Genomic DNA, 72,089 nt, shown 5'->3' with positions numbered 1-72,089 from the left:
CTTCTAATCTCTTGCTAACTGCACAATAATCTGTTAAAGATATAACAGATTTATATGTCCAGTATTTTCGGGCCGGATGTCAGGACATCGTGTCCGACATCGTGGATCCTGCAGCTTCACTTCTGCACTTGACTTTTATCTTGCATTGTACAGCAACTCCAGTATTCTCGGGCAGGATGTCAGGACATTGTATCCGACATCGTGGATCCTGCAACTTCAATTCTTCATTTGCCATTTTGTCTTGCCTTGTACATTGTGCAGCCCGATCTTATTCCTTGACATAGCGTTGGACATCATGTGCAGCAACTCCAGCTTTCCTTCATTGTCTAAGTGCTTATGTTTTAACAAAATCTTAGCCAATCTTTTAAAGCTCAGTAGAGCTAAACACTAACAACTCTTTGTCTTAGAATAAGGCTTAGCAAGCCTGTCTCGCTAAGCCATTGATGTTGCAGTAGTCAATCCCACTAAGCATCCACTGGCGCTAAGCCTATGTAGTGTGTCGCGCTAAGCGAGCCATGCTCGCTAAGCGCAATTAGCTCTCTGTTAGAGAATAAGGCTTAGCGAGTCATGCTCGCTTAGCCATAGTGTTGTTTCAGCTAAGCGAGGGTGTCTCGCTTAGCCAGAGTCTATGTTTTTCCATTGTCGCGCTAAGCACACCTTGTGCGCTAAGCACATGCTGTTGGATCGAGTGGCCTCAGAATAATTAAGAAGGGGGGGTTGAATTAATTATTCCTAAACATTTACTAATTAAAAATTACTCTTCTAAGGATTTTACTAAATTGTTAAGAGAATGAGTAGTAGAAGAGAAACTTAACAGAAAGTAAAAGCAGAAATTAAATGCACAGCGGAAAGTAAAAGAGTAAGGAAGAAGGAAACAAACACACAAGAGTTTTTATATTGGTTCGGCAACAACCCGTGCCTACATCCAGTGCTCAAGCGACCTGCGGTCCTTGAGATTTCTTTCAACCTTGTAAAAATCCTTTTACAAGCAAAGATCCACAAGGGATGTACCCTCCCTTGTTCTCTTTGAACCTAGTGGATGTACCCTCCACTAGAACTAATCCACAAGAGATGTACCCTCTCTTGTTCTCAGTCAAACCCAAGTAGATGTACCCTCTACTTGTACCACAAAGGATGTACCCTCCAATGTGTTAAGACAAAGATCTCAAGCTGTTAAACCTTTGATACTTTGTGAATGGGGATACAAAAGAATTCTCAGGCGGTTAGTCCTTTGAACACTTTTGTATTAGGGAAAGGGAAGAATCAAAAGAATTCTCAGACTGTGTCGTTTTGAATTCTTTGACAAGGGAGAAGGGAGACACAAAAGAATTCAGGTAGTTAGTCCTTTGTCCTTTTGGAAAAGGGATAAGAGAGACACAAAAAGAATTCAGGCGGTTAGTCCTTGGCGAATTCTTTTCGGCAAAGCGAGAAGAGAATGAAGAGGATGAATAGCACAAGTTTTCAAGGTTTAGAAAACCAGAAAACTTCAGAAAGCTTTTGGTACAAAGAAGAAGAAGAAGTTCAAAGAGACTCAGAAATCAATGTGGAAAACTTGCTTGTGTAAAGATTGAATTGGAAAAGATTGATTGATAGAATGAAATAATTAAAATGCAAAACAAAGTCTTGCTTTTATAGACTCTTCATGTCTGATCAAGAAGACCATTTAGAAGAGTTATAACTTTTAGAAAAACTTAAAACCAATTTGAAAAAGTCAAAAACCTTTTGAAGAGTTACATCTTTTGATTTATTTAGAAACAAACACTGGTAATCGATTACCAAATCAGTGTAATCGATTACACAAAGCTTTTATGTGAAAAGATGTGACTCTTCACATTTGAATTTGAATTTCAACGTTCAAAGGCACTGGTAATCGATTACCAAAACATTGTAATCGATTACATCTTTTTTGAAATTAATTGGAACGTTGTAAATTCAATTTGAAAACTTTTTCAAAACAATTTTGCTACTGGTAATCGATTACAACAATCTGGTAATCGATTACCAGAGAGTAAAAACTCTTTGGTAAACATGTTTTGAGAAAAATCATGTGCTATTCAATTTTTGAGAAAAACTTTTCATACTTATCTTGATTGAGCCTTCTCTTGATTCTTGAATCTTGATCTTGATTCTTGAGATCTTGAACCTTGAATCTTGATTCTTGACTCTAAACTTTCTTCTTAAGTCTTGAATTCTTCTTGATTTACTTGAGTTGTTCTTTGATTGATCTTTGATTCACTTGAGTTGTTCTTTGATTGATCTTTGAGCTTTTTGTCATCACCTTTGTCATCATCTTTTGTTATCATCATTGTTATCATCAAAACACCTTTGAATCACCTTTGATTCACCATGAAGCTTTGCTTCTACAATCTCCCCCTTTTTGATGATGACAACTTCTTAAATCAAGAAACACACACACATTTTTTCCTAGTCGATCACTCACATAAATTTCCATTCTCCCCCTTTGTTTTTGAATTTATGCTTCACTTAAAATTAAGTTGATTACTCATGTGAGTTCTTGATTTTAATCCCATTTCTCTCCCCCTTTGGCATCAACAAAAAGCCAAAGTGCGTAACAAATTTGAAATAACTAAACATTCATACAACATTCATTGAGAAACTAACAACCAAACCATGAAGCAAGAATCATGAAGCAATAATCATAAATAAATTATCTATAAAACCCATATAGTCAAATAACATACTTAATATTTGTTCAATCATACCATGCAAATAGGGAAATAGTAAGTTGTTCAAATACCATAATAATATAGCCAAAATACAAGGCTGCAAATCAAAGTACTAATAATATTAAAATAGAAATCTAAGATGATTGTGGCGGCGGTGGTGGAAGATCGAAGCTTGAACGAATGTAAGATACATCTTCTTCAACCTTTGTGATTCTTGACTCCATTTCATTGAAGCGCATATCCACTTGCAATTCCAAAGTGTCAAACCTCTCACCAACAAAGGTTTGAAGACCATCAAACCTTTCCATAATCTTCGAAAGAAGAGATGAATCTTCTCCTTCATGTCCTTCTTCACCAACATTTCTAGCACCCTTCTTCACCCAAGAGCCATCATGCTCCTTTATATAACCAAAGGATGCTATGACTGAAGCGCCTATAAGGAATGATCTCTTGATTGGAACATAAGGTTCAGAATCAAGAGGGATGTTGAAGTGTTGAAGGAAAAGGGTAACAAGATGAGGATAAGGCAATGGGGCATTCAATCACAACGCCTTATGCATGCGATATCTAACAAGGTGTGCCCAATCAATTTGTAAACCTTTATGAAAGGCCCACATGACAATGAGATCTTCTTCAGAAACCTGGGCAAGGTTTAAAGATCTAGGAAGCAAAATGCGAACAATAAGGTAATGGAGGATGCGGCTTTCAAAAGCCAATGAACCGGCAAGAAGCCTTCCGGTCATATCCGCTTGGTTGGTGCAAACCAACCGGCGGGCATCATGCACAGAAAAATTGAATTTCCAATCATCAATCAGTGCACCCTCAAAAGGCACACCTTCACTAGGCAATTTTGTTAAATCATAAAATAGGGATTGGTCAATGACCATCTTAATCCCATAGATTTCAGACATTAGGATACCTTCATGGATTTCTAAATTAGAATAGAAAGCTTTGACTAATTTAGAATAGATAGGTAATTTCAGAGACATGAATGGAATAAGATTGGAGTTTTCAAATGCTTGGAAGCATTCAAAATTCTCATTTGAGAAGAACTCCATATCTATGAATTTTGGGTCTACAATGGAACGAGATGAAAAGGGGTTTGTGTACCATATACGTTGTTCCTCTAATGAGAACAATGATCCAAAGGGAATGGAGGGAGGAATTGGTGTTTCCTGTGACCCGGAATGTCGTTGACTCCGACTCGAGGATCCTTTCCGCTTCTTCGATGGTTCCGCCATTTGAGGAGTTTTTTCAAGATTTCAATCGGTTCAAATGAAAATGAGTGAAAAAAAGATGAAGTTTGGGCTTTGCGGGGAGTGATTTGGACAAGAATTGAGTGAGATATGGCTGGAAGAAAAATTGGGGGCGAGGGTTTTCGAGAGAGAAAGGAGTTGCAGGTTTCATAATTTGAAATTTGAATATATAGGTGCAGGGATGCGTTGTAATCGATTACACAAATATGATAATCGATTACCAGAGAGCAACTTTGCCAGAAATAACTACTTGTAATCGATTACACTATTATGGTAATCGATTACCAATGGTTCTTTTAGCCAGAAAACAAAAACATAAGGCTTTCTAGGAGAGAAGAAGTTTTGAGTTACTATTAAAGTACTTTTTTATGAAAACTATGTTTGAAAATACTTTATGAATAATTTTCAATCATGTAATTTACATATCATGTCATGCAAAAACATTAAAACATGAAGATAATCAATTTTATCAAAAACAATCAAAACACAAGTAAGAAGAATATTGATTTTACTTAAATATATGAATGAATATTTCATGCAAATAAGATGAAATCAATCAAGCAAATATACTCATGAAAACAATCAAAAAACACACAAATAAATAATTGTTAGTCATCATAATCAAATTGTTTGAATAAAAATTTCAACTTTAAGAGAAATTTGAATAAGATAATGGTTTTGATAATACCTTTTTCAGGATTGAAGGGTCTAGATCTTCTAAGATGAGGATCATGCTTTTTCTCCTTGTTTTTCATCCTTGAGAGATGTTCTCGTCACTTTCATAATCTTTGGTTAGAAGATTAATCTCCTTTTCTGAACCATCGGATGAATCATTGTCATCCCATGCAATGTATGCTTTCTTAGTTCTTCTTTCGTCAAATCTTTTCTTTTCACTTTTCTCCGACCATTCTTCATTTGAAGGACAGTTGGCCTTGATGTGACCAATTTGGTTGCATTTGTAACACCTAAGGACTTGAGAATCATCTTGTGATTTTCTTCCATTATTGAAATTCTGACGCCTGCCAATTCTTCTTTTCTTGATTAATTTCTGAAATTTCTTAACAAAGAAGGAAAAGTCTTCTTCATCATCTGAATCTTCTTCTTTGTTTTCTTCTTGTATTGAAGATGAGGCTTTAAGGGCTATGCTTCTCTTCTTTTTATCATTTTCTTCATTCTGATTGAGGCGTTGAAGTTCTTTCTCGTGTTCCTACAATTTACCAAATAAAGTGGCAAGAGACATGGAAGAAAGGTCTTTACTTTCAGAAATAGCAGTTACCTTGGGCTGTCATTCCCTACTTAAACATCTTAAGACTTTATTAAATAAATCTTCATTAGGAAAGATTTTTCCTAAAGATGCAAGATGGTTTACTATATGTGTAAATCTTTTTTGCAAACTATGAATATTTTCATTTGGATTCATCCTAAATAATTCATATTCATGGGTAAGAGTATTTATTCTAGACCTTTTTACATTTGTGGTTCCTTCATGGGTTAACTGGAGAGTATCCCACATATCCTTGGCATTAGTACAATTTGACACTCTAAAGTACTCATCTATTCCTAGGGCTGAAGTGATGATGTTTTTGGCTTTGAGATCGTACTAGATTTTTCTCCTATCTTCTTCTATCCACTGATCTCTAGGTTTTTGGGTTGTAGTGCTTGTGCTTACATCTACTATAGTGGGTATATGTGGTCCTAATTTTATTGCTTCCCAAATATTTAGATCTATGGCTTCAATGAATATCTGCATGCGGGTTTTCCAATAATGGTAACCCTCACCATTGAAAATGGGTGGTTTGTGAATGGAATTTCCTTCAGGAAACAAGGGATTTGAGGAGGTCATTTATCTTGAACTGGTTAGACTTTTTACAAGAAACCTGGCTCTGATACCACTTGTTGGATTGAGTGGCCTCAGAATAATTAAGAAGGGGGGGTTGAATTAATTATTCCTAAACCTTTACTAATTAAAAATTACTCTTCTAAGGCTTTTACTAAATTGTTAAGAGAATGAGGAGTAGAAGAGAAACTTAACAGAAAGTAAAAACGGAAATTAAATGCACAGCGGAAAGTAAAAGAGTAGGGAAGAAGGAAACAAACACACAAAAGTTTTTATACTGGTTCAGCAACAACCCGTGCCTACATCCAGTGCTCAAGCGACCTGCGGTCCTTGAGATTTCTTTCAACCTTGTAAAAATCCTTTTACAAGCAAAGATCCACAAGGGATGTACCCTCCCTTGTTCTCTTTGAACCTAGTGGATGTACCCTCCACTAGAACTAATCCACAAGAGATGTACCCTCTCTTGTTCTCAGTCAAACCCAAGTAGATGTATCCTCTACTTGTACCACAAAGCATGTACCCTCCAATGTGTTAAGACAAAGATCTCAGGCTGTTAAACCTTTGATACTTTGTGAATGAGGATACAAAAGAATTCTCAGGCGGTTAGCCCTTTGAACACTTTTGTATTAGGGAAAGGGAAGAATCAAAAGAATTCTCAGACTGTGTCGTTTTGAATTCTTTGACAAGGGAGAAGGGAGACACAAAAGAATTCAGGTAGTTAGTCCTTTGTCCTTTTGGAAAAGGGAGAAGAGAGACACAAAAAGAATTCAGGCGGTTAGTCCTTGGCGAATTCTTTTCGGCAAAGGGAGAAGAGAATGAATAGCACAAGTTTTCAAGGTTTAGAAAACCAAAAAACTTCATAAAGCTTTTGGTACAAAGAAGAAGAAGAAGTTCAAAGAGACTCAGAAATCAATGTGGAAAACTTGCTTGTGTAAAGAATGAATTGGAAAAGATTGATTGATAGAATGAAATAATTAAAATGCAAAACAAAGTCTTTCTTTTATAGACTCTTCATGTCTGATCAAGAAGACCATTTAGAAGAGTTATAACTTTTAGAAAAACTTAAAACCAATTTGAAAAAGTCAAAAACCTTTTGAAGAGTTACATCTTTTGATTTATTTAGAAACAAACACTGGTAATCGATTACCAAATCAGTGTAATCGATTAAACAAAGCTTTTATGTGAAAAGATGTGACTCTTCACATTTGAATTTGAATTTCAACGTTTAAAGGCACTGGTAATCGATTACCAAAACATTGTAATCGATTACATCTTTTTTGAAATTAATTGGAACGTTGTAAATTCAATTTGAAAACTTTTTCAAAACAATTTTGCTACTGGTAATCGATTACAACAATCTGGTAATCGATTACCAGAGAGTAAAAACTCTTTGGTAAACATGTTTTGAGAAAAATCATGTGCTATTCAATTTTTGAGAAAAACTTTTCATACTTATCTTGATTGAGCCTTCTCTTGATTCTTGAATCTTGATCTTGATTCTTGAGATCTTGAACCTTGAATCTTGATTCTTGACTCTAAACTTTCTTCTTAAGTCTTGAATTCTTCTTGATTTACTTGAGTTGTTCTTTGATTGATCTTTGATTCACTTGAGTTGTTCTTTGATTGATCTTTGAGCTTTTTGTCATCACCTTTATCATCATCTTTTGTTATCATCATTGTTATCATCAAAACACCTTTGAATCACCTTTGATTCACCATGAAGCTTTGCTTCTACACACGCTTGTTATTTTCTGAAGGCACGCTAAGCGAGCCTATATCGCTAAGCGCCCACCCTTTTTTCCTTTTTGTTATTCTGTTATCTGTTTTCAATAAACACTTGTCTAACTTCATTCCTTTGCTTGTTTTGGTGCAGATGGCCTCTAGAAAGAGAAGAGCGTCTACCTCCCGACCTCAGGAGCCTTATGACATATCTAGGTTTGTGTCTGAGGTCGCATGGGAGCATTACGAGAAGAACGTGCACACCAGGAACATCCTCCCAGAGAGGAATGTTGAGTTATCCATCACACAGTACGACGAGTTTAGACAGGAGCTCTAGCGGCGCAGGTGGAACCGAGCCTTGACCAGGCAGCCAGATAACCACATTGATGTGGCCCCAGTCAAGGAATTCTATGCTAATCTTTTTGATCCGGAAGATAAATCTCCAAGGAAGTCCAGAGTACGGGGGAAGCTGATTAAGTTTGATGCTGCGACATTGAACGAGTTTCTAGAGACACCAGTGGTTCTGGAGCCAGGGGAGAGATATTCAGCATATTCTAGATTCTATCATACACACCCCGACCCTTAGGAGCTTGCCGCTAGACTATGCATTCCAGGGCGGGGATTTGTGCTTAATGCTGAGGGAGCACCCTGGAAGCTCCAGAGGAAGGACCTTACTACATTGGCTCAGACCTAGAGTGTCCTATCCTATTCTAACCTCACCCCTACTTCTCACACGTCCGATCTTAACATGGACAAGGCGAGGTTAGTTTATTGACTAGTTATGAAGATGGACATGGACGTGGGCTCTATCATCTCAGGCCAGATCTCCCAGATGGCCTAGTCCAACTCCTCCAGGCTTGGATTTCCTACACTTATCACAACATTGTGCATAACCAGAGGAGTCTTCCCCGATTTCCTCACCTTCAAGTCCCTGAGCCCGGTCATTAATTTGGCCTATATCAGGAAGAACTGTTGGAACCCAAATGAATCGACCATCACATTTCTTGGGTCCTGCAAGGCCATGGCTCGGGGTCCCTCAGATGCTTCTACTTCTGCCCATGCTCCCACTCCAGCTCCCACACCAGCATCAGCTCCTGTTCCAGCACTTCTAGCACTCACAGCACCCTTCGACACCTCCATGCAGACCTCAGATGTCATCGTGCCAATGTTGTAGAGCCTTCACCCGGCTTATGCCTGGTGATGCTGAGTATACATGATTTGGCTCAGCATAGGCCTATCATGAGCATGGAGGCCTTTATGGCTCAGGTGGCCAGGCCAGGAGTCCAGCCTTCTTCTTCGGGGGGAGGTAAAGCTCCTACAGCCTAAAAGCCACAGCCAGAGGCTGAGGAGACACTGGAGAACACACCTGTAGCCACGCCCATGGAGGCCACTGATGAGGACGGCGCAGTAGAGACCAACGTTGATACTGATTATGTAGTGGGCGTCACTATGGTGCAAGGCACCTGGGATCCATGGCCCACTCTAGCTCAGGACCCTCCGATGCCAGCTCAGGATGCCCCCACATCACCTCATGACGACCCAACACCGACTCAAGAGGAGTGATGACAGGATTCCATTTTATTTTTTCTGATGCTCTTTAGACAATTTTTAATTTTTAGTTTATTTTCTTTATTTACTTAGCACACTTTTATAGTTTTTGAACAGTTTACTGGTTTTTGAATTATGCACAGTGGTTTTTGAAACATGTTTTGGTTTTAATTTCTCGTGTTTGTTGATTGGTTTGAATTGAATCGATTGCATGAATTGAGTAACTTGCGATACTAAATCATATGCCTTGAATAAGTATGCGGTAGCTAGAAGAGAAAGAACATGAAATTAGGGGTGTGAGTAAAAATGTTAGTTTGTTTGACAGGTAAATAGTGAAGGCAATCATTTGCTATAACCCGGTGAGATGTGTGAATCTAAATTGTGAGAGAACGACTAGCATCAAGCACCGATTTTTGCATGAATCTCTTAATACTGAATGAATGCATGATTTGGAAATGATGAAGGCCATGATTGGTTTGATTTAGCCACTTAGCTAAACAGCCCTACCTTGTTCATGAATGATTAAACCCTTGCACCCATTTTGAGCTTGAATATGATTGAATGAGTTCTTGAACCCTAAGCCTAAATGTAATTTTGATCTCCGTTTACCTTTCCTTAGGTTATAGGAGAGAATTATGGTTTAAGACAAATTTGTCCCAAATTTGGGGGAGTGTGTTTGGGTGATTATGATTGCAGGAAGGAAAGCAACAGCCACACGGAGAATCATATAATAGCTGGTACTAGTAATCATAAGCTGCTAAAATAAAAAAATAAAAAAAAAGAGAAGAAAAATTTAAGAATAAGTGAAACTCTGTGTTGTTGCTTTAGCTGACAATCTTTTGTGCTTGTGGCATATCAACAGAAGCTAGGAATTAGAGAAGAAGGTAATCTAAGGATGAATGCTCTCCTAGAACCTAAGTTTTGCATCCTAGAAAAACCATGACTTGTTTGTAGCCCAACCTCATTACAAGCCAAGAAAGTCCTTTAGATTCATTTTGTGTGTTTGTGATTGTATGGAATGAGATGAAATGCAAAAGTTGAGACTTGTGTTGGTTGTTGATTTGAAGAAGCACCTTAAACACTTGTGTAGATGAGAGAAACAGTGGCCGTGAGGATTAAGCTTGGTTAACCTTCCTTGATACGTGTCATGCTTGCTAGCTTATTTCATTTGTGCTGCTTAATAGACATGCTCATATCATTGAAATATTGCATATCACTGTGAAAGGCTGTTGGTTGAAGCATTGCTAGTTTTCTTTGTTCATGTGATTGATACATTTGAAACAAACACAATTTTGGTTAACCACTATTGATTATTTTCACTTGAGGACAAGTAAATTGTAATTTCTTTCCTTGAGGACAAGCAAAACTGTAAATTTGGGGGAGTTTGTTAGTTGTTATTCATGAGTTAGTTTGGTATTGAAAATTTGCAAGGAAATAGCAATGTACCTCCAATTTATGGTAAATTTTTGTAGAGATCGTATATGTTTTCCTTATTGTGTGATTTTATAGAGTAGAAACTCCATTTTTGTGACCTAATGTTGGATCCAACTTAGTTTGTAGGCCAAAGAAGAGAAGGTAAAAGCTACTGATGACTCGCTTAGCGAGGCAGATTGGCTAAGCGAGATGCATCCGCTTAGCGAGGCATCCAGCTTGCTTAGCGGATGGGAAACCCTAGAAGAGGATAAGTCAGAGATTTTCACGCCCAGCACGCAGCAAGCCCGCCCATCGAGGACGATGTCTCTTCTCGCGCTTAGCGCGCCCAAGCTCGCTTAGCGGATTTTTACTTACTCTCGCTCAGTGAGCCTTCAAAAGCTGAGAAGTCCAAGAGCCTTTAAAACACTGAAGTTGGCGGAAATGAAAAGACACAACTGGTTTAGAGTAACAAAGAGAGCTTGGCTTCCTGAAAAATAGAGAGATTTAAGGTTGAGAGGCTGAAGAAGACATTCTTCATCATTTTCTTCCATTTTTCTTTCACCAAAAATAGTGTTTTTCTTGTATTTTGAAGATTTGCTTGTAATGGAAGGCTAAAGCCTCTTTGCTGGGGAGTTACTACTAAAACTCTTGATGTAATACTCTTACTATCTATTTTATGTTATGTTTTTATGTTCTTTTCTTCTATCTACGCTTATTTTACATGCTTGTGGCTTGATCACCTATTTGTATGTGTAGTTAGACTTTTTAGTATTGGAAGATGCTTTAAAACCTTAGAACTTGATAGAGCAAGCTAGAAATATGTATGTCTAGGAATGGAGTGCAGTGATCTAGTCTATTTTACACTATGTGCTTAGTGCAACTCTGTTAGAGCGAGTTTGTTGAGGAATCAAGAACAAAAGCTAAGAGAGTTAAGATCATTCATGTGAGGAATCATGGTCTGAGTATTTTCTCAGTGTAAAAACACTAGGATAGCGTTAAATAGAGAAAAACCTTTTTATATAGCAAGAGAAATTCAGTGGGACACTCCCCAACGTGTTTATCTTGATAGTTGTCACATTTTATAGCTTTGAACATTTTGTTTTTGTTCAAATAGTTTAATAGTGTAGAACTCAATATTTGTTTTATTCCGAGCTTTAAAAGTGTTTACATACTGAATATAAATATTTTAGATGAAACAAATTCTCTGTGGATACGATACTCGGTCTTACCGTTTTATATACTACTTGTGAAAATCGGTACACTTGTCGACCACCCGAACATAAATCAACGAGCATTTTGGTTAGATTCACATCTTTGAGTTTAGGTACCTCATATGCAGTATGTAGAATAATAACATACAATTTGAGTGCAAAATCATAACAACATACAATTTGAGCTAAACTAACCAGGAAATGAACTTTAACTACCAAGATGCAAAAGCATAAATCTTACCAACAACTTTTTTCCCTTTATGATCCTCCTCTGACAGAGAAAGAGCAATTGCACGGTCAATGTCTTGTTTCTCAATATCTGTCAAATCATCTTGCATTCAGTTTGTAACTATTACAAATGCATATTATCTACTTAAAAGAAAGTCCCTTTTAAGCAATATAAAAAATGCATCCTCTATAGTAACTTAAGGATTAGCTTTTCAATCATTACTCAATCATCTAAAACAGGAACAACTTACATCTTTTTTATCCAATGGTGTTAGAAAAGGATCTCTCATGTTAAGCCCAACAACAACAGTTAATATGGGATCCAACCAATTCAAAATAGCACCTAATATTAGCATCTAGCAAAGTTTGGGTTCCATAGGAAGCATTGTCAAATAGTGCCCTGTCAATTGAAGGCCTAAATACAAGTGTTCATCATTTCAAGAGGAAAAAATAAGCCAAATTTTCCAGAATTAGAAGAGATCAACCAACCTAGAATAGTGACATTCTCATCCTCATTACTGCGAGTATCTCAAGAGACTACAAAGCCTTACACAAGAACTCAAATATACTTCCAAGTCTTAGACTTTTGATTTGTAAACAGAGAGATTGCAAAGGAGTTCTCAAAATTCAGATAACAATATCAATATTTAAGGTCCAATAGTTCTATTCATGATTAATAATTAAGTTCATAATTCACTGGTAATTTACTATATGAAGATTTTGAGGATATACTGCATTTTACCATTATGGTCCTAGCGTCTAATTGATTTCCATCCTTAATCTTTAGAAAATGGCGCATAACAAGCCTTTCAACAAAATGGCAATTAACAGACAAGGTTGTTATAATTGTTAGCAGCAAATGCATTCACTCTCTTGATTGACATGCTTGCACAAAGTTTGTGACATATCCTGCATAGTCTTATCAGACATTAACCTTGATAGCCAATTCAGATAGGCTGGGGTGAAAATTACGACAAGTTTGTCATTGAATAATGCCCCAAAGATTATGGTACCAAATCCAAGAAATGCATTACCTTGGAATTAAAAAGTTACTCTCAAAGAAAATCAATACCTTGGAATTAAAAAGTTACTGTCATTTTCTTCAACTAAATGACAGAATGCACTCTTCCACTTCATGTGACAACTGTCTCTTGCAAACATGATATGAACATTAAAAAAGCAAAAGAACTTATAGCTATGAGAAAATCCATGTTGCTTTAATACTCAAAAACAGTTTAAATTGATTACACAATGAAAATGTTACATATACAACTTTCAGTAGATACTGACTATTACTATTTTCAGAAGGCAAATATGCCACACTTTATGTGCAAGTTGTGCCTCGTGTGTATTTCAATATAATGATAAAGCATACAGAGGTTAACCTGAAATAGATATGGCTCCAAGGAAGTAAAGAATACATTTCTCGACACAAACCAACAAGAAATGCCTGATAAAAAAATCACACAAGTGATTGTCTAACAATCAAAATTTGCAATGTCCATTTGGCACTTAGTCTCACCTCAAGTGTGCAACCATTCAGTAAATCATGTTAGAATGATTATTGTGAACCAAAAATTAAATTGCAGCATTCTTAACAAAAATACCACCAGTCCCTGATTCGCCATGCTACATCTCCTTCCAGTGTTGCTCTTCTAATGGATCTGGACTCTTTAATATTCTTCTTATTTGCCTATTTACATAATTATAGAACATATATATGAGTCAAATGAACAAGTAAAATTAAAAAAACAATTTACCATAGGCAAAATCTTATGTGGTCACCTATCCTAAGCATGTTGAGCAGGGAATGTAGGCATAAATTCTTTAGACTTCGGATGGGGAACTTCACAAAACTACTCATGGTTTAGAGCTTCTTTAGTTGTGATATGATGTGTATATTAATGATAACAGCTCATTCTCAATAAACACTGAAACCAATTACTATTTACTAAATTAAGTCAAGCGGTATGAATTATTTACCTTTTCATGGTCATAAGTTAAAAGCTTGTTCAACAAATCGAAAAGAACTGGTGATCCGGTGAATGATGTTACGGGAAATTTTTTGTGCAGGAGATTATACCTGAAAGGAACATTCTGATAATTAATATAAACTATAAAAAGTTGAGTAGAAGTAACCAGGAGAGGTCAAATACCCAAACTAGAACCACCCAGAGTTGAAAAGCTTGAGAAAACAGTGACAAAATATAAGAACAGGGGAGCTAAACAGTAAAATTCTTAAATAAAGGAAATTTTAAAAACTTACTTATTCTTAACAAAATTGACCTTGACTTGGGGTAATTCTGAGAACCCAAGCCAAATTGTTTCATTTGGTGTGCCAAGAATTCTAAAAATCTTCAAGTAAATTAATAATTGTTAATAGCCCTACGCCACTTGAAGAGGCACGAAATATTGAAAGACCAAAGTGAGAGCAAGAACTTATCCACTACAAGTCTAAAATGGCGTCAATGCATACCTTGTCAAGTTGTTCAAATTCAGTCTTCCCATTAAACAGTGATTCCTTGGACAATAGCTCAACCATTATACAACCCAGAGACCATATGTCAATGGCTGTTGAACTATTGTTTTGTCTTAAGAAGAAGTTCAGGAGCCCTAAAATAGATAACCATTATTAACTAAATGATCTCTTCCATTGCCAGGGAATGATGTCCGAGACATTCTAAAATACAAAGTAAAATAAAGTCAAATGCCACTAATAAAAGCAGCATCACAATGAAATGACAGACTTCTGAGAGAATGTTTAGAAAAAGGATACAAGAATATATAAATATTAACTGTCAAAAGACAAGATAATTATGTTAGGATATGAGACGTGGTTATGCTTTTTTTCTATGGAAGGATATGGTAGAAATGTATGATAAAAATTATAGGAATAGGAAGAGGATAAGTTTTTAGAAAATTGACACCTTAACTTGAATTGTGCTTATTAGCTTCTTGACCTACATTACATGGCTTGCTACAAATTATGCCTTTATATAGGTTACATAGGTGATTTCTACACACTTTTATACTACTTAGTCCTAGAGTCTTCTAGACTCATCTATCATCTACCATCCATCTCTATAATGTTCTTGGTGTTTCTATGACTTTAGATAATAAGATATTTTTCTACATCCATCAAGAAGTTTCTACACACTACAACATCTCCACAGGTGTAGAACTCTCTAGATAATAGACCACCAATTATACATCTACAATTTTCTAGATTAATCTTCAACAAATTATACTGCAAAAAAATAATTCTTGAAGAATATTATCAAATTAAGATTAAGTTCTATGACAATGGAAGCACCATATCCACACAACACACGAATAACTACACCTTCAAATTAGACTCCACCATAGTTGCATAATAGGTCTTAAGAGTGCCATAATGCGGGCGAAGAAACTTCAATAGCTTAGGAACTGAAGTCATAGAGCTCGTGGAAGTTCGAATTTCTTGCCTACAACACACAACCACAAATTCCAATTTTAAACACACATTCAAAACTAGAATAAATAGCCAAAAAATTCCATCCAAATCAAAATTTGTTCAGTTTGAGCATAAAACTAGGTTTACCTCATGCTCTCAAGTGCAACCTTCTACAATCCCTGGTCAGGATCCTGAACCCTCTCCACGTACAACTCCAATTGTTGCTTCGAAGCCAAATCCTCATCGGACTACACAAATTTCCACAAACAATCAATTTTTCGAGCCTCAGAAAGCTTACTAGAAATTTGAGTTGTAGAACGAGTGAAAATTTGAAGCAAGGGTTTTGGACTCAGCAAATCTTTGTTTTAGAACATCTTCTTGGTAACGGCATCATCTTTGGTGGCATTGGCATTGGAACTGGTGTCGGCACGATTAGAATCAAGTGCCATTGGAGAAATTGGAAATCCTAAAAGTGAGGAACGAAAGGGGATTGAACTATACGACGAAAGTTAAAAGAAAATCTCACGAGTAGAAGAAAGAGTTGCTAGTGCCAGAAATAAGAAAACCAAGGGAAGAAGAATACACTTTGGGAGAACTTAGAGAGAACTCAGTTGTGTCATGGTCCACGACGAAGAAGAGGCAAAGAAGCACGAATAGGAGAAGGAACGACGAGATTGTTGACGGAGAGGTGGCCTTGGTCTCTTTCACGACGACTTGGGAACCCAACCCTAAAGGGAGTCGAAAAGTGAGAGGGGGAGACAGAATACATTGAGCGTGAGAGAGTAGAGGGAGATATTAAAAATAGTGGAAAACCTTTTAAGGAGGTTTTGTAAAAGCCGTCTTAGAATGACAACCTTCTAAAATGATTTTCAAAAAACCGTCGTAGAGTGGTTGAATTTATTTATAAAGTTGTCGTTACGTCACATTCTAAGATGGTTTCCCATAACCGTCTTAGAATGTGTGTCGTAAAATACAATTTTTCTATTAGTGACATTACTTTCACACACACAAAAAAATGTTTTCATGAATATTTCTAAGCAGTCAACATGGATGTCTCACATAGGCTTAGAAAAGATCATGTAAGATACCTTACCTATAAACTCGCTCGAGAGATATCATACTCTCAAACAAAACCTAACACAATTTAAAAATTAACTCTCATGAATTTGATGAATCCACAAATGAAAACTCATAAGGTTTTTATTTTTAACTTTGAGATAGTCAACCTAATTTGTCAACATACTTCAAATTTTTAAATGCTCATCTCTTTTTTTTTCTTGACTATTTTACCCGTCAAATCATAACACAAAGCTATGAGTGTTTACAGTACAGATCATTCACGAACTCAAATTAATCCAAACAGATTGAATTTAGTATTTTATGTATTTGGTAGAACCAAGTATGACACAGGGTCGAATCGGGTCAGAGACTTTCAGTTACTTGCCCCGTTGGTAAAATCTATGTTCACTATCCTCCCCATTATCAATAGGATTTTCTTTTGAAAATTACCTATGCATATCCATGGATTCCCATGGATACTTCAAATTATAAAAAAATTATCAAACAAACCCTTCATTTGTTATAAAATTTGAAAATAAAATTATACTATTTTCAAGTTTTGTTTGTGAAGATTACATGTCTTTAATGAAAAATATATAGTCCCTCATCAATAACTTTACTTTTTGTCACGTGAAAATTAAATTAGGGATTTATGATTTCTTTCCTAGCTAATATATATATATATATATATATATATATATATATATATATATATATATATATATATATATATATATATATATATATATATATATATATATATATATATATATATATATATAGTTTTGTAATTTAATAGGTAGAGAATATCGGCTTGTGTGGATATTATGATACTTATATTCTACCCATTAATGAGCGGGTAAAAACACTTATTCCCTCTACCCGCAGATATCCATTTAAACTATCAATCTTCTATCAATAATAAAATAAAAATAAAAAATTATTGATTTTCTGCTCAAAATTAATTCAATCTTTTTTTTTTTTTTTATAAATATCAACCCATCCTTAAGTTCCTGTCCCATGCAAAAGGCATCCATGTTGACCCAAAACACCCTTTTCATCTCACTAGTGTTTCTGCAAAACTACCGAGTCACTAGTAAATTTACAAAAACAATAATATTTTACACGCATACCAAAAAATATAATATTTTTGGAAAATATCAGGGACAGGTGTCAAAATAAGGATCTTATTATTCTTGTTTTTAACTTCAGTATATATAATCTACTCATCAAAGGCTGTAGGCACGTGTATTATAAATAAAGTACCATGTACCATTTGCATACACATTTTCTGTAATCAATAATCAAATATATCTGCAAAATTATGTGTTTTAAATTTTAATCCATTTACACAGAAATTTTTCCTTGCCTTGTGAGACAATATTAATAAGCTACATTAGTGGTTAAGCAACACAAATATTTGTTGGTTTAGGTAACGTCACTGTTAGCTGGTAAAATACGCACTTCCATAGGTGTTACATCTTTTTTTCTATTTATTCTAAGTTCCCTAACTCTTAAGTATCTTGCGCTTTATGTAATGCACTAACATAGCACATTATAGAGAGAGAGGGAATTCTTCTAGCTTCAAGAAGCTTCACTCACATCACATTCCATGGCTTCCATGTTTTTACTGATCACAGTCTTTGTTCTTGATTTAATTGCTTTTGCATTTGCTGTGGCTGCTGAGCAGAGAAGAAGTACTGTGAGTCTTCTATTAATGTTTATATATTAATGGAGTAAAGAATAGAAATTTAATGTTGGACTCAAATGATCAGGCATACATGAAAATAAGCTCAAACTTTAGAAACTGAAAAATATGGAATTTTCAAAAATCATTTCGGAGTTCTACTGGAATTTGGGAAACATGTCATTCTGTTTAGCTTCAGGGGTGCCATTTTCTCCTCATTAGCTTCATTCATATATGTCCTTCTCTATCATTTTGCTCCATTATAACCAATATAAAATTGTGTTACTGTTACTGTTAGATATAATATCATTCAAGTCCTTTCACCTAATAGATTAAGCTTTACAAATTTGGGTTCATAACATGGTATTGGAGCCTCTATAACCAAGTAGTCTAGAGTATGAATCTTGCAGCCCTAAAAACTAGAAACAAAATTATCTCCTTAAAACTAAATTATCCATTCCAAATGGCATATTTTCAACATATGGAACTAGACCGTCAAAGTTCCTTATATCCTAGTCAATATAATGTAGCAGAAACTTTTCTGATTTTCCAAAATTTTCCCTCAGTGCTCATAAATTTGAAACTTGTGATGGTGGCAACCCCTTAATTAGACATTAAGGTCGAAAAATTAAATTAGTTTTTTTAATGTTTAGCATATAATCAATTTTGAGTTATTACCTCTTCAATTAATTGAGTCTTCAATCACTAGCAGGCCTTGATTGTACCAGACAAGGATATCAACTACAATTATTGTCTATGACTCAGATATATCAACAGGCCTTGGTGTTGGTGCATTTTTGTTTCTTCTTGCTAGTCAAGACCTCATAATGGTGGCTAGCCGCTGCTTCTGTTGTGGGAAGCCTCTAAACCCTGGAGGTTCAAGGACCTTGGAACTTGTCCTTTTCATAATCTGCTGGTAAATGATAACTCTTCACCAATAATAATGTAAAAAGCCTCAATTTAAGCTACTAAAGATTTGGACAGCTTTTTTGTATGAGTAAATAGTTCATGTACCAACAAGGATGTAATGACTAATGAGTTTTTATATTGTCATCTAATTATAGTTGTTATGTATAATAAGTTTATTAACTTTTATCATAATTATGTTAAAACTTAAAAGTTATAATTATCATGAATTTTGATTGATTGCCAGTGTAATTTTTTTAATTTTTTTTTATAGTGACAATGCATAATAATTAAACTCCTTTGTATGATTGTATCTTTTAAAGTTCAAAACAGATTAAACATGATTATTTTTTACATACTTAATTGAAGTGTTGAACTAGATATCTATTACTTATTTTATTGTTTATTAATTTTTTTTAATTTAATTTGGGTGTTTTGAACTGAGGTAATATTTGTTTCCTGTTATTTGTATTTATTAGCTGATATTTGTTTCTTGTTATTTGTATTTATTAGGTAATATTTATTTCCTAATTTTCAGCCTAGGATCACGGTTATACAGTTAGTAATTCATGCGTATTAGGAACCTTTTGACTATCAATCAAATCAAAGGAGAATCATATTCTTATATGGTATCACGAGACTAAGGTTTCTTTCTTGCTTGCTTTCGCAACCTTAATTAGTTACCTTCCTCCTCATCCTTCCTCTTTCTTTTCTCTATGTTGCCATCCACCATGGCTGAAACTTCCAAATTTCATTCAACCTTAGCTATCACCAATGAGAAAACTCCCATCCCCATCACATTGGACTTGGAATCAGGACAATACCACCTACTGATGCAAAGGAGAAAGCTGTATATGACAAGGCCAAAGTCGATGATCTCCCTCTCTGGAAACGGCTCGATGTGGCAGTCTTGGAGTGGATTTATGCCACGGTCTCCTCCGACATCCTCACCTCTATTCTCATTGACGATGACTCGACTGAACATGCTTGGCACAGCGTTGCGGATCTCTTTCATGATAATAAAAACTCAAGGGCCCTATATCTTAACAAGGCTTTCACCAACATAAGTCTTGCTGATTTTTTTACAACAATGTGTATTGCAATTGTCTCAAAAGTCTTGTCGATCAACTAGCCAATGTTGGGGCTCCCGTCAATGATCAAAATATGGTTTTGAGAATGCTACAAGGATTGACAGAACAATATTCTCATTTTATCACTGTGATGCAAAACAAGAAAACCCTACCTAGTTTTGCTATAGCCCGTTCTAAACTCGCCTTGGAGGAGACCACCATTTTAGAGTGAGCAAAACAAGAATCTGCCCTTGTTGCGCATTCCCAGAATTCAGATAAGGATATGAATCACCAAAACTCTTCTCAAGGTAATTTTAATCATAATAATCTTCATAATAATAATAATACTTACCGTGACAAAAATGGTACTAACAGAAAAAACAACAAGAATTTTGGCAGTCGGAACTCCGAAAAAGGTGGCCAGAACACCGACGGTGGCTCAAACGATGGCTCCGGTACTAGTGGCGGACGTGGAAACCACCAACAACAGTGGCAGCCTGGGTCTTGGATGTAGTGGGCTCTATGGACTTGCCCTCCTTCTCCATATCCTTCCTACAACAATTGGGCCAAACCCACTTTCAGTCCTAGACCACCACAGCCTGGTCTTCTTGGACCAAAGCCTTAGCAAGCAGCTTACAATGCAAATGCACCCAGCCCAACTAATATTGAAGCAGCTCTTCATACTCTCAGCCTTGCTCAACCTGATCCGTCATGGTACATGGACATCGGGGCTACATCTTACATGACATCCACGGAAGGTAATCTCTCGTCTTATTCTAATTTGAGCAAAAGTCATGGTATAATTGTTGGAAATGGCCATTCTATTCCTATTCGTGGTTTTGGTAGTGCTAATTTACCTCATCCCCACCCTCCATTAGTGTTAAAAAAATGTCCTACATGCTCCAAACTTAATTAAAAACTTAGTTTCAGTTCACAAATTCACCACTAATAACCAAGTTTTTGTTGAATTTGATCTCTTTGGCTTTTCTATGAAGGACTTTCAGACAGGGATGACACTAATGCGATGTGATAGTCAGGGCGAGCTATATCCCATCACCACCACCACCACAAATACTCAAGTCGTTTCTCCATCCACTTTTGCAGCTTTGTCTTCTTCTCTTTGGCATTACCGTTTAGGTCACCAGGGGGCATCTATTTTAGACTCCCTTTGGCGAAATAAATTGATTGAATGGACTAAAACTAGAGCCTCGAGTTTTTGTCATTCATGTCCACTTGGTAAACATGTTAAATTTCCATTTGTTGATTCGCATAATTCTACTTACATGCCTTTTGATATTTTGCATAGTGATTTATGGACATCTCTCATTTTGAGTTCCTCAGGTCACAAATATTATGTGCTCTTTCTGGACGACTATTCGAAATTTTTGTGGACTTTCCCTATCTCAAAAAAATCTCAAGTCTATTCAACATTTCTCAAACTTAGAGCCTACATAAAAACTCAATTTGAACGAGAAATAAAAAATATACAATGTGATAATGGTAGAGAATATGATAATGGTCCTTTTTCTGAGTCTTTGTGAAGCTAATGGAATTTCTTTTCGTTTTTCTTGTCCTCACACTTCATCCCAAAATGGAAAAGCCAAACGAAAAATCCGTTCCATTAATAATATCATTCGAACTCTATTAGCTCATGCTTCACTCCCTCCATCTTTTTGGCACCATGCATTGGAAATGGCAACATATCTTCTCAACAATTAACCAAGTAAAAATCTTAATTATCAATCGCCACTACCAATTCTATACCAAAATGACCCATCATACTCTCATTTATGAGTCTTTGATTGCTTATGTTATCCTTTATTCCCTTCTACTACGATAAATAAGCTTCAACCCCGTTCCACACCTTGTGTTTTTCTGGGTTATCCTTCAAATCATCACGGTTACAAATGCTATGACTTATCATCAAATAAAGTTATTGTTTGTCACCATGTGTTATTTGGGGAAAATGAATTTCCCCTCTCAAAGTTTCATACTTCCTCTTCCTCCACCTATGATTTTCTTGACAATGGCTTATCGCCTTATGTGATAAACCATTTACAAAATCAGTCTACTCCTCACATTCAAGTGCAGAACCACCCTTCTTTGGCCCCAACCTAGTCACCTGGTCAGTCCTGCTCCCCTAATCATGCAACTCCCTCTTTTCCACAACCATGCCAACCAACTTCCTCACCCCCACAGTCGGCCCAATCGACCTCTACCAACCCAAAGTCATCATCCTTCACTTTGGGCCAGTCAGATATCAACCCATATTTAGACCATACACAACATCTCCCTCTTCCTCCCATTTTCCAGCCTACTTCGAGTTCCAAAAACAAACCCGTTACAAGGAGCCAACATGGTATTTTTAGACCAAATACAAAATATCAACATGGCTTCTTGATGTGATCCTGACTAGGAGTGTATCGCTTGATACAGGTTATAGAGTTTGGATGATGCCACTTCCAAAGAGGGAAGATAAGTCAGGTTAGACGCCACTTTCAATGAAGGAAGATAAGTAAGGGTAGATGCCATAAGGATTACCTTGATAAGTCTGAGATTGGTTCAACAAGGAACCCAGAGAGAAGCTTTCACAAAATTTTATCAAATGCCAAAAGTTTTCTTTATTGAAAACAAAAACCAATACATATAGTGTATCTGAACAAAAAGATAAAAATAGACATGGGCCTTCTAAACAGTTTGGGCCAAAATTACAATAAATAAAAATTATTAATAAAAATAAAACATATTTGGTATGGGCCTTCAAATTAATCTGGGTCTTCAGCAACAATTAATAGTCCTGGTAATGCCTCTACCTCTGGGCCTTCATCCTTCTCCACTTGGGCCTTGCTAAGTATGTCTGCTACCATTTGTTGGAGGGTACCCATTGACTGTTTGGTCTTACTCCTGGTCATAGGTCTCTATATTTGGGCAGTTTTAGGATTCTCATCATTCGCTCCTTCTTGGAAAACATTTGCCCTCAAATGTTCAGGATCATCATCGGGTTCAAGTACCTCTTCCTTCCTGTTCTTGTTGGCTTGTTTGGCATAGCTTTCATTCTTCTTTGCAAATTGCACCTTCACTTGGTCATACAATCTTTTCACATACTCAACTTTGGCATGTGCATCCTTATGTTGAGTCTCTTGGGGATTGGTTTTGTAACCTGGCCTGTTAAGCAATGAAGCTCCTAAAAGGAGATCAAATTGATGTTCTATGCCTCTTGAAAGTGGCAGTCCATGAGGAATCTCATTGGGAAAGACATCTTTAAATTTCTGCAATAAGGGTTCAACACTAAGAGAAACAGAAATAGTTAACTCATTAGAATTATTAGTGGAAATTTTCTTTTTCCTATTCCTCTGTGGTGCCTCACTATTTTCTTTCTCTTGTTCTCTTTTTTTCTCTCATTCTGATGTGGTCATCACACACATCTATAGGGGATAGAGGTTTAAGACTAATTCTCTGGTCATGGTGCTGGAGAGAAATCTTGTTGGTGAAGCCATCATGCACTGCTTTGGTGTCCTCTTCAATGTTAACCTTCACTAGTGCCATCTCTATCTCCTTGTAGTACTCCTCCACAATCAAACTTCCTTGGGACAACATCTGGGTTTTTGTCACATGGTTCTACTGTAGCTAGTTGGAACATACCTTTTTCGCATAACCCTTCTCATCTTAGTCCATGTATCTATCTCCCGCCCTTTTTCTCTCTTCATCTCTCTTTGATTTTTCTTCCACCAAACAAGGCCATAGTCTAAGAATGTAGTTGCTGCTAACTTCACCTTCTGCTCTTCAAGATAATCATTGCAGGAGAATGCATGTTGAATCTTCATCTCCCAATCAAGGTAGGCGTCTGGGTTACTCCTGCCTTTGAAAGGGGATACATTGAGTTTTACTCCCTCAATTCTGTCCTGCCCCTCTATTCAGTTCGTTCCATTATTGACCCTTCTATTCCCACCATAAGGTCTCCCAGCATTTGGGTTCATTTGGTTCTCTAGTCCTTCTATTCGTCTGTAGAGCTCTTCATTGTTACGGTTCAGCAATTGTTGCATCTGTGTTATCATTACGTTCAATAACAAACACTGAGATCCGTCTAGCTGATGATAATCACCACCACCATCACCAACTCCTGACATAATAAACAGAGAAAAAAAATCTTTTGTAATAATTTAAAAAAAAAAAGGTTTCAAGACCTCACCACACTCTACTCACATGTTTCTCTCTATGATGGTAGTTCACTCGTGTTTAATGCTCTCGATATAGGCTTTTGTGTGATGTTTTCACTCTTGCCTTTTACCACTCACTCCCTCTTAAGTTTCTGGGTGAATCAAATTAGACACACAAAAGGTATATAACAGGAAAGACAATTTAATTATCACAGACTGAGTAACAGATTTGATTTGGATAACAGATTGGACTTGATTTGGATAACAGATTAGACTTGATTTGGATAACATATTAGATTTGATTTGGATAATATATTAGATTGGATTTGATTTGCATAACAAATGAGATTTGATTTGATTTGGATAACAAATTAGACTTGATTTGGATTTAGATTTGATTTGGATAACATATTAGATTTGATTTGATTTGGATAACAGATATGATTTGTAACAAATAGAATAAACAAAGAAGAAACAAAGAAGCTACTTAATCACAGAAAAGAAGAAAACAAAATTAACGAAGATGACAAGTAAACTTCAAATAGTCATAACTTTTGCTATGGTTGTCCGTTTGAGGCCCACTATATATCAAAATGCTCAGAATTCAGAGGAGAATCCAGATAAGAGGATTTGGTCCACGATTTTCTTGCCAAAAGAAACACCTCTAACTGCCTCAATTTCGTGTTCAAAGATCAAACATTCACTTTCTTTCTTTCCAATTTTTTTTTTAAAATTTCAGCAACTTTTTTTTTAATGCTTTCTTTTCAAATTTGTCTATGATAATTTTGGTGACTTGTTCAATAGGCAAATACGCACATAGACTCAAGAATCCACTCAATTCCTAAATTCTTTTGGTAAGCCAAATTGTCCCCAAACAGAATTTGAAACAAAGTTCAAAAAGATTTTTTTTTTACACAAGAAAATAGAACAAGAACGTGACAAGAACAAGAACAAGAACGCAAATAACAGAACAAGAACGCAACAAGACGCAAACAAGAACGAAACAAGATGGAAACAATAACGCAAATAACAGAACAAGGACAAAACACGAACATGGATAGATTACAAAGAAAAAGAATTGGATAGGATAGAACCTGTATCAAGAGCCGAAGCTCTGATACCAGATTATGTAATCCTGACTAGGAGTGGATCGCTTGATACAGGTTACAAAGTTTGGATGACGCCACTTCCAAAGAGGGAAGATAAGTCAGGGTAGACGCCACAAGGATTACCTTGATAAGTCTAAGATTAGTTCAACAAGGAACCCAGAGAAAAGCTCTCACAAAATTTTATCAAATGCCAAAAGTTTTCTTTATTGAAAACAAAAACCAATACATATAGTGTATTTGAACAAAAAGATAAAAATAGACATGAGCCTTCTAAAAAGTTTTGGCCAAAATTACAATAAATAAAAATTATTAATAAAAATAGAACATATTTGGTATGGGCCTTCAAATTAATCTGGGCCTTCATCCTTCTCCACTTGGGCCTTGCTAAGTATGTCTGCTACCATTTGTTGGAGGGTATCCATTGACTGTTTGGTCTTACTCCTAGTCATAGGTCCATGTATTTGGGCAGTTTTAGGATTCTCATCACTTCTTTACTAATGTCACCAAGTCTCCTCTCCCTCGTAACCCCGCGTCTGCACTCCAAGACCCAAACTGGAAAATGGCTATGGATGATGAATATATTGCTCTCATTAAGAATAAGATGTTGGATTTAGTGCCCGTCCACTTGATGTTAATGTTATTCGGCCTATGTGGATTTTTAGACAAAGAAAAATCTGATGGTTCTTTTGAGAGGCATAAGGCCCAACTTTTAGGTGATGGTGTAGGACAACAGATTAGAGTGGATTGTGGAGAAACTTTTAGCCCGATAGTTAAACCGGCAACTATTCAAACAGTGCTCAGTCTTGCTGTCTCTAAAGCTTTGCCCATTCATCAGTTGGATGTTAAAAATGCCTTTTTACATAGTGAACTAAAAGAAATAATGTACATGCATCAGCCCTTGGGTTTTAAGGATCCTGATCATCCTAATCATGTGTGTCTTTTGCGAAAATCGTTGTATGGGCTCAAACAAGCTCCTAGAGCCTGGTACAAACGATTTACCGACTATGTTTCTTCTATTGGGTTCTGATGAGGACATGACCAAGAGCAAGGGCAAGGATCCACTTGAAGGACTTGGAGGAGCAATGACAAGGGCTAGAGCAAGGAAAGCCAAGGAAGCTCTTCAAAAAGTGTTGTCCATACTATTTGAATACAAGCCCAAGTTTCAAGGAGAAAAGTCCAAAGTTGTGAGTTGTATCATGGCCCAAATGGAGGAGGACTAAATGGCACCACTTTGTCTCAATTTGAGTGTTTAGTTTATCTAAATAATGGCCCAATCCTTATAAATTTGGTTGACCAAAAATATATTTTGGGTTATTCAACTAAAAGGGCTTTAGTTTGGTTTAGTTCAAGTTGTAATAAAGGCCCAATTGGCAACCTAGGCATCAGCCTTTTGGGAGACCAAATGGTGGCTGACTTGATGGCTGTTGGGGGTGACTTTTGGTTACCACAATTTCAGTTACACTCAGCCATTAAGTTCCTTTAATTCCCTAGGTTAATGGCATTAAGTTTTTTTAATTATAGGTTAGTGGATCATTACTAAAATCTGATGTAAAGCTTCTATATAAGCTGAACCATTTTATCAATAAACACAAGTTGAGTTTTATTCAGAAAATTAGAGTTTATCTCTTTTATCTTAGTGAGAGTGATTCTCCTAAGTTCTTGAGTGATTCAAGAACACCCAAGCTATATCAAATGACTTTCACAACCTTTGTGTGTTGCCCTTACCGGAAAGAGTAATTCTTTCCTTCCTTTCATCTTCAACCTTGTTCCTTCAAACCACAATTCTAGAAAATCCAATTCTGCCCAGAATTATCTCGTGACCATAACTCTCGTTTTACTCGTTCAAATTAAGTGATTCTTGAGCCTAAATTGAATTTCAAAACGAGACCTTTCACCTCGTTTTGGAATCACCTCATTTGGAGCCCTGTAGCTTGAGTTATAACCATTTCTATTTTTCTGTTCAGCCACCACTTAGCCTACATTTTTTTTACCATCCCATTCATCCATTTTATGCCAAGACCCACCTTATTAAGGCCCAAGAAATTAGCCACTGCCCAACCCTGGAATCTTGCCAATTTTCCATTTTTTTTTCTTAATCAATTTTTGAATTTTCCATCAAGGTTTAATCCTAGATGATACTAAGTCAGCCTTTGTGCAATGAAGGTTCATATCAGGTTCTCTCAGAGCAAGTCTGACAACTCTCTCTTCATCTACAAGAAAGGTTTGGAGATGGCTTACATTCTCCTTTACGTGGATGATATCATTCTCACTGCTTCTTCTGTTGCTCTTCGCAAGTCTATCATGTTACTTCTCAACTCCAAATTTGCTATGAAAGACTTGGGACCACTAAGTTATTTTTTGGGAATCGCAATCACTCAACATGTTGGTAGTCTACTTTTGTCCCAGAAAAAGTATGCAAACAAAATCATTGAACATGCTTGCATGTCATCTTGTAAGCCTTGTCCAACTCCAGTTGATACTAAACCAAAACTTAGTGCTAAAACCAGCACTCCATATGAGGATCCCACTCACTACCGCAGCCTTGTCAAAGCTCTCAATACCTCACATTCACGAGACCTGGCATCTCTTATGTCGTACAACAGATCTATTTATTTATGCATAATCCAATGGATGATCATATGCATGCTCTCAGGCGCATCCTGCACTACGCTCAGGGTACACTTCACTTTGGATTGCATCTTTATCCCGCATCAACTACTTCTTTGATTTCTTATACAAATGCAGATTGGGGTGGTTGCCCAAATACTAGAAAATCTACTTCTGGTTATTGTGTGTTTCTTGGCGATAACTTGCTCTCATGGTCTTCTAAACGCCAACCCATACTATCTTGCTCCAGTGCTGAGGTCGAATATCGAGGTGTTGCCAATGTGGTTTCTGAGTCATGTTGGTTACGCAATCTTCTTTTGGAGTTACATTGTCCTGTCCATACAGTTACATTGGTCTACTATGACAATGTTAGTGTGATATATCTTTTCGAAAATCCATTTCAACATCACCGCACTAAACACATTGAAATGGACATTCACTTTGTTCGTGAGAAAGTTTCCCGTGGACAAGTACGCATCCTACATGTCCCCTCGCGTTATCAAATTGCCGATATTTTCACAAAAAGGCTTTCTTTGGTGTTATTTCAAGATTTCAGGGACAGTCTCAGCATACAACAACCTCTTGCTTCAACTGCCAGGGTATGATAGAATATGTATATATTTAGAAAATAGTTATTTGTATTTATTAGGTAATACTTGTTTCTTGTTATTTGTATTTATTAACTGATATTTGTTTCCTGTTATTTGTATTTATTAGGTAATATTTGTTTCCTTATTTTCAGCCTAGTATCATAGTTATACAGCTGGTAATTCGTGTATATTAAGAACCTTTTGCCTATCAATCAAATCAGAGGAGAATCATATTCTTACATGAACTGATTGTTCTAGTATTGCAACTCACTCTCTTTCTCAGGGTGTTTTTCTTCATAGCTGAGGTGTGCCTATTGGCTGGTTCAGTGAGAAATGCTTACCACACAAAGTACAGGACCATGTTCACTGAAATTCCCCTTTCATGCCAAACAGTTAGAAAGGGAATTTTTGCTGCTGGTGCTACTTTTGTTTTATTCAATGGCATAGTTTCTGAATTCTATTATATTCGCTTCTCAAAGGCCAGGGATAGTTTCCAACCATGTGGTGGTGAGACTGGCATTGGTATGGGAACCTACAAATGAGCTTGTTAGTTAAGAAATTTACAATAATATCAATACATAGCCATAGAAGTATCATCTAGACTCTAGATTCAGCAGAACATTTATTTACATATTCCATTTCTAGGATTCAGTTGCATTTCTTGTGTTAAGGTGCTCAACTAGAATGTGTACTTTGTATGGTAATTATTCCTTGTAGTGTATGTTTGCCCAATCATCAGTTTAGGGGGTGCAAATGCTGTTGGATTCTTGAATCAAAATTGTGTGACAAAATTTGAGTTGGATTGTATTTAAACACAATTTGGGTTTCTAGTTATAATTTGAGTGGAAGTGAAAAAAGAAAAGTTGTTTTTAATTGGGCAACAATTAAGTAGTATTTTGCATATGATAATTCAAACAAACACCAAAGTTGTTTTTGGGATTCAAATCCCAAAAACAATTTTGGTATTCCTTGTCTCTCACAATTCATTTTTTGGCTTCTTAATTCTTATGAGTTCCAATTGATCATATATACATGTTGAAAAACAATATATAAAACTAGAGAAAGAAGGGTCAAATGTTGTTTTGTTATCTTTAAAATCTTTTTTGTATAAATAAAATATTTTGTTAAAAAAAAGTTAAAGAACATGATGTAGAGGTATCGGAGAAGGTAATTTTAAATAAAACTCTTTATATATATAATATATGGATTTTTATCATAAATTCAAGCATTTTTATAACAAGGAAAAAGAATGATAAGGGTTTAGTTTAAATATTTTAGTAATGGGGGAAAAAGAGTGCAGTAGAACTGCGTAGCACAAGATGGAATAAGAGATGTGATCGTGGGGAGAAAGAGATGGAAAAGGGGATTTTGGTTATTTATAAGAAATAAATTAATATTACATAGTCATCCTTTACTATATAGGGAGTTTAAATAAAGAATATATATAGGAATGCACTCACTTACTCTAAAAGTATTTTTTTAGAGTTATTTTTTATCTTCGTCATTTTTTTTATATATAATAGTTAAAAATTATTAGACCTCAAGAAAATGAATGACGAAAATGAAAAATAACTCAGAGTTATTCTCAAAATAAATACATCATACATACATACATACATACATGCATACATACATACATACATACGTGTGTGTGTGTGTATATATATATATATATGTGGTCATTAGATTCATAAAGTAATAATATGAGGGATATTGGCACTACCCACATATGCTTTCAATATATTTTTTTTTTTTGGAAAATGTATTTTTTTACGAAAAACATGATTTTGTTGGTAAAACATATTGCGTAAAAGGAGTTGAAAAATAATTATACAATGGAAAAATAATTATGCTGTGTATTTTTTTAACGAATTCTATTTCTATTACATCATTTTTCCCCCTCTTTTACACAATAGAATAATTTTTTTATTCAATATTTCTCACCCCTTTAGTAAACAATAGAAATACAATTCCATTGAACTATTAAACAACGGAATTGAGTTTTTGTTGTTTCATTTTTTATTAAACGGAAATGCAATTATGTTGCCCTTCACGCGAACTTGGGATGCTCATCATTCCCTATTGCACCACCCCTCCCCACCACAGCATCATTCCCATTCTCTTTCCCAGTGGAAACTTCTTCCATTTCCATTCAATCACCACCGTCATTTCCAATTGCACCTCCCCTCCCCAAAATAGCGTCACAAAGTCTCGCCTTTGTCACACACAAAATATCCAAAAATGCAAAACCCAACTTCTCCTTCCTAAACTTGAGAAATCCAAACCCTCATCTTCAACACCTACAAATTGACCTCTACCTCACTAAGGATGGTGACCACAATCGCGCATAAATGGTTGAGGCTCTTGCAAAATCAACCTCCAGAGTGAAGGATTTTAGGAGAGGGGCAACGATGGCAATGAAGGATGACACGATGGAAGACGATGGTGGAGACGCAAAGGGGAAGGGTTTAGGGAAAGTGGAAGCGAAGGGGAAGAGGAAGGGGAAGTGTTTCTGGAGTGGCAGTGGTGCTAGTGGCGCAATGCGACTAGGCCATAATGGTTAAGGAAGGGGGCACTACTTGGTTAAGGTAGTGAGAAGTCGTATTAGAAAGGGAGAGATCAGTGGATGTAGGGATTTGGACTTGTGAGCAAAAGAGACATTTTATCCCATTTGGTAGTGTCAATAACACTACTAATAGTGGGGATAGTAGTTCCTTAATCTGAGAGCCAAACTAATTGAGAATGTGTTTAAAAGGGTGACTAAAGCAGGAGATCAAAGTTGACGAAGGAAGTGAAAGAGAGGGGGAGTGGCGAAAGAGAGGCAGGATGTGTCGTTGCTATAAAAGAGGGAGTGTGTCAAAGAAGGAAGAATGTTTGAAAAGGAAAGATTATTTAAGTAATTTGATTTTAAAAAATGGAAGGGAAGTGAACTTAGCAAACAGGGGAGTGAATATAGCAATAACCTAAATGCTTAATTGCACATTTTATCACTTAATTTTTATTATTTTACAAAAATTATCACCCAAGTTTTATTTTCACAAATTTTACCATTCAAGTTTTCAATTTTTGCACATTTTATCACCATTGACAAAAGAGGGATGATTTTGACTTTTGACATCGGTTATAATTATCAGTGATGTAGAAAGTAACTTTTTACATCGATTATAACCGCAATTGATGTAGAATGTCACTTTTCTATATCGATTATAACTGTAACCGATGTACAAAAATCTAAAAAAAAATTATTTTTTGCATCATTTTGTTATCAACGTGATGATAAAACGGACAAAAATTAAAAATTTGGATGATAAAATTGGTGAAATGTTGAAAGTTGAATGGTAAATTCATGAAAAAGAAACTTTAATGGTAGAATATGCAAAATTATGAAAGTTAGATTGTAAAATTGGTGAAAATAAAACTTGAATGATAAAATTTGTAAAATAATGAAATTTTAATAATAAAATTTATTTTTAAACCTAACCTAAATTTATTCAAGTTGAGGCCTGAGAATCTAGGCTACCCATGGATAAAAAAATTTTAAAAAAAACTTTAGTAAAAATTATAAGCTTTATGATAAAGGAAATTCAAAGAATTGGGAACTGAAAAAACTAAAAGTGTAAAGTGTGTAAAATTAGTGTCAATTTTTTTTCTTTTACTTTTAAAAAAGATGATCTCATAGAGACAACACTTATTTTTTTTAAGGGGCAAACAATATATTTAAAATATTCAAAGTAAAAAAATTTACTTTTATGGGGTAGTTGCCCCATTATTGTCTATGTACACCCACCCTTTATCTTAGGTATTGTTCTCTTCTCACGTGGGTTTTCATGATCTTGTTCTTAAAAAGTGCCTCTCAACACTCAATAGGTTGTGTTTTTTTATAAATTGTCTCTTGTCTCAATTTCTAATAAATGTGAGACTTTTTTAGTATAGAAAAATGGTTTTACAATATTGTATACATCAATTTTATCACCTTCATATTAAACTATCCTTGCAGAAAATATTATATGTAGTGATAAATGCAACAGAAGAAATTAAGGGGTCAAATATAACCTAGATGATTTTATAATAAAAAAAGGTATATATTTTGACGGAAATCTCTTCAAGTAAATTTTGACAAATGTTGTACAACTTAATTTATGATTTTTTTGTCCAAAGTTTATATAATGGTGATCAAATTCATAAATTTGAAATTAGACTCATACCCTCGAAGCCACTATTAGATTAGAGCCTAACAATAACAAGAAGAATAAGAAAGAGATAAGGAAAACAAAAATAATATATGAATAATATTAATAAAAGATAGGAATAATTATTAGTATGCCTCAAAATATAAGTTAACCCGTTATGTTGACATATAAAATATCAATCTATTTAATGAAATAACTTATATTTTATTTCATCTGTAAGCAAGATTCCTTGCAAAATCTTTAGTCATTTTCTTACAATTATTCTCCGTGTGCAAAAGTAATCATGCTATTGGAGAATAAAATAAAATGAGTTGCTGAAGGAAGTATGTTACTTTTTAGTTTTTTGGACTTTACTTGTACCTCAATGTCATATGAAAGGTTTTGTAAAGTTAAGAGGCTTATTATTTAAGCAAATTTTTTTAGAATTGCTGAACTAGATAGATTTTTTTAAGTCGATTAAAGTAACAAAATAATATGATATTATACTGATTTTTAAAATATTATATGTACCAACTTTAATGAGTTGCATTGTTTAAAGATACTCCAAAGAAAATTTTACTTAAAGAACGCAGACACTACCTTTGTTTGAATTTTCTTCTAGTCCTTTCCTATTGGTTTATATTAGTGTCTCCCTTTCTAATGCGCATCATTTTGTGATGTATTAGATGTGGCAAACATAATTAAGAAAGTACTTATCTTATCGCATGAACTTGCATTAATTATTAAAAGAAAACATTATCTTTTTTTGGTCACAAAGAACACATTATCTTCGATGTCTGAATTAGAAAATTGTCAAATTAAGTTAAAGGCCATTCAAAATATTTGCAATATTATACAAAATTCGCATAGACACACATATACAAGACAAGTTTAAAATATTTAAATATGGCTACGGACTACACAATGAAAAGAGATAAGTCCTCTCGTTTAAATGTTATTATGACATGATGATCGCGATTGACAGTATACAGAAGGCGTGGGCTTTTCTTAATTATTTGTGGTTCAATGTCACTTCAACTATTCCATGAAATATAAACTTTTTTCTTCACCTTGTAATATAAACTAGTCGATAATTTGTGTATAAGTACGGGTCATGTTCGCCAATTAATTTCCGATGCAAGAATTAAAAGAAAAGTATTGTAAAAAAAGGAAAAATACTAACATTGATATTAAAGAGTTTGATATTGGAAATTAATCTCCAACCATAGGAAGTTAGGCATCAAATAACAACACACATCGCACGTCACCAAATTGTCTTTCTCTCTTGACTCCTCCCCAAAACTCTATTAAGTGTTATATGAAAAATGAGCAAGTTTGATGGAATACAGCCGTTGCATCATTAGGCTGTGATTATGAACCAAAACCAAGCCTTAACTGCAACTACAATTTAAAACCTTTGTTTGCATATGCAATCTGGTTTCTCATTCTTTGCAAAAGGATAAGTGTCATTCAATAAGCAAGTTAGAGAATACAGACATATAACAAAAGCTTGCATCAATCATCAACAAATTGAGAATAACAATATGATATAAATAGTATAAATAGCAACATACTTTTGGAGGCTCCAATAATTGTGTCCTCAGTTTTGCTATTTTTTCCTTGAACTTAGATGATACTCTGCAAGTACCCATATTCAAATTCAAATGCATTAAATTATCAAAGACATAGAAGATAAACCTCAAACCAAAATTAGACCATAAGGCAAAGTGAGAGAAAACAAACATGGGAAAAAAATTACTTTTTGAGAGCAGAGAAATTAGGTTTGGAAAAAATTATTAACCAAAGAGAAGCATACAACTCCTGTCATCACAATATAAAAAAGGACATTTAGGTAGATCCAACATAATAATAATAATAATAATAATAATAATAATAATAATAATAATAATAATAATAATAATAATAACAATAACAATAATAATAATAATAATAATAATAATAATAATAACAACAACAACAACAAAATTAAATAGAATCATAATCTAGCTTACTGTAACAACAATAAACTTTATAATTTAAAATGTAAAATTGCAATATGAAATAAACAGTATAAATAGCAGCATACTTTTGGAGGCTTCAATAATTGTGTCCTCAGTTTTGCTATTTTTGCCTTGAGTTACTCGAGATGATACTCTGTTCAGTACAGATAATAATAATAATAATAATAATAATAATAATAATAATAATAATAATAATAATAATAACAACAACAACAACAACAACAATAAAATTAAATAGAATCCTAATTTGACTTCCTGCAACAACAATAAAATTTATGATTTAAAAGAAAAAGTAAGAAGGAAATACTTGAATAGGTTTATCATTACCAAAGCAAACATGATGAAATTCTAGGCATTATTTTGAAAGTCATTATTCTATTATGTGCATTCACACAGATATCAAAATAAACATTTCCAACAAAATATACAATTAAAAATTAAAAGTATATAATAGCTTACTCCTCCATTATTAAGAACTTCTCTTTCTTTTGGGTAGAGAAGTGTTTGTGGAGTTTTGTATTTTAAAAAAAACATTTTTATAATTAAGACATTCTAAACTTATATATATTTTTATTATTAATAATTTGAATATTCATTTGTTGTTGTTATTATTATTATTATTATTATTATTATGTAAACTCTAGTTGAAGGTCATTTTTTATGTTGTTGTTGTTGTTGTTGTTGTTGTTGTTGTTGTTATTATTATTATTATTATTATTATTATTATTATTATTATTATTATTATTATTATGTAGACTCTAGTTGAATGTCCTTTTTTATGTTATTATTATTATTATTATTATTATTATTATTATTATTATTATTATTATTATTATTATTATTATTATTATTATGTTGGCTTTAACTGAAAGTCCTTTTTTATGTTGTGATGATAGGAGTTGCATGCTAAAACAAAAATAGTTTTCTTTGATATTACAACCTACACACACTAGGAAGCTCAAAGAAAAATCTCAATGTTCACTCTCGGAATTAGAATATAAAAAAGGGTCTTCAGCTAGAGTATACATCATAATAATAATAATAATAACAACAACAACAACAACAACAACAACAACAACAACAACAATAATAATAATAATAATACAAAAAATCCAACCATGAATTGACCAAAAACCAAAAATGGCAGGAAAGCATCAACAAAAAAATACCCATAAAAAGACTTACCAAACATGTAGTCCTTTAGAACTTGCAGGATGAGAAAAGAAAGAAAGTAGGAAAGTTCCAAAAAAAATATGAAGAAAACTTTGGTATTAGAATGATAAAAGTTAAAATGAAAAAGGGAAAAAAATGGATGAAAACCACTACATACCCATAGCTTCTAGTTGTTGGATGAAAGCCATTTGATTTCTCATATGGAAAATATCAAGAAATCCACTAAAGAAAATTGAGGGAATTAAAAACAAAAACAAATACTGATCTTAGACATAAAAAAATTGTCCAATTAAGAACAATAACGGCTAAAGGAGTAGGTACTATAGCAGTGCAATCTGCTCCAAAGATATGTATAATGGGAGGTTTAGACATAAAAGTTAAACATGTAATTAAACTAATAGGATGAAAATACTTATCTTAAGCCTGCTTTCAGGTGCAATTTGAATGACAATGTTATTTCCCAAAGAAGCTACCTGTTCAAAAAAACAATAGACCAATAACCAGGGATCCTTCAAGAATCAATAAACAAAATGTTAAGAGTCTATTATGAACCATGGTCGTGGATAATATGGAGTTCAGCTAGCACAAAGCTGCAAAGAAAACATTTGAGTACTGAATATGATAGTCATTATAGGTATGAGCAAGGAAACTAAATATAGAAGAGCCTAGATATTAATCAGAAGCAAAAGAAAATAATGATTTGACCCAAAGAAACTAAACATATGAGAGAAAGAAAAACATGATAAAAATTACAGAAAATGAAAGAAAAAAAGTTACATTTTGTTGATATTGCACCTCGAGTTACACACCCACCTAATGAAGCAACAATTTATTTTTCTGATTAGAAAACAAACTAAGAAACTATAGAAGAACAGAGCCTACATAATAATAATAATAATGATGATGATGATGATGATGATGATGATACAAAACCAAATATAAGCATAAGGACATTCCTATGAGTTCGGAAAATATAAGCAACTAAAATTTTGATTTCTTAACATCTACAAAAGATGAACCACTTCTCAAAGTGCATGCTTTATTTAAGGAACCCAAAGAAACCAAACATTCAATAGCAAAGTGGAATGTTGAAGCATCACAATTCTGGGTATAAGGTTTCTAAGCTTATTCTACACATGCATTGAAATGTCATGTATGTATGTCATTTGTAACATATAAGAGAAAGAAAACCATGATAAAAATGACAGAAAATGAAAGAAAAAAAGTTACCTTTTGTTGATATTGCACCTCAACTTACACATCCACTCAACAAAGCAACAATTTATTTCCTGATTAGCAAACAAACTAAGAAATTATAAAAGAACAAAGCCAACATAATAATAATAATAATAATAATAATAATAATAATAATAATAATAATAATAATAAGAGATAGGAAATAATGTTTGGTTTTGTTTCATTATTATTATTATTATTATTATTATTATTATTATTATTATTATTATTATTATTATTATTATTATGTAGGCTCTGTTCTACTGCAGTTTATAAGTTTATTTTTAAATCAGAAAATAAATAAGAAGGATCAGGGAAGAAAATAAATTGTAAGTCTAATATCGCAACTCTAAACAGCTACATTGGGCAATCCCCCAAAGAAAAGAAAGAAGCTAATCCCTAATATTTACCTCGTTGACTGCATAGGACTTTTTTGGAGCACTGTCATCATGTTCCAGTCCAAGATATTGCTCCCAAGCACCATATATATCCCTTCTCTAAACAATCAAACAGTGCAAATTTGTAATAACTTACTCATGTAGAAGTTAAACAATATGCCTAAATAGATTCCATTGACCTTGATAGCTCTACACCCAGAAAGTAATTGAAGCAGGGCTGAAACACAGATGGACCAAACTTTCACATAATAGTTTAATTTAACTACAATGCAGAAGAAGAGAAAACAAAATTTTAACATAATTAGTAAAATATGCATCAATCTCCCATAAAACAAAGTTGACCAAGCTTTAAAAGGCCTAAAAAGTAGTGCTAGTGCAGATAATTGAATTAACACATACATATATTCCTTTCAAAACTCCACATCTGGAACTTGCAACTTTTTCTGTATTCGCAATTTGACATTAGCTAATTCTCACTGTCATATATAACAAATAAAAAAGGATCCCCAAAATTCTAATTTTGAAACTGTATATCATTTGGTTTAATGTCTACATTGACTAAACAAATAAAAAACTTGAAATTTAGGGGGGGGGGGGGGAATGTTGAATCTCAAGTACCCGTGAATGTGCTTGTTCTAAAAAATTGAAACTTTTTGGGGCAAAACTCCTCATCCAGCAACACCCAAGCCATCAATCATAGTTGTGCGTGAATCAGTTCCCGTCATTTGTGTTGAACATAACTCTACTAAGGTATTCTAAATTAACTTGCAAAATTAAAATGACAATATTCAGAAAAGAAATTTGAATCACAGGATGAAATTTTTTTTCGCTACATGTAAAATTAAAAGTATTCTATATCAGCAAAATTAGTATTCAAATTAAAAGTATTCTATATCAGCAAATTGATTTTGGTACTGCATATCATTAACGATTCAAATTGATTTTGGTACTGCATATTATCAAGAATATATAACAAATAAAAAAGGATCCCCAAAATTCTAATTTTGAAACTGTATATCATTTGGTTTAATGTCTACATTGACTAAACAAATAAAAAACTTGAAATTTAGGGGGGGGGGGGGGGAATGTTGAATCTCAAGTACCCGTGAATGTGCTTGTTCTAAAAAATTGAAACTTTTTGGGGCAAAACTCCTCATCCAGCAACACCCAAGCCATCAATCATAGTTGTGCGTGAATCAGTTCCCGTCATTTGTGTTGAACATAACTCTACTAAGGTATTCTAAATTAACTTGCAAAATTAAAATGACAATATTCAGAAAAGAAATTTGAATCACAGGATGAAATTTTTTTTCGCTACATGTAAAATTAAAAGTATTCTATATCAGCAAAATTAGTATTCAAATTAAAAGTATTCTATATCAGCAAATTGATTTTGGTACTGCATATCATTAACGATTCAAATTGATTTTGGTACTGCATATTATCAAGAAGAACAATATAACGATTCAAATTGATTTTGGTATTGCATATCATTATTCTATATCAGCAAAATTAGTATTCACCATAAAACTAAATAGAGACAACATCTTATCAAGAAGAAGAATATAATGATTTAGATTGATTTTGGTACTGCATATCATTTGCTTTAATGTCTACATTGACTAAACAAATAAAAAACTTCAAATTTAGGGGTAAAAATGTTGAATCTCAAGTACCAGTGAATTTGTTTTAGTCTATTTTATGCGTTTGTTCTAAGAAATTGAAACTTTTTGGGGTAAAAATAACAAAGAAAAACGATAAGCAAACATGCATGTAAGAAAGGATACATGATAACAGCACCGAAAGAGAAGCCGAACCTCGGCCAACACAAAAAAAAACAAAAATCTAACATGCATGTAAGAAACCATACATGAAAACAGCACAAAAAAAAAAGGCAAACCTTGTTTGTATCTGGAAAAATGAAGAGAAAAACATCAATAATAGGAAGTCAAAAGTTACACATTTATAAAAGAAAATACAACAGCAAAGCTACATTAAAAAATAGAACAACAAAAGTACCATGAACAGAGAAAAATGATAAGCTAACATGCATGTAAGAAAGGATGCATGAAAACAGCACCGAAAGAGAAGCCAAACCTCGTCCAACACGCATACACCACCATCTGCACACGAAACGCACCAAAACACGTCAAAATAACAATCCATAAACTCAATTGTAAATAACAGTGATCTAATGTTAAATAAAATGAATAAAAAAGAACACCACATTACCACCAAAAGCCCAAAACTTGTTCAAACCTGCACAACACAAAATCCAATCCGCATCATGGGTGATCGTTTATAAACCAAAAAATAGTAAATTAAAAGAAGAAAAAAATATATGAGAGAGAAAGAAATGAAATATATCAAATACCAAGAATAGATGCTTGGAATTGTGTAGAAGAGAAAAGGAATCCATGAACCAAAAACTGATCTCACACATAGTATCTCTCTCTGTGTGAAAGACGGAGATTGGAGGTGGTGGTGGTGGAGGAGCCTTTTGCGTTGTTTGTTCACGGGAGAAAGAGAAATGGAAAAATACGTGGAGCAACCAAGGGAGTGGGAAATGAAAAGGTTAGAAAAGAAGACACCTGGAACAATATGTGGAGCAACCAAGGGAGTGGGAAATGAAAAGGTTAAAAGACCAAAAAACCAAGAAAATGAACAGGTGTCACAACCTTAGGTAGGGACATTTTAGAATTTTCTAGGGGTATCTCTTTTATAGATAGTATATAGATTATGTACTTTGTCCATCAAAACATCAGTGGTTACAATTGAAGATAGTAGTAATGGTGGCGGTGATAATTATAATGGTCATGGTGGTGACTGTGTAACATCCAAATTTTTTTCGTAAATAAATTTAAAAAGATTTTTAGTAAATAAATAAATAAATAAAGAGCAAATAATTGACTGAATACCCTAGGTATAAATAGTTATGTTAAGTTAGGTGCCTCCTCTTAGCCTCATTTTCGTTTTTCCCCCTCTCTTCTCAAAACCCTTTCTTTTTCCCGCAGCTCACCAAAGCTGTTTCAGAAAAATGACGATCTCAGATAAATTTACCGTTGGATTGTCGTGACATTTTAACATCCCGTCCGCAACCCAATTATGAGTATGCTCACCGTTGGGAATTGTAAAATCATTTCGGAGCTAAGAGAAATACCCTTCGCAATGTAGATTTCTCTTTTCCCGCAGAAACCCAAAACGGTCTTAGTAAAAATACGGTCTCAGTTTCGTTAACCGTTGGATTTTCATAAAATTTGGATATGTATTTCGAAATTCAATTGCACACACTTTCACCGTTGGGATTTACGAGATAATACTAGTGGAGGGCGAAAAATGAATCGCATGAAGATAGTATAAGTGGAGGCTTCAATCTCTTCTCCGTCTCTCTGACGTTTGGGAATTCTATCGGGACAGTAGGAGGAATAACTTGAGAAATCTCAGGGAACCGCTAGAGATGTTGCTATCGTTGGCTGAAGACACGTGAGCCCGCTCAGAGGTAAGGGATGAGTTATTCACAATTGGGAATTAGTGAGAACATGTGTAGGGATCCTTAGAGATATCAATAGGAATGAGTTTTGGGGTGTTTTTGCAATTTTCATTTTATCCTTATAATTATTACAGTGAATTATATATGTTTGACAGACCAATTGTTGGGAAATTGATATGTTATTGTGTTGAGCGTGAATCCTATAAATCGAGTATTTTTTCTAATTAATATGAATTGATGAAATAAAGTAAGGAGAAATTTAGAGAAAGATATTGATTTTGTATTTTCTCTTTTTCTTGCTTTTAGGTTTTTATATATAATTTAAAAAATTAATATCATAATTGAAATTGACCAAAGTGTTCATATAATTATTTAAAATTTGCGCATTGAAAGCTTACTTTGTAATTTGTAATTCAATATGATGTATGCTAGTTTATATATAGAGAGGTAGTTATTTATATTAATAATTTATGTAAATAATATTGTAGAGTGTTATAGTATGATTCCAAAAATTATTAAGTATTGGAGTTTGAGAATATTATGGTTAAATTTGATGAACATGTGCATGTTGTACCTTATGAATATCATTAGGAATGTTATGAGATGGTTGATGTGATGTTATGAGATGTTAAAGTGTGGACATGATATTTGATTGTGAATAAGTGGATGTGTTTAACACCTGATGTTACATTTATTATATTGTGAGCTATGAATTATACAATAACCCGACCAGTGTTTATGCACAGTGTTAAAGAGAAAGTGTAGGTTCCTAGTTAGGAACCAGTGTTAAATTGTAGCGTAATTGTGTTAAACATATTTTAACACATGAGTGTGAGGTCGTGGGTATTGTATAATTCACGAGCAGTGTCTGTGTGCTAAAATGATTTTAGGGGTTGGACCTGAATCAGGAGGGAGAGGCCCTGACGGACTCTTTGGAGTGTAGGCCTTGGGGGTCCTCGGGTTTGAGTGCTCCTTTAAGCCTATGTTGGTCCCATATGGTTGGAGTATTCTCGCAAAACATCGTGACCCTGACTAGTCTCCCTATGATTTTACTTAGTGAAAGTGACCTGACAAACCCATTGTGTGGTGTGTCTTGTTATGTACTCGTAAGCGCCCCAGGGTGGTTTTTCACTGACATGGTACCACATTGCATATAGGCTTGAGTCTAATTGTTTATTATGAAATTAATGTGTTATTATGTCTTGATCAGAGCGTGTGATTCTTGTGTAATGTGATTGATGATTGAAAAGTGTGATTGATGGATGAAAAGTGAACTGTGAATGACAAAGTGGTGGAATTACGTGAATTACGTGTAAGTAAGTTTTATTTGATTTATATGATATGTATATCTAGTTGTCTTGTTTCTCTATTAGTTAAAAATGTGATAACTCACTCCCCGTGTGTTGTTTGTGTTTGGATCTTGGGATGATCTTGAACTTTGTGTTTGGGGGAGCATATGACTAGGTGAATTGCTTTAAGGAACATTGTGCTGAAGGACGTCGAGACACAATGCTCTGATAGGATGTGATAGTGGGACATAAATTTTTATATTAATTGCATGATGTTAGTCTATTTTATTTTATTTTACTGATTTAACAAAATATCTATGTAAATTTTGACGGCCTTATTTTGAGTCGAATATGTTTTAATAAGTTTTAATTGATAATAGTGAAGTGAATGTGAACCTTTTACCCGTGTGAATTTGGTTACCGATATTGTTATATATTTTGTTTATTTATATATATGTCGGGGTAGAGGGTGTCACAGATTACAACCATGAAAGATATATGGTGGCAGAGATGATAGTGGTTGATGATGGTGGTGATGACAGTGATAAATTATGATGGTGGTAGCGACAATCATGATGGTGACGAGTTAATTGAAATATTTTAGGGAGTAATAATTGAGATCTTTATAGATTTGTTTGTTGTTGTTTGATTATTTTTTTAAAGAATTGATGATATATTAAATTTTAATTTAAAATTCTAAATATTTTAATGTCAATCATTTATTATTTTTAATCTTAATGTTATGATTACTATTAATTGTTCTCATATTCTTACACATGTTCTCACGGGAGTCATGCTCTCTATATATAAGTCACTTGAGAGTTTTACAACGGCCAAATATAACATGCAAAAATATCCATTAATATAATTTATATACATATTTAAAATGTCTATTATTATTATTATTATTATTATTATTATTATTATTATTATTATTATTATTATTATTATTATTATTATTATTATTATTATTATTATTATACAATTTAATGAATTTTAAAATGATTATGATAATAACATTGAATGCTATCTTTTTCATATTATAATAACAATAATAATATACTATTAGAGTTTATAAAAAATCAACAAAAACTAAAATCTTTATAAATATAAATGTAATAAGTGTTTTTATTTTTATATATAAGATATAAATAGGTTTATTGAAAAAGAAATCTAAAAATAATAATTTTTCTTATTATTGTTTATTAGATAGATTAAGAGAAAAATAATAAAATAATAAAGTTTAGTCAAATAAATCTGAAATGTCCTAAAATTAAAAAAAAATATGTTTGTACATAACAATAGAGTGATAATTATATTCAAAAATACATTTTTAAATATTATTTTAAGAATTATTATTATTATTATTATCAGTGTTTTCTTATCAATAATTAGTTTTCAAATGAAAATATATTTAAAAACTTTTATTTCATTTTCTTATAATCCTAAATAATTTATGTATATAAAAACACACACACACACATGGGAGCGATCACACACACATATTTTCTTATAATCCTAAATAATTATTAAAATTTATTTTATGAACTATTATAATTACAAATAAATATTTTATAAATATTTAAGTAATATGTAATAATAAAAGTAATAAATGAATTATCATAAAATAGTAATAATAAACTTCACTTTAGCTTTATCATTAAATAGTAATAATAATAATTTCATTGTTTTAATGGAGAGTGTTCAATTTAAGTTGTAATGAGGTAAAATCAATTAAAAATTTCAACAATGACAATTTAAAATAAAAATTTAATTTTATAATTATTTTATTAAAAAAACCCTTAATTGTAGGCCCACAAAATTCAATTTCTATAAACATATTAATGTTCACAATAACAAGATAATCATATTAAAACTACAATAAACACACTAAAAGAAGGGGTTGAATACTGTATATATTAAAGATAAAAACTTTTCACAATAACATAGATAATATGGATAAAACAGAGACAAACATTGGTCGTCCATTGATAACAAACAGACTACCAAAAATAAACTAAGTGGTCGTCCGATGATAGTTAAGAGTTTCTTAAAACAGTTTTTCAAATAAGCACTTGGTGTAAAGTGATGTTAGCAAAAGCTAATAAGAATACTTAATAAAGTAATATGGAGAGAAGTAGAACAACTTGGTTTATAATGATTCGCTCAACCTGAGCTACGTCCAATTCTCCTTTACTCACTAGTAAAGAGTTCCACTAATCAATAACTGATTACAAATAAGTATTATAACCCGTCACTCCTAGCTTTACAAATATTCTTAACACCATTTCTAGTATCTTAGACTCCCCCTGAAGCTAAGAACATAAGTATTTTTTTTAACACTAAGCCACTTTTGGCTTTCACAAACAAATGTTTGATTAAATACAAGTATTCTTAGCACTCAAGGGGTGAATATACAATTAAGCACGGATACAAACTACTTTGTTTTGCAAAGGATAATAACAATGTAAAACTTGTAGTGTTAATAACAGAGTTTCTCTTTGAATTTCTCTCGTGCTCTTGTTCTTTTCTTTTTCTCATTTTTCGTTCGTTGCTTCATTAAGGGAGACATCCTTTTATAGACTTCAATAAGATATCCATTGTGCGATTTGTACCATTATCTTGATAGGACTGTTGTCTCACGTAGAGCAATTGGTTGATGTGTCAAGCTCTGAATGACGAGGATTTATATGAAGTACAAACAATGTCATGTGCTTTTTGTCTGCTCTCAAAGTGACCTTTAAGAGAATATTCCACTGAATTCTTTTATTCTCTTCTATACTGTCTTTTTCTTAAAAAACTTTAGCTATTGTTAGTCGTCATTTACGACTAGCTTTTGTATTGAATAATTATATGAAATTAGCATATTTCCCTCAATTTATAGTTCTTTTTGTAGGATTTGTACATATTTTTATGGTTTAGTTGATTTTGCTCAGCAGATACTCCCAATTTTGTGAATTAATATGAATCAACTTCAGTTTCAAGCCAAATGAAGAGAAGGTCTAGTAGCTGATGTCTCGCTAAGCAAGGGATATGCGCTTAGCGAGTGACATCCACTAAGCGAGGCACTCAATCCGCTTAGCGCGTGGGGAAACCCTAGAAGAGGATCTGTCTTAGATGTTCGCGCTCAGCGTGCCGTCAGCTCGCTCAACGAGTCGTTTGTCCTTTCTCGCGTGATGAGAATCCTGAAACTGGCCAAATGCAGGCTAAAGGCCCAAGTGGAGAAGGACAAAGCCCCCAAGTGGAGAAGGATGAAGGCCCAGAGGCAGAGATAGTATCAAGACTATTAATTGTTGCTGAAGGCCAAAATTAATTTGAAGGCCCATAATAAATATGTTTTAATTTTTTTATTTATAATTTTTTTGACCCAAACTGTTTTAAAGGTCCATGTCTATTTTTATCTTTTTGTTCAGATACACTATAAGTATTGGTTTTTGTTTTCAATAAAGGAACTTTTGGCATTTTCATAAAATTTGGTGAGAGCTTCTCTCTGGGTTCCTTGTTGAACCAATCTCAGACTTATCAAGGTAATCCTTGTGGCGTCTACCCTGACTTATCTTCATTCACTGGAAGTGGCATCATCCAAAATCTCCGTAGCCTGTATCAAGCGATCCGCCCCATAAGGATCACATCATCTGGTATCAGAGCTTCAGGTCTTGATACAGGTTCTATCTTATCCTATTTTTTTTCTTTGTAATTTGTCCAGGTTCGTGTTTTGTCCTTGTTTTGTTATTTGCGTTCTTGTTTGCGTCTTGTTTCATTCTTGTTTGGGTCTTGTTGCGTTCTAGTCTTTTGTCCTTGTTCTGTTATTTGTTTTCTTGTTTGCGTCTTGTTGTGTTCTTGTTTGTGTCTTTGTTTCATTCTTGTTCTTGTTCTTGTCACGTTTTTGTTCTTGTTCTTGTTTCTTGTTTCTTGTTTCTTTCAGACTTTGTGTCAAAAAAAAATCTGTTTGAGTTCTGTGTCAAGTTAAAAAAAAAGTTGCAGAAATTTTGAAAAAAAAAAAGAAGAAAAGAAAAAAAAGTGGGTGTTTGATCTTTGAACACGAAATTGAGGCAGTTAGAGGCTTTTTTTTGGCAGAAAACCGTGTACTAAATCCCCTTATCTGGATTCTCCTCTGAATTTTGAGCGTTTTGATATATAGTTGGCCTCAAACGGACAACCGTAGCAAAAGTTATGAGCATTTGAAGTTTACTGGTCATATCTGTTATCTTATCTGTTATCCTATCTGTTATCTTATTTGTTATCATATCTGTTATCCAAATTAAATCTAATTTGTTATCCAAATCCAATATAATCTATTATCCAAATCAAATCTAATATACTATCCAAATCGAATCTCATCTTTTATCCAAATCAAATCCAATCTGCTATCCAAATCAAGTCCTAGTTGTTATCCCAAATCAAATATATTACTCAGTCTGTGATAATTATATTGTCTTTCCTTTTACTTTATATTACCTTGTGTGTCTAATTTGGTCCATCCAGGAACTTAAGAGGGAACACGAGTGGTAAAAGGCAAGAGGGAATACATTACACAAAAGCCTATATTGAGAGCATCAAGCACGAGTGAACTACCATCAAAGAGAGAAACACGTGAGTAGAGTGTGGTGAGGTCTTGAATCTTTTTTTTTAAATTACTGCAAAAATTCTTTGTTCCTTAATCATGGCAGGAGCTGGTGACAATGGTGGTGTATATCATCAACTGGACGGATTTCAGTGCTTATTACTGGACGCGATGACTAGACAAATGCAACGTTTGTTGAAACCTAACAATGAAGAGTTCTACAGGCGAATAGAAGGACTAGAGCACCAAATGAATCCAAATGTTGGGAGACCTTATAGTGGCAACAGAAGGGTCAATGATGGATCGAACCGAATAAAGCGGCAAGACAGAAGTGAGGGAGTAAAACTCAATGTATCATCTTTTAAAGGCAGGAGTGACCCAGACGCCTACGTTGACTGGGAGATGAAGATTCAGCATGCATTCTCATACAATGATTATCCTGAAAAGCAGAAGGTGAAGTTAGCAGCAGCTACATTCTCAGACTATGCCCTTGTTTGGTGGAAGAAAAATCAAAGAGAGATGAAAAGAGAAGAAAGGCGGGAGATAGATACATGGACTGAGATGAGAAGGGTTATGCGAAAGAGGTATGTTCCAACTAGCTACAGTAGAACCATGCGACAAAAACTCCAAAGGTTATCCCAGGGAAGTTTGATTGTTGAGGAGTACTACAAGGAGATGGAGATGGCACTAGTGAGGGCCAACATTGAAGAGGACACCAAAGCAGTGCATGATGGCTTCACCAACAAGATTTCTTTCCAACACCATGACCATAAAATTATTCTTAAGCCTCTAACCCTTAGAGAAGTGTGTGATGACCAAATAAGAAAGAGAGAAAAGAGAGAACAAGAGAGAGACAATAGTGAGGCACCACAGAGGAATAGAAAAAGGAAGAGTGATACACTTGAGTGATGGAGTGATACACAAGAGGGAGAGAGTGATAATTCTAATCAGTTAACTATTTATGTTTCTCCTAGTGTCCAACCCTTATTGCAGGAATTTAAAGATGTCTTTCCCAAGGAGATTCCTCATGGTCTGCCACCTTCAAGAAACATAGAACATCAAGTTGATCTCCTTCCAGAAGCTTCATTGCCTAACAGGCCAACTTACAACAGCAAGCCCCAATAGACTCAACATAAGGATGCACAAGCCAAAGTTGAGTATGTGAAAAGATTGTATGACCAAGTAAACGTGCAAATTTCAAAGAAGAATGAAAGTTATGCCAAGCAAGCCAACAAGAAAAGGAAGGAAGTGGTACTTGAACCCGGTGATGATCCTGGACATTTGAGGGCAAATGTTTTCCCAGAAGGAGGAAATGATGAGAATCCTGAAATTGGCCAAATTCAGGCTAAAGGCCCAAGTGGAGAAGGGCGAAGGCCCAAGTGGAGAAGGACAAAGCCCCCAAGTGGAGAAGGATGAAGGCCCAGAGGCAGAGACACTATCAAGACTAATAATTGTTGTTGAAGGCTCAGAGATTAATTTAAAGGCCCATAATAAATATGTTCTAATTTTTTTGGCTCAAACTGTTTTAAAGGCCCATGTCTATTTTTATCTTTTTGTTCAGATACACTATAAGTATTGGTTTTTGTTTTCAATAAAGAAACTTTTGGCATTTTCATAAAATTTGGTGAGAGCTTCTCTCTGGGTTCCTTGTTGAACCAATCTCAGACTTATCAAGGTAATCCTTGTGGCATCTACCCTGACTTATCTTCCTTCACTGGAAGTGGCATCTTCCAAAATCTCCGTAGCATATATCAAGCGATCCACCCCGTAAGGTTCACATCATCGCGCTGAACACGCCCAGCTCACTAAGCGAAAATTCACTAACTCACGCTTAGCGAGAAAATGGCACTAAGCGAGCCTTTAGAATCTGAAACGTCAAGGAGCCTTTAAAACATTGAAGTTGGCGTAAAACAAAGGGGGGATACAGAGAGGAAACGAAGAGACACACCCAGAGAGACGAAAAACATAGCAAAGCTCCAGCCTTTAGAGAGTTTAGGTTTTAGGAGTGATTTTAGGGTTCTAGGGGTGGAGGAGACATCCTCATCCATTTGTAACCTTAGTTTTTCTTCAAAAATCTATCCTTTTTGCTGAAAGTTACTAACTTGCAATGGAAGCCTAAACGTCCTGTTGGAGATTTCTGCTGAACATTTGATGTAATATTCTCTCACTATTTATTTAAAGATGTTTTTATGTGTTCATTGCTTCTATCTGCACTTATTTATTGCATGCTTGTGGCTTGATCACCCATTTGTACATAAAGTTAGGATTTTTAGTACTGGGAAGTGCTTTAAAACCTTAGAACTTGATAGAGCAGGCTAGAGAACTATATGTCTGGGGACGGAGTGCAGTGATTTAGTTTATATTATGTTGTAATCTTAATGCAACTCGTTTAAACTAAGTTTATTGAGGGATCAAGGACGAAGTTTAAATAGAGTTAGGCCCATTCACTCTAGGGGTCGTTGTTTGGGTAGTTGTTTTCAGCATAAGAACACTAAAATCGTGTTAATTAGAGAAAAATAGTTAGTAACATCAAAGTCGGTTCGATAGAATGACCCAACGTTTTTACTTGACTATTTTTACCTCTCGCTTTTAGACATTTTAAATTTGTAGTTAATTAGAATTGTAGACAAAAACCCTCTTTTGATTATTTACTTGTTTTACACAAATGCTTACTTATTGAATGCACATTTTCTGAATGAAACAAGTTCCCTGCGATTCGATACTCGATTCTTACCGTTTTATATTACTTGTGCGACTCAATACACTTGCTGATTAGCATTCACAGATCATTATTCCCGAACAAGTTTTTTCCGCGAAACAGCTATTCAAATGTAAGAGACACAAATATAATGTGAATAAAACACTACATGAGCACTTCCCTTTTTTGTGATATAGTCTTTAAGACTAAACGCACGACTTATGACACTATGTTATATTGTTATGCACAAGAGTGGATGCTCACTTAATATAACATGTTGGATGCTAGGTTAAAATAGAGCATATTTTTTATAGATGTGGACGATTTTCCTTTAACATAATAATCCTATCCACTTGTCAAAAACTCATTAGAATATCAATAATTTATACTTATGTTATACATCAAAATCTAGGTTGGATGACACGCATGGTCGTTTAGACACAACACATATATTTGTATTTGTTTTATTTTTTAATTTATACAATTTATATATGTATTACATCAATTTTCTTGCTTGAAGAAACAATAAACCCGAAAATAAAATTCATTAGGCCTAATATTTTTTAAGATAACAACTTTTCAATAAAAAATTAATCAATTATCTTGCTCAATTTTAATATAATTATATTTAATTTTCTAGTAAATATTTTTAAAATTAATTTTATTAATGTACATATATTCTTCATAAATATAAAGAATATATAATTTAATTGAATCATGCATCACACAGGTTTAAAATCTAGTAAAATAGTAAACTTCACTTGAAATTTTTAAACTGTTAGATCAACACTTACACTCTATAATAGTTGTTGATTTGAGAAAATAATATGAAACTTGGTCGTTGATCAAAACCTAAACTCTATAATATTTTTTTATTTAAATTAATTTGATGTAATATTATTGGAGGATTAAATAGCTCACACTAATGGTCTTTATTATAAAATGATTATCATAATAACATTGAATTTTATGTTTTTTTTTTGTAACACCCAAGATTCTAGATCAAAACATTGCTTGGAAAACTCTTGTTAATTTTTATTATTCTTGAAATACATGTCAATAAATTAATACTTTCTTCAAAACTCGAGTAATGTATTTTTTTAAAAAAACATATGCGGATAAACTTCATTGTAAAACTTGTGTAAATAAATCTCAATAAAACGTATAAAAACACATTAACATCATTTCTTGAAAGTCAATACAATTAAAAAAAATCATAATAGGTTTACAATAAGTGCAACCTTCAGAAAGATATGAACCTTGTAACAGAGTAATTAAATACAAGGGTGAAATAAAAGAGTTTTATATATAATAATAAAATGTACCATAGTATCATGTCACATGAAAGTAAAAAGTAATTAGAACCCATAAATGTATGAGAGTAAGTGTAACATGTAAATCTATAACAAATATGACTATCTAAACCTTACTACACCCAACTCTAAAATGGATACATCCAAAAGAAAACATAGGTCTCAAAGCAGACATCTACCCAACCTAAGGTACCAAACTATATCTAAGACAGATCCTCATCCTCGTTAGATAAAGGTTCTAACTATCACAACAACTATTTGTACTCCTTTATCTCTGTAACAACCGTGTTTTTTTTAAGTTTTCCTATAAAATAAAATTAATAAATTAATAAATAAATAAGTAAAAGTAATTAGGTCATAAATTTTCACTATATAAACCAAATGTTAACCTAGAGCAGCTTTTACAAAACACTTATGTTCCTTTCTTCTTTTTCTGATGCACAAAAACCCTATTAGAGTAACCAGAAGATGAGCTCTAGAGAGCACCAAGACGCCACAATTGCTAACGGAGAACATTTGAGCGACTACATCGAGGTAAGGGATGAGTTATTCACACTTGGGGATTAGAATGAACATATATAGGGATCCCTAAAGGATCAATTTTTGGATGTTTTGGGTTGTTTTTATAAAATTTTAATTCATGAACCCTTTCAAATTGAATTTTTCATACGCTAAATTGAATGTAATATCTATTATTATGAAATTCTATGATCCTGTTTAGTGCATATCGATATGATAATTTTTAGTGTATATAAGATTTTTTAAAATTATCAATTGTTATTACTTGATTTATTTGGTATATTAACGCGTATGATTGTTCGTTGTTTGACGCTTGTAATTTACCATTTTTTTTAGAATGTGTCAGTGAATTGTTATCATTGGAATGAAAAATTTGATCCAAATAATTGTATTTTTTTTGTTTGTAATCAAATTGTTTTGAACCACGCATACATACTGGGCTTTGTTGAAATATATATATATATATATATATCCTTCTTGCTTTTTGGGTGAAAGTGCCTATACGTGATTCCTCGTGGTACCATTTTGCTGTTTGAGATTTCTATAGCAATAATAATAATAACAAATAAAATAAGGTTATAGAAATTATTTTCTTTTCATAAATAAATTAAATATTATTATAAAATTTTTATTTTATTTCTTTTCAGTTATATATGTTATATAAGCTAGTAATTACAATTATTTTTTTATAAATGGTTGTACAGTAGTTATGTTTTCCATTTTAAATATGTTGTAAATATTCCTACATCATTGGTTGTGTAGTAGTTACAGTTTCTGCTTTAATACTATTGCAAATATTATTTTATGTAATTATGTGTTAATAATTGCAAATATTACTTCATAAAGGTTGTGCAACAATTACGGGTTCCGCTTTACAAATTTACATATATATACATATTTGTTAATTCATGTAACTGTACTATGTATGACATATATTATTACATATAAATATATTTATACGCTTTAAGGTTAGATATATTTCATTGATTATAATTTGTGCTTACCTATTAGTTAAATTCTTACTGGTTAATTAATCAAGACTTAGAGGTACATATCATTATTTTATTCCTAAATGTTTTGATTAGGTTAGTGCGTATGTACTACCTGGAATTCGTATTATTAATATATTTCAGTTTAATTTATATTTTTGTTGTGTCAAGTAAATGTTACTATTGAATAATATGTGTAGGATGCATGAGATGCGATAAATTATTTTATTATGAAAATGTGATTGAGATGATGTGTAAGTGATAATCATTTGATATGTAATGGATTATGAATTACATGACTCTTGAGATGTTGTATGTTTTGAGTTGTGAGCCATGAATTATGTAATCACACAACTGTAAGACCTTTTAAGGGCGACGAGTTAATGCGCGATGAGTTGTGATGGGATCCATTGTGGGAACCCGACGAGTTTAATCACTTGAGGCGCACTGAGTTAAAATATTTTTTTAAAAAATATATATATACAATTGAGATTTTGAAAACAATTGAGTAGTTGTGTGCATTGCATAATTCATAGGTAGAGTCTGTGTGTTCAAATGTTTTTTTTTTTTTTGGGTTGGACCTGAATCAGGAGGGAGATGCCCAGATGGACTCTTCGGAGTGTAGGCCTTGGGGGTCATCCGGTTTGAGTGCTCCTGTGAGCTTGTGCCGATCCCACATGGTTGGAGCATTCTCGCAAAACAACGTGACCCTGACTAGTCTCCCTATGATTTCACTTAGTGAGAGCGACCTGACTTACCCATTGTGAGGCATGTCCTGTCATGTACTCCTAGGTGCCCGACGAGATTTTTCATTGAAAAATGGTACCACATTCCATGTAGGCTTGAGTCTAGAGTATTTGTTGTATAACGCATGTGTTTGACTTTCATTGGGTTAACAATTGTGGTTTGATGTTATTTTTTGGAGTGGATGAACGTGAATGGATGTGCATAATGTGTGTGATTTTGTGAAGTGGTGTTAATTATATAAATTCAACTGTAAGTATTATATGTTTTATATGCTCTAATATTTTATTATATATGAATGTGATAACTTATTCCCGGTGTGTGTTTGTGTTTGGGCTGATTGCCATTTGTTTAGGTGAGCCATCACATGATGAATTCCATGTTAGAGCCGGAGAGACTTAGTTTGTGATAGAGACATGCTCTGATAAGTGTGACACTGGGGCATAGGATTTACTTCGCATGCTATATTTTCTGTAAACGATATAGTTGTGTTATGTTTTTTGTTTTAGTTTTTTTTATTATTCATTCAGTATGGACGACCTTGTTTTGAGCCACGATAACTTTGTTGTTTTTATTCGAATAATTTCTACTATGTTTTCATTAAGTGAATGCGAACCCTTTATCTTTTGAAATCAATTTAAAGTCAATATGTTTTAAAAAAAAATCTGCATGATTTTATTTCCTTTTATTCGTTATTTGTGAGGGTAGAGGGTGTTACAATCTCCGCAAGCATGAGATCATCATGGTCTCATTTGACAATGATACTTAAAAGTTGTTGGTTGTAGGGGTGAGTCCTCTACTCCTCAAATGCCACAAAGAACACACAAAACATACAACTTACATAGCCATAGCGTATGGATTTTCTAGGCAAACAACATTCTTGATGTCCTAGAGCGCATAACTATCATACTTGACGTAAATGACTATATTACTTAACATCACTTACTATCACTCTTGACACAGTCAAATACTACACTTGACATCCTTGATAATCACAATGGATACAACTGACTATCACACTCAACACATAACAGGGCCCAACAATGTCACCAAGCCTCCCAGGTATTGGTGGTCTTACACAACCACATGGATGACAGTTGGGAGTGATCGCCACATATGGGTGCAACATATATTGATCCCCAAGCTCCTAACTCCAAAAAGTATAGTCTCGGAGCTTGTCAGGAGTAGCAAAGTGAGGCTTATGAGTTCACCACACCAAATGTCGGGTAGTCACCACTTATTAATTTCCCTAGGTTTTTTTAACCTCTCCGCCCACTATACCCCAGTCTACCCTGTAAATCATTCATTTCTCAACATAAACCTCACCATCTCACGGATGGAACATAATCATATACCTCACCATCTTATAGATGAAACATAATCACATACCTCACCTTCTCACTGATGGACCATAATTATATACCTCATCATCTTGTAGATGGAACATAACAACATACCTCATCATCTCATAGATGAACCATAATCATATACCTCACCATCTTATAGATGGAACATAACCATAACCACACCATCCCACAGATGAATCCTAATAACAAAACATGTTATATCATAGATGAGATAAAACTAATGGTTCCTTACTCTTCCTTCAATCTTCTTGCATCTTTCCACTACATTGTGTGTGTAGCCCTTATGCCGCATACAATACACAAAACAAACATTCATACACACACACACATACGAGGCTTAAGCCTATGTACTACCCTTAGGGAATCATTCTAGGCCCCTCAAGTGATAAAAATTACTTTTCACCCAAATCTACCAAAAATTCGACAGCATAACACTATATTTACAACATCTCAAAATTTATAACAAGCAATTTGCCGAGGGTTGGACACCCCCAAACTTAGACCAAAACACATATAGGTAAATATCAATATATTGCAGAAATATAAATCACAAGCCATAGATACAAATGTCGAAGTTCACACTTTCTCAATCTTAGGCATTCATAAGCAATAATAAATTTTCATTGTTCATTCATATCCTAGCAGTCACACAAGCAGGCAATATATTCACTTCAAGCGTAACAATAGTCATCGGACATAAAATTCACCTTATATCTCAACTATCACACTAACGGTATTCATAACATTTTAAGGCATAATAGTAACCATCAGAGAACAATTGCAATTAATTTCAACATTGATCATACAATCAACAAATATTGCATACAACATCAACTTACAAATTAGAGAATTAATATGAGTTGGTTCTCATGGGTTTAGTAATTTTTTATATTTTAAATTACAAGTTTACAGTGGATCCTAAAGTGATTCTTAGGGCTCCCTGACACTTTTCCTAGGATTTTCTTCATTCTAAATCAATTGAGTCTTAAAATTACCAAATTAAGTCATATAATATGCAGTATCAAGCTTCTACCCTGCTTCACAAAGTTTCACTCTTAAACTTGTTTTCAAATTTCTTAGTATTCTGGAAATTGGTTTTGCATTCCATAGATGAGAAACTATCAAGATTCTAGTGAAGAAAACATGTCTAGAAGAAGGATTTGAGACAACTTACCTAAGCTTTGATGGAAGGAACTTCAAGAAAACATGTATGAACTTGGAAGAAGAAGAAATATATGGTCTCCCCTCTCTCTAAAAGCTTCAAGCAAAATGGGATAAATGGCCTAGACTTTGGCTTTTAAAAACAACACTTATTGTAGGTGAAATGCTTGGACCAATGGAAATTGCAAGACCTAATCCTTACCTTCTTAATCTAAGCACTTTGAATGACAATTAATATGAATAATGGGTTGCTTGGACAGCCCTTGATGTGCTCTCCACAAGCTCATCCATGCCTTATATGGCTTCTTTCACTTTTCCATGCACACAGAGCCAAACTACAATATTGCTCAGTGTAATTCTCTCACAAATGAAAATTTAGTTCAAACAGTTTCTATTTCTCTATCAAGTTTTACTAAACAAATCAAATACACATATATTCATACATGGCACGAAATTTCATGATTAAAATCATATAGTTACTTAAATTAAATTCATACATGTATCGATGACATAACATAGAGTTTTCTTTATCAATATGAATTATAATTTTTTAAGGTGTTATAACTCTAACTTATTTTAATTATTCTATATCATATAATCAGATACTTTAATTAGTCATCAACTAATTAAACTAAAATTTTATTTTTAAACAAGTTGTATAGTCATTTATGAAAATACCCTCCACTTTAAACTTTTATGACTTAATTACCCCTTTTCTAATTCTATGAAATCTAGATTACAATTAATCAACCTTAATTATCCGCACCTCATTTCTAGCCTTACTTACATTAAATACTAATTTTCTTCTTTCAAGCTTCTAATTTCTATTTTTAGACTAAAATCCAATTATTAGCATTTAGGTCATTAATGAGTTTACCATTATTTGACCAAAGACTTTTTTCTAAATCATCTTTATTCTTTCTAGACTTTAGCTTAAAAACTTAAGAGCTTAACCATGATTAGGTATCTTATGATAACATCTTATTTTCTACCATTTTAATAGTTTGAAAATACTACCCCATCACACAATAAAGAAATAACATTGTCTACCATACACACATGAAAAATTGGGATGTTGCATTTTTCATATTATAATAATATAATAGTACACTATTAGTTCTTATAAAAAATTGAGAAAAAATAACATTGTTATAAATATAAATGTATTAAGTGTTTTTATTTTTATATAAAAAATATAAATAGGTGTTATGAAAAAGGAGTATGATCTTAAAAAAAAGAAATTGAAAAATAATAATAGTAATAATTATATTATTATTATTATTATTAAATAGATTAAGAGAAGAATAATAAAATTAAAAAAAATGTAGTCAAACAAATTTGAAATTTCCTAAAAAAAAAAAATGGATGCTTATATATAACCATAAAGTGATAATTATTTCCAGAATTATTATTATTATTATTATTATTAGTTTTTTCTTATCAATAATTAATTGTCAAATGAAAATATATTTAAAAATTATTATTTATTTTCTTATAATCATAAATATTTTATAATCATAACATTGAATATTATATAAATAGTTAGTCTATTTTTTCTTAAATTTTTATAATTAGTTACTCAAGCAGTTGAAGTTTTCTCTTCCACTTGTATATACTATTTTGGTTATATCATTGGTTGGTGGAGGATTTCCAACACTAATTAAGTCCATTTGCTTATTTTTAAAATTAAGTAAATTTGGTCTTTTGTATATTTTTTTCAACTTAAAACCTTTAAATTATTAATTTTTAGATTGAAAAAAATAATTGAGAGACCAAATTTGTTAAATTTAAAAAATAAAAAGAAATACCTAATTAAAAAAACTTTTTTTACACGAATTAAAAAATAAAACTTGAAAAATCAAAGTTACACCAATTCTAGATTAGAGGAACAAAATATGAGATTAAGGCCACCAATATATTCATCATATTTTAACTAACTAAATTAATAACTCACATATTTTATCTAACTAACTAAACTAAATATTTTCGTATATAGTCATCAACCTAAACTTAATGAGTTGATCCGTTATGCGTTTACTGTTATATCGAGAGTTACTTCATACATTGCTATTGCTTGAGGTAAAACTGATAGTGGATTTGTCAATTATTAAATCTTTTCGTATATATTCATCATAATTAGTATTCGTTCTCCCAACCATAATTATTAAAGCTTTGGACAACTTTGTCAATTATTATAGACTCACTTCTCTTTTGATGTTTTTGATCCTGATATCCCTGGTCGATAAAAATGGACCTGGTATTCAGATATTATTAGACATCTAATTAATATGATTTGAATTAGGTACGTTTAACATAGATGCTAAAGTTATTTCTTTTAAAATTTAATGCAACTGTAGTTTTGGAAGTTCAAACTCTCCAAACTACTAATTAAATTAAAAAGAGTCTCGTACGTACTGATTGACACGTTTTGTATCACTCACTTTTATTTTAATATATATTAATTATTAATTAATGCTATATCAAGTCTCATGCCTCAATCATATCTGTGTCAAACGGAACCTAATGAAAATGATCGCAATTGTTGTTTTCGTGATATCAGTAGCCATTTTAGGCTACTAAGCCGTTTTCCTCTCCCGAGACTTCCTTGATGGTACAACAAGTCGTTGTAATGGTATGAGTGGCAGTACATCAAGTTTCATTAAATAAGGTTTCAATTTTCAGTTAAAAAAGTTTAATTATAAATTTTATAACTAAATTTTTATTATTTTATAAATTTTATCACTTACATTTTATTTTTATAAATTTTATAGTTTAAATTTTTTATTTTTTATGTATTTTATCACCAATGATGAAAGATAAATGATTTTCACTATAGTTATAACTAATGTAGAAAAATAATTTTTTATCTTGGTTATAACTATAATTTATGTACAAAAATTTAGAAAAATAATTTTTTACATCGTTTTGTTATCAATGTAATGGTAAAATATAAAAAACAAAAATTTGGATGATAAAATTTGTAAAATGTCAAAAGTTGGAGGATAAAATTTGTGAAAACAACAATTGAGTGATAAAATTTATGAAATTATGAAAGTTTGGTGGTATAAGGCACGGAAATAAAACTTAGAAGGTAAATTTCATAAAATAATAATTTTTTGGTGATAAAATTTATAATTAAACCTAAAAAATGGAGTTTTGTACCCAAAAAATAAATATTTACCCAAATAATAATACAACCAAAAAAATATTTACTCCAATGATACACTTTACTATTCACATTGAGAAATCAGTTCCTCAAGACCGATTTCTAAACTACATTTAAAAAAAAATTGTGCAAGTGTGAAATTGATTTGGAAGAAATCAATTCCTTATCTTACACAATACTTTTGTATCCTTCATATAAATAATTTATTGGATGTATTATTTGAATAAATATTTGTTTTTTGTATTATATAAGTAAAAGAGTAAAAAAAAATGTGTTTGAGAAGAAATACTCATTAAAGGTGATTTTAGTCAGATTGATTTTAGTCAGATTTCCTATGAAGATTAACAATAAGCAAAATCATTTTATACTTTCAACAAATAAAATAAAATGATTAAAAAAACTCTAGCATTTCTTCTTTGCACGTATTCAGTGTCATTAACCATCCAGTTTTAACCGTTTTTCAACAATTAATTAATTATGTTTTCTTGAATAATTTTTTCTCTCTCCTATTTATAATTCATAGACTTATTTATTATAATCTTTCTTTTTTTACTATAAAATTATACTCCTTATTATATTAAAAAAATTCTTGACTCTTCTTTGTTTTAGTAAACATTAAAGAGGGCTATTATAATGGTTTTCCCACAAGTGTTAACTCTATTTCTTGACTCCCAAAGAATTAACTCTATTATTATCTTCAACAAAATAATAGTATTTTAAAGCAAAAAAAGTTTCTACATTTGAAAGTCATGAAATTAATCTTTTGATGAAGTAGAATATAGGAACAATTCCTCTCCCCAAAGTGTTGCTATCTTCTCATTAAAACAAATAGACTAAACCACCACACGCCACAAGATATATAAATGAATTTTATTTCCCTTCACCAAAGACTAATGTTGGATATAACTAATGCCAATAGTTATTCTTAGGTAAAGCAACAAAACAACCTAATCATGCATAGAAATGAAGCCATGACTCATAGGACACCAAACAAGAGATGACGAGAATCTTGTTGATAAGATGATTTAGTAGTACAAAGCACGTGCATGGTTTAAACATGATATAGAAAAACGAGAGATCGTGATGTTTTCGAGACATATACCTTTGATAATATATTGCTACAACACATATGCCTTCATATTTCTACAGTAGTAGTAATGACATCTTACTTTATGTTCACTTTTATTGTGTGGTTGTGAAACAAGAATAATATTTCATTTATTAGGAAAAAAAAAACTTCCTTTTAACAGTGTTTTGCAGCAAACTTTAAATAATGTTCTTATATGTAGGTAGCAATAACAAAGTATCAATCAGGTGATAATCTCATTGCTATTTGAGCTCTTCAATCTAGAACATATATAGTAGCAATGACATCCTACTTTATATATTTATTTTTAGTTGGATTGTTTGTTCGTGAGTCAAATCTATATATAGAAAGGTTGTGTTTACTTTTCTTATGTGGTTGTGAAAAAAAATATTCATGTTGTCACATAAAAATAACAAATTTTGATTGATTGATAGAAGTGAAAAAGGATAACATACTCCTTTATTTATAACACCCAGATATTTTTGGTCGAACATGGAAAATATTTTACCAAAAAAAAAAGTAATGGTGAGAGTTAAAATATTGTTAGCTTGTATTCTTATTGCATTATTAATTTAATTTTTTTACCATGTACATTCTAAGACGGTTACGCCGAACCATCTTAGAATGTCACGTGGTAGTAATTTTATAAATATAAGATTGTTCAACGAAAACGATTTTATAAAAACTGTCTTAGAATCAACTGCTTTATAACAATTTTACAAAAACCGTCTTAGAATAATTATCATTCCAAGATGGTTTTTGTAAAATCATCTTAGAAGTTAGTATTTTTATTTTTAAACTCTTTGTCTTCCCTCTCGTGTTTTTCACTGTCTTCCTCTCCTCTTGTTTCTCACTCTTCCTCTCATTCTCTAACTCTCTCGCATCTCACTCTCGCTTTTACTCTCCACTGTCACCGTCACCACCTCATGTTCAACTTCAACCTTAGCCTTAACAAGAACAACAACCATAATAGCCGATGCAGTAAGGGATGGTTCCGTCACAGGCATCATCATCGTTTAAGATACCATCTTTGCCTGTGCCATTGGGGTGTTTGAATTTGTAGCTAACATCCCACCCTTTGCTGTCGTTGGGGCATCTATTTTTCCCAACTTCCTGTTAGTTAGGGTTTCCACAGCTTCTACTTTCGCCACTACTAGCAAATAAGTTTTTAATATCGGTTGTTTTTGACATTCAACATCGGTTTTTAATCGATGTTGAAATTATCGACATTAATATTATCATCGTTAACATCGGTTTTTTTTTTAAAATCGATGTTAACATACACTACATAACATCGGTTATTAGAAAACCAATGTCATATGTAAGAAATATATTTAAAAAAGCAAAAATAACATCGGTTTTGATTAAAATCAATGTTGTAAGGTGCACAACAACATTGATTTTAAAAAAAAAACGATGTTGAATTGTGTATTCTAAAACATTTTCTACATCGATTCTAAAAAAACCGATGTAAAAAGTACATTTATAACATCGATTTTTAATAAAATTGATGTTAAATTATGTATTCTAAAGAGTTTTTTACATCAATTCTGAATAAACCGATATAGAAAGTGCATATACAACATCAGTTTTAAACCAATCGATGTTGTTTTTTATAATAAAAAAACTAATATTTTACTTGTTTTACAATAAACCAACTAAAATCAATTTATAAAAAATGTATTAATTTTAAATTAAAATATTTAAAAATATTATATTCATTACGATATCACATTACTTACAATCTCGTAATATTAATCTAAAAATAAATTCAAACTATAAGATATAAATATTACTCATTTTCAACTTACTCACATATATATCCTACCACAAAATAAGTAAAACTGTATTTTTTTTAACTAAAACTTAAAATAGGGCAATTACTTAGGTAAGGCAAGTAACTAATATTTCTTAAACAATATTGGTCCACCAAGCACTTGTTATTTTTATAAGTTATTAATATTTTCATTTTAAAAATGAAAATTGCAACCTAGTCACTATATAAGTCATATTAAGAGTAAATGTTAAATAAACTAATTATCTTAGAATGAAAAATGTTACATCTTAAAATTTATTTTGATTAAGCTTATATAGAAATTTAGCACCTAAACAGGAGCTTGACTCACATGTTCTGTCACACTCTTTGCTCTTCAATTGCAAACAAAGAAGAAGAGCTAGAGAGTGTTGTTAAGTTAAATGAAGTGTTTGAATTTTTTTTTAAAAAGAAAAAAGATGAAGCAAGATGCGAACCACAGAGACAGAGACAGTTATTCCAGTTGAGCTGTGAGGGTGTGAATTGTGTGATGACTAGGCATAAAATAGGAAAATGGGACAGCTAGGCAACCAGGCAGTTAAGGATCTAAAAATCAAGGAGTTGAGAAGAAGTACTAGGCAAAAAATAACCTAAAATAACCAACTCGATCTAAAAATCAAGGAGTTGAGAAGAAGCACTAGGCAAAAAATAACCTAAAATAACCAACTCTAAGTGAAGAGAATAAGTGTGAAGGGTGAGGTGTATAAGAGAGAAGGAAATGTGTTGATGGTGTGGATTGTGTGATGTAATTCTGATTTCCTCTTCTCTCTCTAGTTCTGCTACTTTTCTGATTTCGTTACTCTGCCTCCTTTCTCATTCTATCAAATACTACTCTTGTAATTGGTTACTATTCCTCCTAAGTCTTGGAGTTGATTTTACTATTAATATTGAATAAGATGGTAACATATATTTCATTTTAGTGTGCCATTACTGCAAGCTGGAGTGGGTTTGGGATAAGAATGATGAAATTAATTTAAATTAAATAGTACTAAAAGAAAACAAGCTAGGTAATATGAACTTGACACAACCTTGCATTTTAGATTATGCATACTAATATTATGCAATTAATAGTCTCATTAAAATTATTTTTAACTTTCTAATAATTGGAATGATAATACTTAATATTGTCTTAAACTTTTTAAAAAGACATAAATAGGAACAATTTTTAAAAATAAATAGACAAATAAAATGAAACAAATGCAATGATGAGTGATGGATCTATTACTGCACCAAATATTAAATTAGCAGTAGGGTCCATGGGTCATATATAACCTCTGCTGCCATGTTTACCTATAAATGATTATATTAAAAATCATAGCATACAAAAGGGGTACCATACATACTGCATAGTAGTTTGCAAGAGCATGATAAATTCAATAGATAGATTGTCATGAAGGCCAAGTATTCCTCAATAAGCTATTAGCTCAATTAAAATTCCAAGTTCACAAAATATTTCTTTAGTGTTGTTTTATATCAAATATTTATTAACTAGTTTTACATCTATTTTTATTAAATACTTTTAACTTAGTTAATTATTTAATTTATCAACCTTTAACTTTTTCTTAATTAAGTTATCAAATATTTCTCAAATTTCTGTTTAAATTTTATCTTCTAGTTGGACTCAACTTTCTAGAACTTAGTGTCTACCAATGGCTCTAAATGCATCATGTATTTACAAGTCTGCCACTTAAATGTGCTGCTAGTACTATTTAAGCTAGAAAATATAAAGTTTAAGGCTCTCACTGTTACTTAGGACTAGAGTAAGCTTTTCTCTTTATTAGTTTAAGTCACACCTCATGCATTTAAGCCAAAACAACAGTTGTGCCATAGATATGATTCTTTTTTAAATTATGATTATAATTACTATAATTGTATAATAAATATAAATTTACACTAAACAAATCATGGAGAAGAAGAAAACCTTAATTATATGATTAAATTCTAAATTGAGGATTTATATATAGGTACTAAACTAGCTAATTAATGGGTGTGCCTATAAAAAAAACTAATTAATGGACGTGCATTACAATAATAAAGTTAGAATACATAAACTTATTAGTATATTCATGAGTTATTTTAAAATATGGATAAAAATCAATACGACAGCAGGAAGTAAAATTTGATTTCTCTACCTTTGACCAGTGCCATATATATATATATATATATAATCTGAGTAGCAAACCAACCACTTCTTTAACAAACAGTTTGATTTTGGACTTCTGTATTTTTTCTCTCTTCTCTCGTTTTCCTCATCCATTTGAGCTCCTATGACAAGCATTTATTAATTAGTTTCATTTTTTAATTTTATATATGATTCTTTTTTTCTAATTTCATGTCCATAGACTTCTAAATTTTCTGAACCTGAAACTTGGGATCCAGTTTTTCACATTATTTGACTTTCATTAATTCTCTTTCCTTCTTTCAACTTTCATCCCTCAAGAAACATGGACTGGCTAAGGCGGTAAATGCTTATAGCAGAAAAATGCAGCATCCATAATGGACCAAATATTAAAGATCTGCATTAAGTATTTTAGAATTCTTATGATTCTTCAAGTTTTATTTGTATGCATGAAAATATGATGAATTGCATACCAATTGGACTATAATAAGAACAGGTAAAAGGTTTTTTTTTACCTTCTAGTATAAATCAGAAATTCAAAATTCTTATGATTTTTCAAGTTTCATATGTATGCGTGAAAATATGAATTGTATGTGAATAGGACTATAATAAGAACATGTGTAAGGGATTTTTCCTTCTAATAAAATAATTTGTAGTATATTTTCCAAGGTTGACACACATAAGATAATCAAAATATATAGCCAAAACACACACAAAAAAAAAACATTGAACAGTGCCTATAGCCTGGTATTATTCACCAACAATCAAATATAACCAAGAGCTTAAGTGAGATATTAGGGGCATTGTTGAAGGAAAAGAATTGAGTGCAAAATAAGACACATATATATAATGCCTAACATTTGCAACAGGTTAATCAATGTGCATAAAATAAGATAATTAAGTTCATAACATTTTGAAGCTCAGCCACAATTATTTGTGTTGTAAATGGTGCTCTAATCTCAACAATCAAGTAAGTAAACTTCCATTCATTGTCAATGCCTTTGAATTATTCTCTAGTACAATTATTTGGTAACAGAGCCAAAAAAGAATTACACTAATGCTTAAGGTATTCGATAGACCTTGATCTCTCCCTCACTCTCTAAGAGTCCAAATGTTTCCAACTTGATAAGGTCCCACCACCTCCTTTTTGATTCTCAGTACCCTTTTTCTTATTTAGAGGCAAATGCCTTATTTCTCTAATTATCCCAGTCCGAGCTAGCTAACAAATAACAAGGTAAATAACAAACCTATTGTAACTGACTATTAACAGGTTACCTGACACAAAAGAACAATGAAACAATATGCCCAATGAAACGCTCCTACACCTTGCCTCTTTTCTCCTTTCTTTTTCATCTTTTTCCCCTCCCTCACAACATTTTCTTGAAGTTTTTTGTTTTGTTATCTTATCCCAAGGATTTATCAAAGTTCAAAATAGTTCTTATAAAATGTGTACGCATTGACAAATAAATTTCAGTAAATGCTGTTAGATTTACCTCCACATGCTCAACACCTTCCTCATCAGTCCATACCCTGTGAGGAATTCTTTGGCGAGCAACTCTATTTCTACTCTCCTGACCATAACTAGTAATTGGAAATCCAATCTTCATCCTTACCTGGTTCAAAGAAAATCCATCCCAAGTGAACACAAAAATAGCAAAACGGTATAAAACCAGTTGTTATTCATTTCCACTTAGAATGAGTAACGAAAATAGGCTTGGCGTAAGCAGATATATAAGCAGCAAAGAAAGGGAAGTATTAAATAAAATAAGATAAACCTTCTTTTGTCTCGACACAATAATGTTATTGATCTAATTGGGGGGGGGGGGGGGGGGGGGGGGGGAACAAACCTCTGAAATGATGGAGTACAATGGAAGTAGCTATAGTAACATTCAAGGAAGCAGTGTCACCGCCATATTGCAGGATATAGTCGAAAGAATCGCATATCTCAATTTCCTTAGGAGAAAGGTCAGTACCCTACAGAGAGATAAAATAAAAACCTAGACGAGCAGATAGTGAAAATTGAGATTGACGCAAAAGAGAGGTACCTCGTTGCCGAGTAGGAATGCAGTGCTCTTGTTGAAAGGATGTTGATTGATAGGGAGAGCATCATTTGTGATCTCAATGCCACAAATATCACAGTCTTTGTCTTTGAGGAAGTTGCAAGCGTCTTGGAGGGAGTGGAAGTGTCAAAATCGGAGGTGTGAGGAGGACACATGACTCCCGAAACAGTTGAAATCTCTTTGCCCAACGAGGATGAGTTCTGATACGCCGAACGCGATGGCACTTTGACCAAGTCAAGGTCGTGGAGCTAGTAACTCGTGAGATCCAGAAGCGTCGATGAAGGATCATCTTCGTCCTCAACTAGAACCACTATTGATTCCTCCTCCTTCATTATTTCGCTATTGCAGCTGCAAATGAGATGGTGGTTAAGCGAAAGGGGAAAGGTCAAGGGTTAGGAAATTGGTCGAGTCAAGGCGGAGGATGAGGGTCTGTATAAATCCATAATTAATTTAGGAAACAATATAACATCGGTTTTTATATCGATACCCAACATCAATTTTATAAAAAAACCAATGTTAACAAATTTGATTTATTTACAATTATGCCACCGTTCTATTTTTAACATCGGTTTTTTATAAAACCGATGTTGAACTGACGATGTTAAAACTTTTTTTCTAGTAGTGCGCCTACCGTGCCGCTTCCGCTTCCGCTGTCTAAGACATCTAAATTTGCTAGGAGATGGGTTCCATTCTCTAAGAAATACAATATTGAGCCTTGGGCACCGGAATGGTACTTCGATCAGAAGATGGACTATTTGAAAAATAAAGTACACCCAACATTTGTCAAGGAAAGGAGAGCAATGAAGGTTTCAACTTTTTCTTTTTAAGTAATTTACTTCTTGTGCTAAAAGATGCAACCATTTAACTCTGCTAATGGTCTTTTTCATTCTGATTGTTACAGAGGGATTATGAAGAATTTAAGGTGAGGATTAACAGTTTGGTGGCAAATCTTATAGAATTTGTTGATTATGTTGATGTCATAATTTCCAATTTCACATTTCTAGACTCTCTTGCTTGGGGCATCCATCTAGTATATTGCAGGTAGTAGCAACTCATATTTGTGTTCACTGAATGATTTCTCAAAGGAAATTGTTCCTTTTTAATCTTTCTTCTTTCCACAATGTAGCAACGTTCAAATCCAAAACATAACTTATCGTGCACCAACTGAATTCCCTTACACAAGTGGTATAGTTCCAAGTAAATTTAGTTATCTCTCACCTGATGAGGATACAACACACAAGCTACACACCTTTGAATCATAACCTTTATTTCACAATCAATAAGTGTTTTAATTATAAGACGAGAAAGTATAGTTTACTGTTAATTGGTTTATTAGTCCCTTTAACATACTTCGTGATTTTGTTTCTTCAATGCTTATAGGTGTTTCTAATTTATTTTATATTTTAAACATGCACTTTAGTCACTTAGTGACAGTTTCTTGCATTGCCTTCATTGGAGTTTATTTTGTAAACTGGTTATTTTTTGGGGCATCATGATTCATTAGTCTTTGCAACTTTCAGATTCTTTTCAGTATGTATGCATTGATAACAATAGCATTAGCATTGGTCATGATGCAATTATTCTGAAGGGTGGTTAGGATCAGTATGGCATTGCCTATGGAAAACCAACCTCAAATGTTCACATTAGTAATGTTTACATATAATCATCATTAGGTGCTAGCTTGGCATTTGGAAGTGACATGCCTGGGGGAATATTTGATATTATTGCAGAAAAGCGTCGGATTCTCAACTCTCCTATTGGCATTGAACTAAAGACAACTAGGGGTAGAGGTGGCTATATGAGAGGCATCTTCATTTTTGATGCAGAATTGGAAAATATTAGCTTGGGAATAAGCATGACAGGATACTCCGATTTCCATCCAGATGACAAGTATGACACTAGTTCACTTCCAGTTGTTGGTGACATTACTTTCAAGAATATGATTGGGGAAAATATTAGTGTTGCTAGGAATTTTTCAGGAATAGTTGAATCACCATTCTCAAAAATATGTCTTTCAAACATGACTTTTTCTCTCAACTCCGATGCATCTCCTTCATGGTTTTGTTCTAATGTAATTGGTTTCTCTGAGCATGATGGTCTAAATGTTGTGGTAAACTATTTGCAGGATGATGGAAATGTCTCTTTGATTGGATTGTGGGGTCGCTCAATGGGAGTCGTAACTAGGTAGGTTTTCATCATCACCCACTTTTTGCTTTTGGTCATATCACCCTATTTAGTCCCTCTTTTTTTTTTTTATTAATGAACATTATCATACTTGAATAATAGATTGTGTATAACACTATTTTAATCTTGAGAGTGAATGATCTGTGATAATATATTCATGTGTGTGATTGAACTAGGAAAATAGTTAGATGTTCTGTATTTGTGTAGAGTTGTAGAAAGTACCCTCTCCCCATTGCGTAAGAAACTCATGTATATGTTTGTTCCCCTCCGATTTGAATGGTTCTCCTTTTTAGGTGCACTCCATATAAGTACTTTGATTATATAGCCATTCAAACATACCATTTTAGCTAATGCATATGTTTTTTTTCTGAACAATTAATGATTTTATTACTTGCAGCCTCATGTATGGAGCTAAGGATCCTTCCATTGCAGGGATGGTTTTAGACAGTCCCTTTTCTGATTTGGTTGATTTGATGATGGAACTTGTAGATACATATAAAGTTCATCTGCCAAAGTTCACTGTGAGTATATTATATTACTTTTTGGCTGGAAATGAGAATACCTTTTATATAGAAATATTCTATCAAAAATTTGGAATATTTACTCTCAATATTTTATTGCTCTTTTCATGGAGGTTATTGGAACTATTTTTAGTCTATGCCAGTATGCCTCATTGATATGTGACATGATATAGAGAAGTTTGATTGGAAATGACATATTAATATCATTGAACTTCTCTATCCATCTAGTCTGAAATTTAATAGCTCTTCTTCATGACTTATTATCATGACCAAAAATTGTTTTGTTGAACTGATTTGTATCTTGATGAGAACTGATAAGAAACAATGGAGTATAGCTCCTTACTATTGGGGAAATCCCTCTTAATTACATAGTGTGGATCATAGCTTTTGTGTCTCTATAGTTTACACAATTCTGAATATCCCCCTTATTCTTAAATCATAAGTATAGGAATCAAAGTGCTCATTCTCCACTCATCTGGCATCTACTTAGATCTCAAAATCTTGTTAAATAACTTAGTGAGCCAAATGATACCTTTTTCAGTTCTTATTATAAGAATAAATTCTTACACTTGGTGTTATTCTGATTTTTGTTTCATTTTTCTCATTGCAGGTGAAGTTTGCAATGTAGTACATGCGAAGAGCGATCCAAAAGAAGACAAAATTTGACATAATGGACCTCAATACCATTAAGGTTTTTTCATCCTTTTATTATTGTTATTTTTTATTTAACTTTTATTTTGTGATAGGATTTTTTTAATGAAAGGAATCAGTACTACTTGCCTGATTGTATAAAATGGTTGATTAGTTAGTTTGATGGAAGAAAAAAAACTGATAAGCTATTACTACTTTGTTTTTCTCATCATTTTTCAATACAAGTTAAAATTTCCATTTGTACCTAAGTTTAGTTAACAAATGTTTTGTTTTTTTAGCTTGAATTTGTAGAAATTATATAAATGCATAATATTTCCTTTTGCTAGCAATAAATGTGAATGTAAGTATACATGATTTTGATGATGCCAAAGAAGAATCAAACAAGGCAGCTTCAAATGATAAGCATTTGCTTCAAGAATAATTCAAGATTGCTTCAACAAACAAAGCCTTGTTTCAAGATTCACTAAAGACCAAGTCTTGCCTTAAAACAAAGTACTTTCAAGACATGCAAGGCTCTGGTAATCGATTACCAGGAAGTGTAATCGATTACCAGAAGATAGGGTTGAGAAATAGCTGTTGAAAAAGGTTTTGAATTTGAATTTTTAACATGTAATCGATTACCATATGTCTGTAATCGATTACCAGCAACAAAACTTTGGAAATTCAAATTCAAAAGTCATAACCCTTCAAATTATAACTGTGTAATCGATTACACAAACATTGTAATCGATTACCAGTGGAAAGTTTTCAGAAAATCTGTCAACAGTCACATCTTTTCATTAGATTTGTGAATGGCCATCAAAGGCCTATAAATAGGTGACTTGGACACGAATTTTATAGAGAGTTTTGATTGATTAAAAATGTTTTATCCTCTCAAAAGATTAAGAGAGTTTTGCTTGGCAAAAATGTCTTATCCTTTCAAAAGACAATGAGAGAGATTCCAAAAGAACTTCATTGTCAAATGCTCTCTCAAAAGAAATCCTTGGCTAAACACTTGCAAAATCTATAAGGATTTTTACATGATCTTCATTGTAATATTCTTCTCTTGAAGAGAGAATTCTTCTTCCATTCTTCTTATTCAATGAGATTGGTTAAGAGACTGTAAGTCTCTTGTTCTAAAGCATTTGAACACAAGGGATGGATTGTCCCTGTGTGGTTCAAACTTTGTAAAGGAATTTACAAAGATACTGGAAATTTCAAGTGGGTTGCTTGAGTACTGGACGTAGGCACGGGAAGTGGCCAAACCAGTATAAAATTGTGTTTGCATTCTCTCTTCCCTTATCTTATTTATTTTGTGCAATCAATTGTGTCTTGCATGTTTAAAGAATATTGTTAAATTGATTGTTGTTGCTTCTTCTGCATTCTAAGCCTATCCCTCTTAAGATTATTGAGGCCACAAGGTCTAACAACAAATATCATAAATTTATTAATCTCCAAGTTAATACATAATTTAATCAATAATTGATAAATATATGGCTGAAAAATTCGGTTTAAATTTATTGTAAATTAAACTGGTTAATTGTTATGATCAATAGGTGGAGAAACTAATGTCAGTTAATAAATGAAAGTGCTAGCTAGTTTCATTCAAATAGTGCAAAGTTTTATATCTATTATTGAAATTTAGTTCTATTAGTTCGTGTTGTTTTATATCTATATCTTAATTATAATATCTTATAATAAATTAATTATGGTTTATAAAATAAATTTCTCTATAAAATAATTTATGAAACAAAAGAAACAAATAGATGAAGGAATTGAATATGTTGTCTGGATTTTTTTAAAAAAACATTCTAAGACGGTTCTCTAAAAGACGGTCTTAGAATGTTTACATTCTAAGACGGTTTTCGCGTCTTAGAATCCTAAATTTTGTTTTTTTTGTTTAAAGAAACATTCTAAGATGATTCTCTAAAAAATCGTCTTAGATTGTAGACATTTTAAGATAGTTTTTTGGAAAATTGTCTCAGAATCCTAAATTTATTTTAATTTTTTAAAAAGAAAATTATATTCTAAGACGGTTATATGACAAACCGTCTAAGAATGTGCTCCTTATAAGATGATTATTTTCTTAAGAACTGTCTTAGAATGTGTAGCTTTTCTAAGACGATTTTTTAAGAACCGTCGTAGAAAGTTTTAACTTTCTATGACATTGGATACAAAGACAGTTCAAAACTGTCTTTGAATACGTCGTAGAACTGATGTAGAAATATCATTTTGCGGTAATGTCGGTTAAGTTGCGTGGTATACAAAAATTTCAAGTTTCAATATGTTTTGGCCTTAGGCACTTGGCCCTGCATAATGATCCTATGGAGACTTAGCCCCCTTAATGAGGGGCCCTGTAGGGTCCAAACCCACAAAACCCTACTTAATATTGGGTAGGAGTAGCCCACGGACCATGTTATTTAAAAAAAAATTATTGTCCTAAAAATATATTTTTAAATCAATTTAATAGGATTAATTTCAGTCAATTTTGATTAGGGTTATTTGTAGCCGACCTTGACCAAAGCTATTTTTGGACGACCTCGATAGGGATTTTTCCCTTACCTCAGCTAGATTATTTTTGGTTAACCTCATCTAGAGTATTTTTTATCAACCTTCGTCAAGACAGTTTTCGACTGACCTTCCTAGGGTTGTTTTCAGTCAACCTTAGAGGGAGCTATTTTTGCTCAACCTCGGCTAAGGTTATTTGTGACTGACCTCAGTCAGGGCTATTTTCGGCCAACCTCGGCTATGACTATTTTCAAGTTACCCTGATCGAGACTATTTTAGTTAGCCTCAGCTAGGGTTATGTTCGACCAACATCGGTTATGGTTATTCTTTACCAACTTTGGCTAAAGTTTTTT

At 33.0% G+C, this 72,089-nt stretch overlaps 1 protein-coding gene, 3 long non-coding RNA genes and 1 pseudogene across 5 annotated transcripts; 1 reads left to right on the top strand and 4 right to left on the bottom strand.

Annotated features, from left to right (window-relative positions):
- Positions 1-12,098: 12,098 nt before the first annotated feature.
- Positions 12,099-14,565, bottom strand: LOC121174974 (uncharacterized). The gene is made up of 4 exons (XR_005891848.1): positions 14,376-14,565; positions 13,883-13,982; positions 12,389-13,592; positions 12,099-12,299 (listed from the first exon to the last, which is right to left on the bottom strand). It is a non-coding gene; the product is annotated as an uncharacterized lncRNA (long non-coding RNA).
- A 3,368-nt stretch (positions 14,566-17,933) lies between these two features.
- Positions 17,934-29,296, top strand: LOC100805099 (uncharacterized; annotated as a pseudogene).
- Positions 29,297-33,928: 4,632 nt separating this feature from the next.
- On the bottom strand, positions 33,929-35,311 carry LOC106799171 (uncharacterized). Its single transcript, XR_005891847.1, has 3 exons — positions 34,773-35,311; positions 34,446-34,507; positions 33,929-34,324 (listed from the first exon to the last, which is right to left on the bottom strand). It is a non-coding gene; the product is annotated as an uncharacterized lncRNA (long non-coding RNA).
- A 173-nt stretch (positions 35,312-35,484) lies between these two features.
- Positions 35,485-38,461, bottom strand: LOC102662142 (ubiquitin C-terminal hydrolase 13). 2 transcript variants are annotated; one of them, XM_041016078.1, is made up of 5 exons: positions 38,133-38,461; positions 37,694-37,731; positions 37,527-37,613; positions 37,111-37,169; positions 35,485-36,693 (listed from the first exon to the last, which is right to left on the bottom strand). In XM_041016078.1, exons 1-5 carry the CDS (start codon positions 38,203-38,205, stop codon positions 36,654-36,656), a joined length of 297 nt encoding a protein of 98 aa, XP_040872012.1. In that variant the 5' UTR covers positions 38,206-38,461; the 3' UTR covers positions 35,485-36,653. The 2 variants fall into 2 exon arrangements, with proteins under 2 accessions (XP_040872012.1, XP_040872011.1); XM_041016077.1 differs by lacking the exon at positions 38,133-38,461 and having other exon boundaries at positions 35,485-36,353; positions 37,694-38,123.
- Positions 38,462-64,792: 26,331 nt separating this feature from the next.
- On the bottom strand, positions 64,793-66,363 carry LOC106798957 (uncharacterized). The gene is made up of 3 exons (XR_001388775.3): positions 65,879-66,363; positions 65,681-65,807; positions 64,793-65,446 (listed from the first exon to the last, which is right to left on the bottom strand). It is a non-coding gene; the product is annotated as an uncharacterized lncRNA (long non-coding RNA).
- Between the last annotated feature and the right edge of the window lie 5,726 nt (positions 66,364-72,089).

Source organism: Glycine max, chromosome 6, assembly GCF_000004515.6.
Source record: "Glycine max cultivar Williams 82 chromosome 6, Glycine_max_v4.0, whole genome shotgun sequence".
NCBI classification, from domain to species: Eukaryota; Viridiplantae; Streptophyta; class Magnoliopsida; order Fabales; family Fabaceae; genus Glycine; species Glycine max.
This window is presented reverse-complemented; position numbering and strand designations above follow the sequence as displayed.

Excerpts from the sequence above, each read along its gene's own strand:
- LOC102662142 (XM_041016077.1), bottom strand. The coding sequence starts at position 37,915 with ATGTATGTGTTAATTCAATTATCTGCACTAGCACTACTTTTTAGGCCT. Across the intron at positions 37,614-37,693 it reads CTGGGTGTAGAGCTATCAAG|AGAAGGGATATATATGGTGC; the intron begins GTCAATGGAATC and ends TTGATTGTTTAG. Across the intron at positions 37,170-37,526 it reads AGTCCTATGCAGTCAACGAG|GAAATAAATTGTTGCTTTGT; the intron begins GTAAATATTAGG and ends TTTGCTAATCAG.